At 39.9% G+C, this 60385-nt stretch overlaps 3 protein-coding genes, 3 non-coding genes and 3 pseudogenes across 7 annotated transcripts; 7 read left to right on the forward strand and 2 right to left on the reverse strand.

Annotated features, from left to right (window-relative positions):
• The first annotated feature begins 9788 nt into the window (after positions 1-9788).
• On the forward strand, positions 9789-14031 carry LOC122137890 (annotated as a pseudogene).
• A 170-nt stretch (positions 14032-14201) lies between these two features.
• On the reverse strand, positions 14202-17017 carry LOC109092933 (cell death activator CIDE-B-like). The gene is made up of 5 exons (XM_019106648.2): positions 16860-17017; positions 15892-16006; positions 15496-15645; positions 15097-15290; positions 14202-14978 (listed from the first exon to the last, which is right to left on the reverse strand). Exons 1-5 carry the CDS (start codon positions 16883-16885, stop codon positions 14840-14842), a joined length of 624 nt encoding a protein of 207 aa, XP_018962193.1. The 5' UTR covers positions 16886-17017; the 3' UTR covers positions 14202-14839.
• A 564-nt stretch (positions 17018-17581) lies between these two features.
• Positions 17582-22697, forward strand: LOC109092932. Its single transcript, XM_042726894.1, is given in 10 exon segments — positions 17582-17885; positions 18340-18542; positions 18832-18930; positions 19092-19187; positions 19459-19569; positions 20126-20246; positions 20355-21198; positions 21316-21374; positions 21452-21534; positions 22312-22697. Coding segments are annotated over 10 exon segments (1758 nt in total). The 5' UTR covers positions 17582-17854; the 3' UTR covers positions 22423-22697.
• A 225-nt stretch (positions 22698-22922) lies between these two features.
• Positions 22923-25676, reverse strand: LOC122137891 (dehydrogenase/reductase SDR family member 4-like). 2 transcript variants are annotated; one of them, XM_042726896.1, is made up of 9 exons: positions 25464-25676; positions 25001-25125; positions 24635-24812; positions 24377-24478; positions 24213-24283; positions 24049-24100; positions 23748-23882; positions 23549-23604; positions 22923-23188 (listed from the first exon to the last, which is right to left on the reverse strand). In XM_042726896.1, the coding sequence occupies exons 2-9, from the start codon at positions 25120-25122 to the stop codon at positions 23074-23076; spliced, it is 831 nt and encodes a 276-aa protein (XP_042582830.1). In that variant the 5' UTR covers positions 25123-25125; positions 25464-25676; the 3' UTR covers positions 22923-23073. The 2 variants fall into 2 exon arrangements, with proteins under 2 accessions (XP_042582830.1, XP_042582829.1); XM_042726895.1 differs by having other exon boundaries at positions 25460-25675.
• An 8976-nt stretch (positions 25677-34652) lies between these two features.
• LOC122134197 lies at positions 34653-42900 on the forward strand (annotated as a pseudogene).
• An 824-nt stretch (positions 42901-43724) lies between these two features.
• LOC122138105 lies at positions 43725-43824 on the forward strand. Its single transcript, XR_006155317.1, has one exon. It is a non-coding gene; the product is annotated as a small nucleolar RNA U6-53/MBII-28 (small nucleolar RNA).
• Positions 43825-44399: 575 nt separating this feature from the next.
• On the forward strand, positions 44400-44515 carry LOC122138104. Its single transcript, XR_006155316.1, has one exon. It is a non-coding gene; the product is annotated as a small nucleolar RNA U6-53/MBII-28 (small nucleolar RNA).
• Positions 44516-44855: 340 nt separating this feature from the next.
• On the forward strand, positions 44856-58666 carry LOC109108626 (annotated as a pseudogene).
• On the forward strand, positions 46337-46437 carry LOC122138107. Its single transcript, XR_006155319.1, has one exon. It is a non-coding gene; the product is annotated as a small nucleolar RNA U6-53/MBII-28 (small nucleolar RNA).
• Positions 58667-60385: the final 1719 nt, after the last annotated feature.

Raw genomic sequence — 60385 nt, forward strand, 5'->3', positions numbered from 1 at the left:
GGTGGTCTCAGTGGGAGTCACAGGCACAAGATCCTCTGACTTTGATAGCATTTTCCTGGGTATATATGACACTACGTTGAAAGTCAGTTCTAACATTTTTCAAAAAGCATCTTGAAACGCATAGTTTGCTGAAGCCAGTGGAAACACTGTGGTCATCGTTTCCAACTGTGACATTATTTTTTTTCATGCTGCAAACGAGTGGACTTATATTTTTTACCCTATGTATTTAAGATATTATATGTGTCCCCCCAGAGACTGTCTAAGAAACAGCCGTGCCAAGTCGAGTCAGTATCACCGATGCTGGAGAAGAAGTTTGACTACCATGCAGATCCAGCATTCAAGAGCGATCTCTGGTGGCTCTCGACTGGCTGATTTATTACAAAAGATAAGAAGAGCTGTGAGCACACGACCAGAAGACATGTGCCTGTTCTCACTATATTCAGCCAGCCAATGGTGATCCTTAGTGACATGTTGTTGTGAATTTTCAGGTCCGTATAAACTTGTTCCTGTTACTCCACTGTAATTTACTCTGTCTGTGATTAGTTTCTTTCCCTTTTTTCCCCCAGGAGGCCTCACACTCCCTGAGGTCCTATGATAAATAAGGGGTTTGAGGAGGAAAAAAAAGCCTGCATGATGAGTAAAATTTCCTTTTCCAGAGAGCCCAAGCTATACAAAAACAGCAGGACGCTCTGCAGGACTCATCGACAGGCAACTGCTGCTGGAAGCAAAAAGTTGTATGTCAACGAATGATTTCCACTTTGAGAGGCCAACGTATTTCCATCTACGGCTCAACAAACACTACTGAACACCCCTTGAGTGACCACCGAGTAACTGGCATTAACTGGAGACCTCGGGTTCAGTGCTACAACAGTTGCTTTTTTTTTCGACCTTTTTCAAATTCTTCTTTTTTCCTGTTATGCTTAAGAAAGAGTCCTCCAGGTTTGCAACAACAGTATGTTGATAATTGATTTGCAGAATTTAATTTTTTGGTCCATTTATTAGTCCATTTGCTGTGTTTTGATTACACACTCAACCTACCAATATGAATACAAAGCAACTCAGACAAACTAACAAATCTACGTAGAATTATAGATTTTATCCGTCCATAAAGTGGTAGGAAAGCATTACTGTAACATTTATCATTTGTTTTTCAGATTTATTGAACAGCACAAAGTGACCTGTTAATATTATGTACTAATTATAATATTCCCTGACTATTTTGAATGAGCTTTTAGTTTTAGATTATCCTGTTTTAAAAAGGGAATATCCTCCACCCACAAATTAATGTTTCGTCATTATGTGACTTAACCCACGACCATGTCAGTTCCAACCGTTTAAAAGCTTTGGTCGTCTTCGGCACACATTTTCAGAATATTTGTGGACTGAAAAAGGGCTGCTTGTCCCTGTCCCAATAGTGACTGGCCAAGTAACACTGTCAAAGGTCCAGAAAAGTATGAAAGACATCGTCAGAATACTCCATCTGCCATCATTGGTTCAACCTTACCGTTATGGAGCGACGAGAATACTTTTAAAAATGTAAGCGAAGAAAACAAAAATAATGAATTTATTCCACAATTCCTATTGTCAACAGTCTCCTTCTGTGTCGGCTCCATATCAACGTCTGCTGTGGTATGCCCCCTTTCGTCTGTACCGCCTCGCCACAAGGAGGCCACAAGGAGTCACATTAACAAAAGTATTTGTTTGATACATTTAGATTCCAGTTAACACTAAGCTTCACTACAACCGACAACAAGCATAGGCATCTAGCGTGCATGTGCCTAATGTTTAATGTGTGTGTGTGCTGTCTTTTAAGCGTTTGAGTGTGTGATTTCTGGTTTTGAATGGTTTTTCTATAGAGGAAAAAGGAGTGCGCTGCAGTCATTGCCGGGTTAGCAATTTAAGGGATCTAAGTTTCCTAATCGTGGTAAATTGCATAAGCATTGTTTTCTCTTCTAATTTGGCGATTGGTCTACTTCACGATTGTGGGGACTAAGGCCACGACACTTGGTGACCTCCAGTAGATTTTTAACAAGCATTGACTAAAAATACTTTGTGTGGTAACACGATCCAAAGCTTTATTGACATTGCTTGCAACTTCATATAAGAGCGAATGCACATGCTCCCCTTGTTGTTGTTTTGTTAGTAATAGGCAATAAGTGTAATTCTGGCTCGTCACTGGCGTAAGTGGCTAGAGCAGAAGAGAAACTGAACTCACGGTTTGTTTTTTGCGAAGGAATGATAGTTGGTATGAGGTTGTATTGGGCGCTTGATTTTTTTGTGCAAATTACAGATTTAAGATCAGGTAATTCCTTCTCCCCTTAACGAAAAGTTGGGAACAGTTGTTGTGGCAATTTACAACGCAGCCGAATGGACCCACGGTCCATTAATGATGGTTGCAATTAAAATCCTCAGCAGAACTGGTCTGTGTTCAGACGGATTTATGTGTTGCCTGTATTTGTGTTTGCTATTTGCTACAGTCATGTAAAAGGTAGACGATATTGAATTATGCGGAAATAAATTGGCTACTTTTACTTTCAATCTCCTATAACAGCCATAAAGGAACTGTGAGTGTCTTTATATATGCTTCATTCAAAACATGTGTTTCTTTGTCTTAGGGATGTCTACTGGTTGGGGGAACTGCAGCAGAACCTTCTCTTTACTTTCCCCTGGTGACGATGTGATCATCCCTGGTGTCAATCAAAGCCCAACACAGTGCTGTAAACATGAGAGTGGACATGGTTTAGAGACGTGACCTTCAAGAGACGATCAACAGTGTTATCTCTATGAAAATGGTTGGTGAAAACAAATCATGAGCGCACAGGACCAGATACTTCAGAGGGAGGAACAAAGCCACTGTTCCAAGAAGAACTACAGAATGGAAAACGCATCGCTCAAAACTCTCATCTGTCCAAGTCCTCTGATGAAGGAGTTTACAGTTGTGTTATTTTGTGATGTCACAAACTCCTGGTCTATGATGACATTCACTGTTAGTGTTGATGTTGGAGGTGTGAGAAGAAGACCAATAACTAACAAAAAATGTGACCAGAAAAAAAAAGGAAAATCTAGCTGTCTCAGAAATATTCTCTCTGATCTTTACAGGGCTTTTGAAATCAGAAGCTACAAGTACAATTTATGAATTATTCTTCTGCGTATAATCTCTGCAGCTGTAGGGGACTACCTCCACTGATCATGTAGTTAGCGGAGTTCGATTCATTCAGGAGGGCTTGCGTCTGCATGTGTGAATGTGAAGGTTGGAACCCTAAACACTGAGCTTCAGTGGCTGCTGGACAGTATCAGGAGAGAATTTGGCTTCTGATACTGAAGAGAAACACATAAGATGCAAACGGGCTACAAGGTTGCAAAACGACAGGATCACTGTACATGACAGTGAGACCAAGTATCAGTGTAGAGTCAAACTGAGACATCATATGGTGCCAAACTGACATTATTGTCTCAAGTAAGTATGAATTGGGTTTTTCTTTCTCAAATTTCCAAGGTAATGTCATTGCAGTCATAATGATTCAGAATTAATTACGATTTAATCACAGATTTGCACATTTATTGTACAGAAAATCGTCCTACGTTTATGTTTAAATTTGCATATATAATAAGGTATACTGCCACCCAGGACAGAGGGGCACCCTTTCAAAAGGTACTAGTATGTGCATTGTAAAGTACTAATATATCATTTTAGGTACAAAATATGTACCCAATAATTGGTTTTAAATAGGGAACAAAGATGTACCTTTTTTTTTTTTTTGTTTTGTATACCGGTAGAGTACCACCCCAGTGACAGATTTGTACTTTTTTCTGGGGAGTGTGTAATTGAATCAGGTTTTGTTACAGGTCAAATGTTTCACCTTTGAGTAAGAACATCAGTCATTTGGATGTCCAATTACAGTTGTTCTCAGCATCATTACCTGCAGTTGCAGTTGCTACTTTGGTTTACATAAGAAGAGGTGATGTCCATTTTTTCACTCATTCATTATAGATGCAAAATAGCTAGCCTTTAAAAAGTCCTTAATTTCGTAGGTTGCGATCTGAATGGAAATAAATAGTTGCACAATTATAATGTTTATTTATCGTTTATTCATATTTTTTACATTTCTTAAGTTCGCTATTTGAGGAGGATTCAAAAAGGGGTGAGCTTATGTTTTTAATAGGTCATCATATTCCCAAAAACAAATCAATTTCAATATATATCTAAAATGTTGTGTGTGGGTATATTCGTCTTGACATTTTAATGTTGCTGATGGTACATTTAATTGCACCAGATATTTGTACGGACTTATATTGATTAATTCATTATTGAATGTAAAAAAAAAATGCATTGTCATCTTAATGTGATCTTGTGAATTTTTGTGTTGGACCAAATTATTGAAACACCATTAAAAAACATTTTTTTTTAGAAATAAACATGTCTCTTTAGACGTTCAGTTAAAGAGAAGGACATATGCAAGGTTAGTAACAAAGGGAATAATAAATCATTTTTTAATCCATTGCATCTGTAATCTTGTATTAGCTCTCAATATGCACGGAATGTAAATATAATTATTTCTAATTTTCATTAGCGGATGTGAACACTGGATCCAGATACAGCTCATAAGTATCTTCATCTTGTCTGAAGACGGGAAAAAAAAACAAGTGCGACGTGGCTCGAAAAAAAAAAAACAGAATGTCCCAGATAACCATGAGGAGGTTGGATAAATGTGGGCATGTCCTGGGAAAGCAGGAATTCTCCTCTGGAAGGTTTTACTTTGAAGTGCAGGTGAAAGGGTAAAGACTGATGGGATATAGGAGTGGCCAGAAAAAATCCATTACCCGAAAGGTGGAAGAATCATACCTGAGTCCCTCAGAATGGTTACTGGGACAGTGAGCTGAGACAAATGAGAAAAACAAAAAAAAATGGGAGAACCAGTATAGTGCCTGTGCTGGACCCACTGTCTCTCTCCTCCCTGAAAGTCAAGCCTCAGAAGGTGGGTGTGTTTGTGGATTATGAGGAAGGTTGATCTCCTTTTTATGATGTGGAGTCCAGGTCTCATATCTACTCCTTCTCCGATCAGTGGTTTCACTGAGGATCTCTATCCGATCTTAAACCCATGTACAAACATTTAAACAAAACGCCAAACTACTCTGCCCCACTGATCATATCATCTGTTAATTTCAATGAGTGAATGAACCTTAACAATAAAATAGTTAAATTAAAATATTAAATTTATCCAAAAACATTGCATTCAAGGGTATACTTTTTTCAGATCTTGCGTTCACGTGGGAAATTTAACCCAAGTGAATTTACTACAGCCTTTGCAAAGGGAAAAGATAAGTATATGCATTGTTAGTATGATGTAGCATGGGTTGTAGCATTGGAAAAATTTAAATCAGTTTTCATTCAAGTTTTATTTTCAGCTCAATTGCGTACATCTTGTTTTTAACACTGCCTCTTAAACCTGATGATAAAACTTGTTTGTAAGCCTGTAGAGTGCATACAATTCACTGTGATGGGTTTTTAATCCCTAAACAAGTAATAAGTATAATCTGTGTTGTGAAAAATGCTGTAAAACCTTTATAAACAAAGCCATGATTAATAACAGGTGAATTTTTTAATCTGTCCAGGTCATCAGAAATGTCAAAAAAGAGTTCATTGGTAAATGGAATGTATTTTTTATTTGTGGAAGTTGCCCGCAATTTTTGAATGACTGAGAATTTGTTTTAGATGGGATGTGTGTGTCCTGACTGAAAGAGGTAAACTGCCCTTTACTTTTGAAGAAATATTTTATTTTATTACATGAGCATTGATTTTAAAATTTATCGCGACCACTTTAGGAAAGTGAAGTGCCATAGTGGTGTAAAGTTTGACACAAACAAAATATTAACGTAGAACATTGTTAGAATTCTCTTCCACTATGAATAGGAAGATTTTTTCAGGTGATTGTTAATACACATCTGCCTACAGTAAACTACTCTGCCTATTGCCTAATTGTTTAAGTGATATGTAAGGGATGGAAATACATTGCATAATATCCTCTGAATATATAATATGAAGAAAGAGATTCTTCAATACAGAAAGTTATGACGAGAAGTCCAGGCTAATAAAAAAAAGTAGCAAGAATTGCATAAAAAAAAAAATTTTTTTTTTTTTTGCATGGTAATAATTGACTCATCACATCCTTTATCCCTTACGCAATTGGATACATTTTTTAAGAGAAAATTAGAAACTAGGTTTTAGTATTGCATTTTGCCAAGAATGATAATTATGTTTTTGATATATGGTTTGTTCTTAATAAACTCAACTATTAATAATACATCCTACACGATAACTTCCTTTTTTTGTCCTTAAAAATCAGATTGAGCACTTTTTTAAAGCTATTTCCAGATTTAAAGGGCAAATAATGTTTTACCACACCAAGAAAAGAGGTTACTGCGAGGAAAACCCATAACAAAATATTAAAAAGTATTAAACAAAAAAAATTTCTTCAGAATGAATTAACAACTGAAAAACAACTATAAACAAAACTAATTGCAAATAATGACACCTTTGCCACTTTAACTTTCTAATTATTTATCTATTATTGTTTGAGTACATAGGAGGTCTTTCTGTATAGAAACTTCCTTGGCCTTAGACATACTGGGATCGTTTTGAGCAATCGGAAGCAGCTCTCGGCTGTTTGTTTTGTAGAGTTGTTGTTATGTTTTCAAAAGTAATAAAGGGACCAAAAGTGTTGTCCGTATATGTCTGTTTTTAAGTTTACACAGTAAAAGACCTTGTGTTTGTTTATTTCTGCTGGAAAAGGCTAGTTGTTTTGGCAGCATAGAGTCCCCAGATCAATTCCACCTGCACAAGGACCAGTGCACAAGAAAATCAATGGAGACCATTGTAGACTGTAAAGTCCTGAAGAAGTGTGTAGATAGCGCCTGGACCAGTCACATACGTATAAGTGTGAGACCAATTTGTTGGTCCTCATCTGCGGAATCTAAAGAAAAGATAGAATTGTTTCTGTTTTCCTCAGTCCATATACCACTGAATAATTTCCCGTTCGGGGCTCCGGTATCACAAATGCCAATGGTCCAGTCAAAATGCTCAGAGAGCTTGCGGAACCAGTGCATACTGGACACTGTTATTTGTTTGCAGGCAACGACGAGGCTGGGTCACCGTTTGCGGCTGCAGAAGAAGCTTGGGTCAGTTTCTGTTTCTGGCAGAGAAGCTGTAGAATACCGTTTTAAAGGTTTTTTAGCACCAGAGTTCATCTCAGGCCCTAGGGTTTCTGTGTGTCAAAAGGTTAGTTTCTGAGAATGGATTTTGAGCATCCTGAATCAACTGAGTGGAATTCAGGATCAGTCAAAAGCAAGAAACCTTCTCTGGAGTTTGTCACACTGCTCCTCAATAATTCTCTACATCCTGTCGGATCTCCTTAATAATTTAGTGCATTTCAGGTCATGGACTCCAAGCCTTGTTTTCAGATCCAATGTTGCGATCCTCCATTACTAGCTTCATGTACACTGGCAAAATTTCTGCAACAAGCCTGCAAATCATCATCTTCCTCTAGAGCCAATCTTGGTAGCTTTCGCTGGGCAGTCTGATGAGCACCCAGTCTGGCTGCTACCTGAAGGCTGTGGTTAAAACGTTTGAAGACCCGATCCTTCGGGTTGATCCAGTCTTCTCGTCAGCTGACCAACACATTTCTCCAGATCCTGCATTTGGTATTTGGCCACTTTCCCAGCTGTTTAGCTGGTTCTTCTTCTGAGACCAGGGGTTGTCTTTATTTCTTCTTTGAGTTGACTTTATCGCCAGCTTCACCTGGGCAGTCTGAAGGGGTCTCATGTTATGCATCCGATGTCATTCCTCGATAGCACAAGAAAGGCACACACATCACGCGATCATCCAGGCAGTAAGTAGTAGGATTCCACAATGCTTGCCGTGTGAACTGAGCATTTGCTGGCAATTGGACATAGAAGGATCCTGAGTTGAAATGATTAAGCAGAGTATGGTTTGCAAGCAGCACTGGAAGGGGTCAGGTGGAGTCTGCAGTTGCTGATCAACACAGGAGATTTCAATTTCACAATTCAAGCAGGTCTTCAGCGCTGGAGTTTTCAACTCACACCCATAAATCACAGCTCACAAAGTTGTTTCTTGGAAACTTCAGGCGTGTCCGACATACTTTGCTTGCTGATTTTCCTTGTTTTTCTTCAAATGTTTCTAATGATCTCGTTCCTTCCTGGTCCTCGCCTATTAATGAGTCCTGTCAGGTGAAACACCTCTAAGACGTGCTTTCTATACACAGCATCCGACCTTTGGTAATTTGTATGGTATGTTTTAATGTAATTACTAATGGATTAATGTTTGCGTAAGATCCAAGAGATGTTTATGTGGTTCATTATTGACTCTTTAATTCGTTTAACTATGGATAACACATCGACTGTAGCCACTTTATTTTTCTTTATCCACCCTTACTCATGACTATTTCTGAGCTTATCGTTATGTCAAAGGTCCTGCTTTATGTGTCAATTCTTCTACATGTACAGTACATACATAATACAGAGAATTGAAACTGTGTGACTCTCAGACCCCTGGGTGCATACAAGATAACAATAAACAGTTAGAATATTAAAATACATATAAATACAGATTTAAATATAAAATACAACTCGACAAATGTACAAATACGGACATTAAAAAATTAAAAAGTTAATATAACTACTTACTCAATCCTCTTTCGGCCGCATGTGAAAACCATGAGGCTGTGATAAAATTTTGTACTTAAATGTAACAGTGGGCTACTTATCATTAAACTCCAAAATCTTCCTTTCAAGATCTCAGCAAGTTTCTCTCATTTTTGTTCTCTGCTTTGATGAAATTCCTTATGCTATACATCCAAGGAAAGATTATTTATTCGAGCTGTCGAATGAATGTATACATCTCAATTTCCAAAATTTTAAACCCTTATGACTGGTTTTTGTGGTCCAGGGTCACATTTGTGTATGATATAGAGAGAGAGAGAATTGCCCCTTCGTAATAAATAAAAAGGAATGCCATTCAGTAACAAATCAAATGATGCCTAATCAAGTGTAATGTCAAATAACCCATGGCAACTGATAAATGCTTAGAACTAACCTCTAATCCAAAAGAAAACATTGTTAATTATTTGTTTTATAGTTTTTCCCCAATGAGGACATCCCTGAAAGTATTGGTCTTATACTATAGTGTAAGTCAGTTATAAGCAGTTTTCGTTAATTCATCTTCAGTATTTGTCTGTATGTGCGCAAATGTTTATGTATACTATAGTCAGTTTACTACCTCGTGTTTTGTTAAAGGTAAAGATTATTTTGAAATATCTTCTTGAAGCTGGCTGTCAATGAACTTTTATTTTGAAGCCGCTCTAGCTTCACATTCAGAGGATGTAGGCGACAAACGCAAACCTGTGGACAGTTTTCTGGGCTATGTATGCGAACCCGAAGGCGAGTGCGATCAGCAGGGAATAACGCTTTTAATTGCCTTATTTCTCAAGTAACTACATCAGAAAAACAATAAATAAACCGGGTTGCATCTGAGATGTCAATTTGTACTTTTTATGCATCTGTGTGAAGCCAGCACGACAAGCTTTTGTGTTAGCACGTTGGCTAGCACGCCTTTGTTCCATATTCAGACCAGTGTGGCCATAAATTAGGACTCAGCCTTCAACATTACATGTTGACTCCGTATACAACTATTTTATTCAAATGAAACTCGTTGCATACTTGCGGGTATTGCATACCGACTTTGTTGCGGGGAGAAAATTAGCTGGCTATATCCTCTGTGTTCGCTTGTATGAATTGCGTCTTGGCTCGGTCGTGCATAGGTTGCTATGGAGCAGTGCGCAGCTCCGCGGTTCGAGAGCACAAGAACGCACTCTTCACCTCCAGACCCCGCGGAAAAGTCTGGAGGAGATGCCAGGGAGATGACGGTTAAGGACGCTACGAGTGTCCGGGATTTGTGGTTATAAGCGCGCCAGACGTTAAATGCCTCAGCCAGAGCACCTGCACGCCGCTCACACCTGTCACCAGTCTTTCTGACTCGGTGAGGAGCGAGGGATGTGAAACTCCGGAGCACGAGCGTGTGGGCGATGCGGAGACACCCTGCTTCAATGGTGACCTGGAAAAGAGCGCTGCTAAGGATAAAGTAAGTAAAGTTTTGTCTTTTGTCAGTATTTATCGATGTGCATGAGTGTGTGTTAGTTGTGTGAACAAACTAGAGATGCTTTGAATGGAGTTTTTGTTTAAATGTAAATTCCTTCAATCAGGACTTCTAGGCAAAGACTCTTGTTCAGCTTCTTACCTGAAAAGTGTAAACACTGTGATGTCATTTACTCAAGCAATGGTGTGCATTTGGGGGGGAGGGGTGGGGCTATCTGTTTGACTGACCAATGACAGAGTGGGGGAGTGAGTTGGGAACCTGTTTGAAAATAATCTCAAATGCCAACCATGCTTAATTTTATATGGAATATTAGAGTGTTTAATCTAAATTATATATATATATATATATATATCTATATATATATATATATATATATATATATATATATGTATATATATATATATATATGTATATATATATAAAGCAGTTTCAAGCCATGTGTTCTCTCAGAAATGTCCCATAGGTTTTTAGAATGGCAGTTTACAGTTTGAGGAAATGCATTACTTAAAGAGACTTTCATGTGTTATTTTTCATATTTGCATAAAATTTCTATTTTAGCAGCTTTATACACAGCAGTGATTTTTGAAGTATGAGTGTTTATCATTTATGTAACTTGAACATGTTTTCAAGTAAGTAACAATAACAGACCTTATTTCTCAAATTGAAATGATAAGCACATATGAAAATTCCCATGGGAAATTCAGTTTACCCTGGTGCGGGGGCCTAACAGTGGTCTTTAGATGTGTCTATAATTACAATATAGGACACCCTCACGTACATTTATCTAATTTTAAAATTGTCAGAAAATGGAAAATTGCAATCGTTTTTTTACCCCCTATTGTTCTGCAATATGCGAGTAAATGGCTTCTCATATGAGGAAAAAAAAAAGTAGGGTGGGACTTGATATTGTCCATCAGGAAGTTGATTGAATAGTTATTTGATAATTTCTGTGATGTCAAATGGGTAACAGGTTGCTGGTCATCAGAGATGAGATGTTGTTACAACATAGAGGGAGATAAAAAAAAAATGTGTGTGATTAAATGGGTGTGTTAAAAATTAAATTATTTATCATAAACCTTTAAAAATAGAAGTCGATTTTTTGTGGTGATTTTATTAGCAGTGTGAAAAGTAACAACAGATGACCTTTTGTGCCTTTGTAAGCCAATAAGAGAGAATTTCTCATCTGATGCATTTTATATTCATATGTCTTGATCTCACCCTTTTTCAGCCAGTCACCACTGAGGAAACAGAATCTGCTCCTGAAGACTCAAATGAGACCTCATCCTCGGTGGATCCCAAAGAACAGGAAGAGAAGATGGACGACTCACCTGCTCCTGAAGAATCGCAGAGCTCCTCCCCCAAGTTACCTCAGGAGCAGTCACCCTGCTCTTCAGGGATCAAGGAGTCCTGCCTAAAGAGAGGCGAACAGTCTCCTCTCCTGGGCACAACAATCGTCCCACAACCAGACTAACTGGTTTGTCTTCCACTGGTATCCGAAGGGTTTAAAACTTATCTGGGTGCGCTCGGAGCAGGTCCACGAGCTGGATGCCGTGTCAGAACTCGTAGAAGCGTTTAATGCATTCCCATACCCCACGTCGCAGGAGGCGAGCGCTCTAGCTCGAAAGTGTGCGTTACCGCCGGACCGAGTTAAAGCGTGGTTCATGATGCAGCGGGTACGTTACGGGATCAGCTGGGCTGACGACGACATCCAAGAGACGCGACGCAAGCTGTGGCACATTCATAAAAGAGCAGTAGCCGAAGAGTGTGTGGAAATAGACGACGAGGAGGAATGTTTAGGACGTGAGGAACCTCAGCATGTTTTTATATCACCACCTGCAGCAGTTGCCCATGTAGATCAGAAAGACCAGACGCCTAAACCCAGCCGGACTGTTCCTCAGCACATCATCAGCGACCAAAACCGCTTGCATTTTAGCCAGAATAATGCTTCCCAATCCAATAACGACATACAGCAGTTGCTCAGCAATAATGTTGTGTACAAAAACGGTCTTGCACCCACATCACAAGTTCCTCAAGTTAATCCCCAATTCCAAAGTGACAGTAGAAACCGACCACCACCTCACAATACTGGAGTCAAGCTGCTGGATTCATTTGGACGTTCATCGTACAACCAACACGCTGCAATGTCATACCCCGAACTTCCTGAGCTTTCACAGTCTCTACGCTGCTTACCGGGGGGGAAAAAATCGAAAGCACAGCTGATGGCCCTGCGCCGGAGTTTTGTACAGAAGTCTTGGCCATCCGACGGCGAAGTTCAGCGGCTCCAGAGAATGACTGGACTTAATCGGCGTGAAATTCGCAAATGGTTTGCTGACAGTCGCTATCAGCTTCGCAGGAACGGCAGGGCTTGGCTAGCTAAGCTCGCGAAGCGCAATCGGTCACTGCAGCTGATGCAGCAGAACTCTCAGAACGCGCTGGAGAACGATGTTCTACCGAGTGCTGATATTTACGACAATGACGAGGTTGATGACACGGAGGCGGGGTTTGAGGTTGATGTGGATTTGGCTGACGATGAGGGACCAGTCAGCCAATCGAATGAGACCAAGGAGGTAGCAAGCGATGAAGGCGAGTTTGATGACGGCAGCACTTCCGTTCAACAACATTCTGCGGACATCTCTCCCTCTCCTTCTCCATCTCCGTCATTCATCCGCGGCCGGGTAGAACCGAATGTGCGACTTCGTAAGAAGACGAGGGAACAGTTGGAAATTTTGCGGCAAAGCTTCCTGCGCTGCCAGTGGCCCACAAGCGACGACTACCTGATACTCCAGCAGAAGACGGGTCTGACGCGGACAGAGATCATCCAGTGGTACGGAGACACGCGTTATCATGTCAAACACAATCAGATGCGCTGGATGACCTCAGAGGAGAGGGAACACATCATCAATGTAATAACGCAACAGCAGAAAAGGGGTGGGAAATATTCACGGGGGAGATTTTCATTTGAGAACATGGGCTCAGGGTTGAGTTTGGGCGATTCTACGTTAATTAACGGAGGTGGAGGCGGCGAAGCAGCAACATGGAATGAACTTTTTAGAGGAAGTACCCCAGTTGTGCCTGAGGGTGAACTCTGACCTCAGAAGCAAAGTCAGTTTGCAATAGCATTTGTAGCTGTGCAGATAGGTGGAAATTGAATTCCACGTCACTGCCAAAGATGTTACACAAAACCTTTTCTTTCCCTCTCCTTTAACCTGTCTGGATATTTCCATCCCGGTTTAATGCTATGATCCAGGGCCTGGTAGATCCTCTCTCACAACATTGTTATGCAATATGTATCTCCAAAACTAAGCATCTTACTTGAATCAAAAATCTTTAGTATTAGAATATGTACCTTAAAGTAACTGAAACAAAAGGCACTGAATGACTGCACAATGTATTTTGTTTTGTAGCTTGTTTTATCAGAGTTCTATTCGTTGTGGTTCTCGGTGTGACTCAGCAGAGCGAATGCATGTGTGTTGCCATTTTCATGTTTAAGTTGTACTTCGAGCTTAGATATGTAGATGTTTGCTTTTACAAAGGTCAGTTGTATTTAAAGTTATAAGCATAACTGCAATCTTTTAGATCCACAGTGTGCTACACAGATATGTTTCTTTGATGGAAACACTATGCTGACATAATACTACACAATTTATGTGCTTGATTGCCCTCCCCCCCTCAATCAAAATATTTGTGATTTTTATTATTATTATTATTATTATTTGAAGACTAATTTAAAAAGTTAAGTAGTGTTGATATGGAGTTTATTAGTCTATGCATTGAGTAAGCTGACTATAGAGAGACTGTCCTTTTTTGTGCTGAAGCTTTTTGTACCAATTTGGTTTTACTTAATAAATTGATCTTAAAACGTTTTTATATTTAATTTTTCTTTTTCTAAACATTCACTGTTATGACAATTTCATATTTACATAACATGTACATTTGTTCATTTAGCTGATGCTTTTATCCAAAGCGACTTACAAATGAGAAAGACAAAATTATATAGTAGTCTATCACGTAAACATACTGAATAAAGTATTGGTAAAGTTAAAATAAACATTTATAAAGAAGGTCAAACACATAGAATAAGTAACACTGGGTAGTCCTAGACTAAGAATAATAAAAATAAAAAATAAAAAATCACTCCTTAAGGGCAGCTTTCATAGAAACAACTGGAGCAATTTTGCAGGAGCAATCTTCCATTAAACCAGCATAACTTCCCAATTTACAATAAAGTCACATTAACATAATTTAATGCATCCACTAACAAATAAATGCTGTTCTTTCGAACTTTCTATTCATGATTGCCACAAAAGTTTTAACATTGATAATAACAAGAAATGTTTCTTGAGCACCAAATCAGCATATTAGAATAATTTCTAAAAACGATTTGTAATGTTCGAGACTGGAGTATGGCTGCTGAAGATTCAGCTTTGCCATCAGTGGAATAAATTACATTGAACCCAAACATTTGAAGTGTGGTGTGTCAATTAACATTTGCCTAGATTAACTGTTGTTCATTTATTATACCTAATGCATTAATGTTAAAATGAACCTTAGTGTTGTTACCATATAACAATGGTTGCAAACATTTTAGAAAAAAACATCCCTCAGTTACATTTTTAGTGATCTCGGATTGATGTCCTAATTCTCTGGTTATTCCTTATACTCCAGTTATTCTCAATACTCTATAGGTTTGCCATGCTGCTGGGCTTGAAGAAGATCTGCCCCATGGATAATACGGCGAATGACAGCAGCAGATGAGATCAGTAATTGTCCAGCAGCATGGAGTAGAGTGGACATGACTCTGAGGGCCTCCCTAAAAGACAACAAAAGTGTAGGATACAATTCAGTGGCTTGAAAAAAGCTATTTTGTACAAATAAATAGTAAAACAAACCATAACAATGCTTAGAGTTTCCATCTGTATTCTGTTTACCTCAGGACTTTCTTTGGCCCCAAGCATTGAAAATCTGCACTGACAGAGTAGAGCCCTTGGAATGTGGCTTTCACATTTAGTGAGCCGAATACGTCTTTGGGGTGCGTACGGTAAAGATCAAAGGTGATCTGAGCAATGTCTTTTCCTGTACTTGGTTTACTCTCACCCGGTTTGTTTCCACCCCTTTGACGTAACTAGGAGGGATAGGTGAAGTTAAGATAAGGGAACTGAACGATACAAATGACACAATATAAGAAAGTTCTGTTTATACAAAATATTTCACAGGGATTTTAGCTTCTTGATGAGATGATAAGTATAGATGTGACATATTACCACCTTTCTAATGTGGATGAAGGCAATCAGATAAGTGAAATACCTGAAATAAACAAAAATACATACAGGATGAGGTTTCCAGGTCTCTCCGGGTGTCAGGGCCAGGAAAACAGTGTTGTCCGGCAGAGCTAAGAGGAACTCTTCTGAGTCAACCTCTGTCCCATCCTCTTCACACACCAAAGTCAGCACAGTAGATATCAAGAGAGCCTGAGCTGCCTGAGGTAAGAATCCAGTATAAAATGCTCCACAATGTTCAAATGTACAGCAATGTTTGTGATAAAAGACTGGTCATTGTAGGATGTCTAGAAAACTGGATGAGCTTTATCACAGGGTAGGGGGCGCTACACAAAGATAAAACCACTGCAAGATCCAAGAGGCAAGATTATTAAGCAATGTATACATCTAAAAGATCCTTTTAAGTAAGTGGCAAAACTTCCAGTTGAACGATGTTTCGTTTCCTACCTTCTCTTTGAGCTCCTCTAGAGTTCCAGCAGTGAGCCCTTTTTTGACTTCTCTGTCCCAGGAACACACTCTGAATGGACGCTGAGGGGGCGACCAAACCCGCCGAGACACTGACCTGAGAGAAAGAGCGATGGGGAATGAGGAGGAGGCAAAACGCCAAAGAAAAAAGAATAAGAGTACAAAAAACGGTTTTGTCAAGAGTCAGTGTAGAAAAGGAACTACACTTAAAGGAACAGTTAGCACAATAATGCTCAAATGCTTCATTATTTACTCACCGTCATGCTGCATGCCTCATTTGTGAACAAATTTTTCTTTTTATTTTATCATTGAATTGTCCAGTTCATAAAGTTTGTCTGAATAATTTGCTGACAAGTGTGTGAGTAACTTACTGATCTGATCAGCTCACTAAAAGCAAAGATTATCACTTAAACATCACTGGATTATTACTTACATTACGATCTGGTAATAACACAGAGCTATCTAATATCTTTTATAATACTTTGGTGTTTTTGTGTCCCTTTTGAAGTTTGAAAACAACAGTAGGCCTGCTCATATTTTAGAACTGCATGAATAAGAGCGACCAATGTGATTCTTCAGTATCTTTGTTTTTTGTTCCATGGTAGAAAGAGATCCATGGAGGTTAATAATGACAAAATAATGTCAAAAAAATATTTTTTCCTAGAATAATCAATGACTGCTTTAAAAGTGCGAGAAGCACAGACAGCACATGGCTGTAATCAGACTCTCTGTCTTATCTAAAGAGCTGTTAATGGAGTGAAACAAACGTTAAAGCCAAGGACGAGCACTGATAAAACCATTTAAACTAAATATGTCAGTATGTATATATTTACTAATAACTTTGATCAAATGTATATATGTGGCAGCTTCTTACTCCGATGATTCTTCTAAAGATGAATAGGTGTATTGTAAGTAACAGTACTGAATATCAACAAATGAATGTTACTTACTTGAACAGGGAGGCTGTTGTTTCCATTATGATCTGTGGTTGAGTTCTTCTGTCTGTCACCTCAGTGCCAGTTGTTTACAGTCTTTTCTGACTCTGTTTGACCGTTCGAAGGAAACTGGTGATACTGAGTCACAGCTGGTGGAGAATATCTTTTTGACAATAATGTGTTGTGATGCTAGCCAAGTGGACTTTGACACTGCAGGATGATTTAGTCTGATAGTTTGTGTCATTGGGCAAGGTCTCCTCTCTGATTGTATACTACAGTCAGAGCCAAGGTTTGAATTATGTAAGTGCTGAAACCATTGCTTTAATGTGTCTGTGCATCTTATTTATTTTTTTTTTTTCATCAAATTAAGATTGAAATTGAAGGCAGACAGACAGACAGATCGATAGATAGATAGATAGATAGATAGATAGATAGATAGATAGATAGATAGATAGATAGGTTATTAGTTGAAATTATTATGGAATGCATTGAAAGCATCTGCTTAATTTTCATCTGGATTCTACAGTACTTGAAATTAGAAGACTTTTATTTTGAAACTCAAAACAACTTCCTCAACTAAACGTCATATCAAAAAAAAAAAAGCAAAAAAAAACAAGGTTTAGTTTAAAACAAATAAAGCATGCCATATTTTCAAGATCAGTAGCAGCATTCAAATAAAATACAACTTTTACAAACTTTTATGCCCACTGAGTTAAAAAAAAATCGTCTTTGTACACGTAACACCGGAAACAGTATTTCGTCATTTTGGCGCGAGAAGTGTTTTCCTACCGCGACCATCATTACGTTCCTATAAATCATCAGTTGTTTTTATAAACGTAGCGTATTTGTTGTAAATATAGATCAAGGGACCGAAAGCTTAAGTGTTATCACATCGTGTTGTGGATGACTCCTTGTTTGAGCTGTGTAAGAGATTTTGTTGTTAAGTTTAGGAATCAAAGAAAGCCATCTCCAGAACCCCAGAGTTGTTTATTTTCTGGACGGACAGGACAATGAAAACAGCGAATAACACTATCAATGAAGGTGGGACTGCACAGTGTAGCTTGTAATAAACTAATATTAAAACGAGAGCTGTCGGATCGGCTTCAATGTGGTGTCTATGCATACTTTCTGTGCATATTTATTCAGTTCAGGTGTTTACTGCGTAACGCACGTCTAAATATAGATCTGCATACTAGAGCTTTAAATATATAGAGTCAGTTTCTGAATGTCTGTAGGGGTAGTTAACTTGACATTTTCAGCACTGAAAAGCCGAAATATAACCATATATGTCCTTATTTTAATGTAAATTTTTGCTCTCTCTCTCTCTGTGTGTGTGTGTATGTATATATATATATATATTCTCTCTCTCTCTCTGTGTGTGTGTGTGTATATATATATATATATACACACAAGTATGATTAATAATATTAAAAAGTTTCAGTAGTTTGCTTGTTATAAATTGTGTCTGGTGTTTTTTGTTTTCTTTTTTCAACAGATGCACCTCTACCCCTGTCAGCTCTGCAGCTTATTGCTCCACCTTTACGCTTGATGTCCGCAGCCATGTGGAAGGTGATGCTGCAGAGGGATGCAGTGCATTATGGGAAGCTGGAGGAGACCATAACATCACTCTGTGACACTGTACCTGGGCTGCTCCATTACAGACATCAGGCCAGGCTGACAATGGGTTTGCGGGCACTGGTGAGATTGCTAAAAAAGTACTCTCTCTCTCTCTCTCTCTCTCTCTCTCTCTCTCTCTCTCTCTCTCTCTCTCTCTCTCTCTATATATATATATATATATATATATATATATATAAATAAAACAAAACAATTAACCAACCAACAGCAGTATTTTTTTATTCTGCCATACTTTTAAGTGTCCTTTGGTCATATATTGAAACTTTATTGTTGTTTTCTAAGATTTTTTTACTTTTTTATAATCTGTAAATAGTAAAGATATTTCTTTACATTTATATCCTGCTAACCTTAGATGATCTTGGAAGAGCTTCGTCAGTCAGATCCTCCTGATGCTCAGCTTATCGTCCAGGAGCTGCACAAGCTGCAAGATTCCTTCATTCCCATCGGAAAGGTGAGTTTGGCCCTGACACTGGTGCAGAGTCTTGTTTGTCTCATCATGTTTTGATAGATTTAATCTCATCTAGCTTCTTTAGAAGTTAAAATAGTGTTCTTGCATATCATTTCACAAGAGTTACATGCACCAACAAGGACTGTACCTTCTTTTATCCTCAGAGGAAGGATCAAAAGGTGGAAGAAGCCAAACGCAACTTCCAGACCCTGGTGAACTCTCTCTTGAAGAATGCAGCAGCCAGAAAACAGTTCTTCGAGGTTAATAAATAAATAAATTTGAAGAACTGCTCCACAAATCCTCACCTACATCTCCCACCTGATATATGTTCATGAGAGTGCTTTAAAACTTTATTTTCATTTCTAGACTTTATTTTTACTTTCTATAAACATCTTAGATATGAAGGCAATGACAGAAGGCACTTCTAAATTATCTGTCACGGTTTGGTTAAATTTGGTAAATGCCTAAAAATCTTCAATTAATGCAAACTTTTATTCATGTGCACTGACATGGTTTTATCTGTGACTCCAGGAGGAATTCCATCTTCACTATGGAGAAAACTATGTGGCCAGTCTAGAAAAGCTATTGTGGGAGTTTCTAATTCGACTGGATAAACTATTACCTGTTCCAGATCTTGCTCAGGTATAATTCATAATAAAGTTCAGAACAAAACCTTTTTAGTTTGTAAGAATATCAGGTATATATATAAGTCATTCCATTGCTGTAAAATATTTTTGCTTTTGTTTGTTTTTGTAATTTAAGCTTCTGTTCATGTCATGAAAATAACCTTTGGTGCTGTCATGGCATATAATAAAGGAGAAAAAAAATTACATGTGAATAGTAATATTATTTTATCTTATTTTTTCTGAAAATTGTACATTTTAACCCTATATAGTTGGTAAAATTGTCTTAAATATTTAGGAAGAAGGAAACACTTTCTTGCACACTGCCTAAATACTAAAACAATGTTAAATGTGAACAACTTTCAAAAATGTTGTAATCATTTAATTAATGTTCATAAAAAAAATTTCCAAGTATAGTCCTTTACACACAAGATTTGCTTAAAAATTGCCAAAGTAAACTGCCTGATTAAAATAGTCAAATGCTGACTGCAAGGGCTAATGCTGCCATTTGGGACAGGACCACTGTTTTGTTTATGCTTAATGCTTACCATTTTGTATTGTGATGTATTATTCAGACAGTCTCATGGCTCAGTGGTGCCCCTGCTGTTCTGGAGGAGTGTGCGCGCTCTGCATCGCAGCCCCAGCTCCTCAGGACTCTGCTGCAGCATGAAAGATGCCTCGGACACCTCGGCGCAGGTAAGTCTGGGAGATAACTGCAGAAAGCACAAGACTGAATTCTTTTCTTTAATGCCCCTAAGCATCTGTCTTCTCATCCTCTGTTTTCTTTACTTCACTCTTTTTCAGCATCTCTTCTGTCGTCTACTGGTGACGCGATCCTCTCTTCCCTTTCCCTCCCTCTTTCGGGTAGAGTGCTGCAGACCATCCAGTCAGAATCCACTCGCTTATCCAACATGGTCACGAATCCCGCCCCGTCAACACCCAGAACCACTCGCAGAACAGCGAAGGAAACCCAGTCACAGGTCGCACCTGTGATTGGGTCCATTTCCAATGACACTCTCCAGAAAAACCATGAGAAGGTAGCAAGTTCAGGACAAGAAGTTGAAACCGCTTTGGAGATATCCAGAAATACCAGAAGCAAACAAAGATCATGTTCTGATAAAGAGATTTTGGAGAAGGATCCAGAAAAGGAGTTTTTTGTGGGGAATGTGTTGGTCACAGTGATCAGTCAGTCATCTGGCAGTGAAGTAGATGAAGAAGAGGTGGAGGCCAGCAAGGAAGAAATAAACAGTAGGAAGGGGAGTAGTGAGAGAGCAAACAAACTAGCCAAAAACATTGAAATTAAGAACAGAACTGGAAAAAGAGGGCAAGATGATACGAGGAAATATTCCACTAGAAGAAGCTCTGAGGGACATTGAGTCACAGAAAAATAAGCAGAAATGAGTGCTCTCCTCATTTCCTGCATGAAGCGCCAGCTGAGAGTTGTCATTCCCAGATTAAATGACAATGATCTTCCTGTCTGTCCGAATCATTTATCTTCTGATGAGAGGGAAAACACGAAGTCTCCAAGCCAGCCCGCTTCAAAAGACCGTGTGGGAAACAGTGACCCTGTGATGCGCAAGAGGAAATTTATTGATTTGAGTTCAACCCCAACGCCGGAGAAACGCATGACTTTAGCCGTCAACAGACCGTAAGAACATGATTTCAATTTACTTTAATATTATAATCATTTGAAATCATTATTATAATTAATTATTAATTTAAGTTTTTGTTAAGCTTCATTCTTATCTGAATTTCTTATCCCTTAAACTTCTACTTGCTCTCCGTGTATTCCCCTTGTTCTGCATCTTCCAGTCGGTAGTCCAGGTAAGTAAAAAAAAAAAAAGTTTTTTGGGGGGTTTTATATGCCAGAGGTGTAACTTTTAGTTTCTCGTTTATTTTAGATACCCCATCTCCCTCAGTTAAGTCATCAGATGACATAATTGGCGATTCTGATGATGAGAGAACAGACAGTGTCAAGAGAAAGGTTTGTAACGGCATCTGCATGATTCAGACAACCAAACAAAAGTCTTCCGCTATGTAGAACCAGGGACTAGAGTGTAGGATTAATCTAATTCAGCCTATAGAGCTTCTCAAGAGAGTATTTGCACAGGATTTACAGCAGGTTCTTGTGGCCACATACACACTAGCTTAATATAGTTGTTACTCTACTTGTGTTCTGCACTTTAGTAGTTATGCTTAAGTCCATGTTAATGTCATTCAGGACCAAATTGAGCAAGTAGTTATTAATGCAGTGACTTCGCTCTCACTGAAAGCGAGTCTGCAATGTGTGTCTCTTTTCTCCAGGAGTAGTGTTAGCAACTCACAGAGAAGGAGGTACGTGTCTTTCTTTCTAAATCTGTCTCTACACCTTAGTTGCTTTCACCAGCCCTGCGGTAGATCACAGAGAGATGTTTGTGTATTATAAACTAATATCACAGCTACAGCAAGTACACAAACATTTTGTTTAGGGGATTCACTTACGCATGTTAATGAACTTTTCAGCCTGAAAATTTAGCTGTGTGTATGTGGCCCTATAAAGTGTTTCAAACAAATCATGTATGTTCTGTTAGAACAGCATACTCCATATTGCATAAAATTGACGTTGCACAAGGTTATTGCATTAAATGTTTGCTGAACAATATGTAAGTGATCATTTACCAAAATGGCCTTTAAGATATATATTGTCCAAATTCTTGATTCTAGGGTTAGGTTTAATATGTGCCTGAACTGTGAATCTGACTTTCTTGAAATTTCCTGTCAGGTATTCAGTCAGCAGTATTGCAAAACAAAGAATGGTACGTATGTGCCCACACTTCGGGAGTTCTGGAATCCTGTCTTTTGTTCCACTTCGTCTCCTGGAAGCAGACATTGATGCACTTTTGGAACATCATTCTTGCTTAAAGACTTTGATGCTGCACTGTTTGCTGTTATAGATAATACATGTATTAGTCATAAGTCTTAGATTTTATAAAAAAAAAATAAAAACAAGGTCTTTGCCATGTAGTACATTTGCAACCAAGGAAACCTACCTGCTTTTAGGAAGTGAGCATTAATAATTATAATCATTTATTTTGATTTATCTGTATCATGTTGTATTATGTTGTTGTTATGTGTAATATTTAAATAAAGAATTGTGTTTACCGCTCTATGTATTTGCTCTTTTTAAGGGAGATTTGTAATTCTGAATAACGTGCCCTCCATCAGAGGAAACTTGGAAATATTAGGAAAATGCATGACATCTTAAGTCATGTAAGCTTCTATTTCTGTTACGTGTCAACATTTTGTATCATTAAAATCTAAAAACAGTAATACCAGTATTCCCAAATGACTGGAAAATTATACATCAAAAGATTAAATGAATGTGATAAAATCTGCAAGAAATCATTTTATTACATTTAAACATTTGTAAATGTGTTATGAATTTCTACACCAGCTGTTACAGCTGTGTTGGGTCACTGAATCAGAAGGTTTCTATCTGATGTACCAGTAAATGATTACTGTTAGTGCCTCCATGCCGCTCCTCTTACAGTCTGCAGTTCATGCCTCCGGTTACAGTGATGGTCTCTCCGGTGATGTATGAGGCTTCATCTGAGCACAGGAAGGCAATCACACCACCTATGTCCTCTGGCTGTCCGAGTCTAAGAGATCAAGACATTACATAAGAATCAGGTTTCCTTCACCAGAAAGCAAAAAAAATGAAAGCTTATGAAAAGCAAAGGAATAGCTTGTGGACAATTACTGCAATGCTACCTTACAGGTAATGGATTTTTTTTTTTTTTTTTTTTTTTTTTTACATTTAATAATAAAAATCATACACTTTAGCTATTAAAAAAATAAGATGCATAAATTAAATGTTATATTTTTTGTGATGCATAATGCTAGTGGCACAATTTATTTTCCTACTCGTGCTAATGCAATTCTAGATATGATTATTCAAGCTCCACTTTGCTATTAGTTTAAAAACAATTTCATTCATTGTCTTGACAAATTGTACAAACCTTTTTATGCTTGTCTGTTTCAAGAACTCTTCAAGCACACCCTCATTTTCCCATAGCTACAAAAGAACAGAAGCAAAGGGTTATGCAGACAAACCTTGTAAAGACTATAATTGATGTTATAAATTAAAATTAAACTTAAGACGAATTTCCAAGAAGCTCTGAAAATGAAAGCCGTCAAAAATATGTAGGAAATCCTTACAGCAGCACTAAAACGTGTCTTGATGATGCCAGGGGCGACACAGTTGATCCGGATGTTACTGTGGGCGAGATCAGGAGCCAGCGCTCGAGTTAAACCCAGCAGGGCCGTCTTACTCACACTATAGGGGCCCAGACCCTAGGAGTCAAAGAGTGACAGCAAGGTGACCTCTCAACTCGTGCTGAATGAAAAACAGCAGATAAAGTTATACCCAGTTAAAGAAACCACTTTAGTGCTATCAGTTCTTTTTGACAAGGTGTGTTGCATGATTAAACTTTACATAAGAGCAAGTAAAACACCATACTTGCATTGGCTGGTACCCTGCGACTGAAGACACAATCACAACTGACCCACCCCTGAAAATGAAAAGGTCCTTAGTTAGGCTCCGGTATAAAGTTTATTTATAAAAAAAAAAAAAAAAAATTATAATATAATATAATATCCCCTCCACCCCCCTTGACTTCTCACCCTCTTTTCTCCATGTGAGGCACAACCAGTTTGGTTAGAAGGAAAGAAGCCTTCACATTCACTCCAAGTATCTGTGGTAGACATAAAGCGAATGTCAGTACTGAAAATACCGATTTTCTTCCCCTATAGAAAAAAAGTTCATTAAGGCTAATGACTTGTCATACTTTGTCCCAGACTTCCTCTGTGGATTCTAATATGTTCCCAAAAAACGGGTTCACCGCTGCATTTGACACCAGTATGTCCACACCGCCACACTGTTCAATTGTCTGCAACAACAAAGTACATAACAGCAAAGTTCTTCACCAAATATAGTATACATTAGCAGGTTTGCACAGACCTTTGGGTTCCATATAACATTTGCGTATATTCCCCAATACGTTTACTAAATATTGACTAAAAAGAGCGATAAAGGAACTCCTCACCATGTTAATGAGCTTGTCTCTATCTTCTGCTTTCCCCACATTGCATGTGGTGCCTATTACTTTTATATCTTTGCTGCGCAAGAGTGACACAGCCTTGTCAACGTTGGCCTGGCGTCGACTGCTCACGACCACATGTGCCCCCCTCCGACCCAAAGCCTCCGCAGCTGCGAGCCCAATCCTGAGAAGATCGGTGAGCGCAAGGGTCTGTCAGCATGTTATGCAAGTATTTAGGATGCATCTTTACATATTTACTAATGTTCTAGTAGTGTTAGAGGCGGTGTGTTTTGTGCTGTGACAGCTACACACCCTTTTCAAAGATATGGAACTGAAGTACAGTTGGACAAGAATTGAAATAAAAGATCATACCCATCTGTGGATGCAGTTACTATAGCAACTTTTCCTGACAAATTCTGTGGTACGTGATGGGACATCATTCTTCTGCCAGCAACAGGATTTGACCAAAGGCACCTGGTTACAGCCTTCAACATTGTCTTGAGAAAAGCAGAAAGAGAGTCTGCATAAATTCTACAGCACTATGTAGAAAACTGGGTTAAAGGTCATCTTGGGTACAGATACACAGAATAGTTTTCCCGTTAACATTAATTACATTTCTTGACAAATATTTTAAGTTAAAAAGTGTTTCTGTGAGGTACTTCAGAAACCATCAAGTTATCCTGCTTAAAAGTTAATGTTACTTAAACAGAGCTAAAGGTTAACTGCACAACAACACATGAGCCAAGAGCGAATCATGTTCTTTTAAATCTTGATAAACTGTTAATATTATAATTGTTAAGTATAGCTTAATAAGAAGAAATATAGTTTTACCTACGAGCTGAGAAGGTCTGCTATTCTGGTGGCACTTTGCAAGTAATAAAGATCAACGGTCTCTCGGACGTCTTTACCGTGGAAATATCATAAACTAGTTACGTTAAGGTTAGATTGTGTATTCTGGGTCTGAGAAAGGGCGGTGATAAACGGTCCGGAAGTTGTGTCGTATTGGACTGGACAGAAACTTCTGAATAAGACTTATCCTGTTTCAATGCATTCTTGATTTTATGTGCAATTCGATGGGTAGTAATGTTTCTCTGGTGTTATTAATCAGGTGTAAACTATTGCGAAAACCGCCAAGAAGGAAGTAGAGCGTAGATTCGATTCTTGCGTGGTGCCTGTAACTTTTTACAGCGCTGGTCAGAACTGACCAATCACAGATCAGTGTGATTACCGGATACCGATTGACTGGATATTTTTATATATGGTTTCATATAGATTTATGGACCATATTTTTTATTTTTATGTCCAGTATTAAGAGTTGGAATTAACTGATTAAATGTTTTACATTTTGGTGTACAAACGTACCCAAAAAAATTGAATGCGGGTCAGTGGAGGAATCAGCGCTCTGATCCATCTGAGCCCTCACGCGCCCTCTGGAGGAAGAGCTAGTCTCAAGGAATATTAATTAATTAAAATTAAAATTAATTAACCACTCATTATTAAAAATCCACCTTATATATTAGTAAAGTATTTTATTTCAATTAAACTTTGAAATATTGTAGATTGCATAGATTAAATTAGATTAAATTAAATTAAATTAAATGTTCCCTCCTGGTGGAATGACCTGCCCAACTCAATCCAAGTCCTTAGCCATCTTCAAGAATCGGCTTAAAACACATCTCTTCCATCTTTATTTGACCCCTCTAACTTTTTCACTCACTATTCTAATTCTATTTAAAAAAAATCAATCTATTTTCTTTTCATTTATTATACAATTATAAAAAAGACCTCTAACACTAGCTTGCTCTATTCTTTTTCTATTCTATCTGTTTTCTTTTTATTTATTATATTATTTAAAAGCCCTTGCTACGTATTCTGTGTTTAGGCTAACTGAGACTTGTTATAGCACTTATATATCATTGCTCTTTTGTTGTTTTTGATTGCTTCCATTGTCCTCATTTGTAAGTCGCTTTGGATAAAAGCGTCTGCTAAATGACTAAATGTAATGTAAATGTAAATTGCATAGGATTTATACAATCACAGCTTTTACTGTGTGCTGGTTTTGCACTTGTACCTGTCTTGTGATGTTCTTAATTTGATTATTGCAGTGGTGCTTTTAGTAAAAATAGGATATGGTTGGAGCTGAACAGAAAAGTCCAGTCTTTTCCGATCACTTGCACTTTGCGAGGTCAACAAATATTTAAACAGCACTATCAGATACCTTGGCAGCGACCCTGTCCTTCTGTTCTAAAACAAAGCTTTGTGTTTGTTCAGTGCAGTTCCTGTTGTTCAAGGTGTGCTACACTTGTTGTAAATCTAAAAGCATAAAGAAACTTGGTTACGGCCTGTAAGATACCACTCTGTGGAACCTGTCTCAGATAATATGACATTTATTATGCTAAACATGTTCAGTTTAGATAATATAATCACCATTAATTGACTTGATGGATTTTATGGACATTTTTTAATTTAGACACTAAAAACTGAAGTACATTATTATTTAATTTACACTGATGTCTTCATTTTGTCTAGCTATAGCTAACGTTTTTGAACAGTATAACCCAGCATATTGTTGAATTAGAGCATGTATATTAACACACAGCCACTGAAAGTAAATTCATCATTAATAGGCTACGTCTATTACACAGAACAACAGAAACGTGACTTAAAAAACAGTGCAATCTACTCTTCACAAAGGCTTTTCTTCATCACGGTTAGTATACACTTGTATGTATTTTATCATACTATTCCTTTAGCGATGTTATTTTTATTTAAAAGTGATTGAATACCACATTGTGCAAATCACACTGAAATAAAATGATACTATTTTTTTTTAAGGTAAGTGGTTGCAAACAATTTATTTTAGCTACATTTAAATAAATTTAGTTGAACTTCAAATAAATTTGTTTATTTAAATGTAGCTCGAATAAATTGATTGATTATTCTTAATTTTTTTAAGCTTTTAGTAAATTCAATTAATCATTTTTTGCATTTGCACTTTTGTTTTAGCCTTTTCTCCGGTCTGACAGAAACATCCTAAGAAATGTAAGAGGAAATTCCTAGCCTGTGTAGTTAGTAAGATATTTATACTTCTTTAATGTGAATTTGGTCAGAAGTTTACATTAGAGGCAGCTGTAACCAGAAGCAGCACTTGCCAATGTTTGTAAAAACAAATAATATACAGACAGAGACAGACATGAAGACAGACAGACAGACAGAGACAGACAGATAGATAGATAGATAGATAGATAGATAGATAGATAGATAGATAGATAGAAGAGAAAGAAACATGATAGAAAGACAGACAGACAGAGACAGACAGATAGATAGATAGATAGATAGATAGATAGATAGATGATAGATAGATAGATAGATAGATAGATAGATAGATAGATAGATAGATAGATAGATAGATAGATAGATAGATAGATAGATAGATAGATAGATAGATAGATAGATAGATAGATAGATAGATAGATAGGTAGATAGAGTCCTCCTCTAGAGGGCGTGATACACTGTAGGAGTCGTGCTGTGTTGGGCACATTGAGGGGGAGCGACCATATGCGCTCAACTGTAATTCAAAACCAAGAAGGCCAGGGTAGGGCGAAGCCTGGCGGAGCGAGACGTGTACCTCCAAAGAAAGAAAAGAAAAATAGCAGCCGTGCATTGCAGTCTTTTAAGATATGATTTGCGACGTTTGACTCCTACTTTTGTATTTCCAGATGGTTTTTCTAGACATGTGAACGGTAAGACGAGCATTGCTTATTTAGTTAACATTTTACACTGGCTGATCGGCGCTTGTTTGCGTCTTTGTGGCTGAATTAAAATGCATCCCGTTTTTTGAAAGAACGTTATTTATATGCCTAATGCCTTTGGCACAGGTTTATCCGGAGAATTCGGGCTTTTCTTGTTTTCTTTATTTTATTTCTTCGTTTGTTTAGTTCTCTGTTTGTCTTATTGGGGCTCTGCTGCATAAAAGAAACCTTGAGATGTTTTGGATGGAAAACGAAACGTGGCTTAGGACTGTGATTTTTATTTCTTTTTCTGTTGCAGCCTGGGTGCGGTTTGATTTGCAGAATTACTTGAAATATGCTAGGTAAACAGGATTATAATTTGGCCATCTTTTTAATTCAAAAACATGCTATATATATATATATATATATATATATATTATATATATATAATATATATATATATAGATGTTATCCTGGACTCCTGTCTGAAAGGGGACCAGTGTCCAGCGTCCTAGCCATTAGTCGAGGCGGCTGTCCAACAGCTGCTGAAGTGCTTTTTAGTTTCATTTCCTTTAAAACTAGAGAAAAAAAAAAATAGATACTATATATAAAGATAAACGGAACGTCCCTCCACCTATGTTAACTCATATACTAAAGTTATGATATAATTTACCCCCTTAATCCTCTGTCCCCTTATAAAGGGTGGGTACAATTTAAATACCACCACATTACAGCTGTACTTAAAAGTTACCCAAGCCCCAAATTCCCGTGAAATAAGATCTTTTTTGGTGGAGCCCCACAGCTGGTCTGACTAGTTTAGCTGCTGCAGCTGACTGAAAGTGAGCTCTGTATTACTAACACACTACTAATACTATTAAGAATTTATCTAAACTGTGTTTATTTTGATCCGCAGCAGCTCGACGGGATGTGATGAAAATCACAGATTGCGAAGGACGCAAAACATCATGGTTTTGAGAAATTAATCTTTTGTTGTGGATCATCGTATTTACCACCAAACTGCACAGTTCAGGTTAATGGAAAAACCAGATCTGCAAAAACAGCAGTTGAGTGGTCCCCACAGTGCACATTGGGAACGGGATACAGTTCTGTTGGTGAGCGCCATGGGCGAAGACCTAACACATTCCAAAAACTGACAGAACACCAGTTTCAATCAGGTCCCTACGCGGTAGTGTGGGTGCAAGTCACCATTGTAAACACTCTCTGGTGTCCTGTCCCTAAGATTTATATCCACTGCTCGTATGGAGGGGTGAATAGGGGGAACTGCGGGAGCTCAGCTTGCCTGCGAGCCAGCACATCCCCTGGGGGGAAGCTAGAGAAGTGTACAGCCATGGAACTTTAGAGGTATATAAAAGGGTTGGAAGGTGATGAAAAAAGGCCCTAACAACCTGGTGCCACAGATGCTTTAGCCCTCCCCCCACGAGCTTCTCCTAATATCAACAAACACAGCGCCTCTTTTCCCGAATCAGTTAATTCTCTCTCTCCCATAAGCACAAGACCTATGAACCTTTACTTATGCATTCTCTCCTATCAATCAATTTGATTTTACCCATGAAGGCAGAAGTGTGGTGCCTCTGAACTACAAAAGGACCTTGAGGCCAACCCATTACATTCGGAAACGTCCACTCACTCTGAACTGTACGGCTCATATGCACTGGCCCTTTTCCGAAGGCATTTAACTGAGCAGTTGTCCTTCTCTAGGGCTTTAGGTATGCCAACTAATTTTAGGATTCAGCAATTAAAATTTCTGAATGTACTGACGCCTCTTTTACACTTCTTAATCTAAGCCCTATTTGTGTGTTCTTTTAAATGTTTAAGCTATGAGAACTTAGGTTTTTTTGCATAGCACCATGGCCTTCCCAATCGCCCTTATGTGTTGTGAGAATTTGCTAGTGCTGTTTGTTTAAGTAAATGGGCAAACAAACTGATTTGGTCACACAGGTTATGGATGTCCACCCTGGGTGCAAGGGCCCAGGTTAGATCCTCTATAGTATTGCCTTTTTTGATTTCCCCAGTACTAAGACAATGCAGCTCAACAATTGGCACCAGACCAATAAATGTCAGCTGAAGGCTCAAAATAAATTCAAGTTTAACTGAGTACATTGACTTTAAACAACAGTGGCAATTAGCATGTTTGCGAGCAGTCCACCGAAAATCTATTGCTTCCGTGCCATTCCCAATTGAAGGACTTCGGTTTACAAAGATTTTCTTCTGTCTGTCTCATCTTCTTTTTTATTTTTTGGCAGGATTTATTCTGTTTTGCCTACCATACATTTAAATTAATCGCATTTTACAGCTGCTTAATCCCCAAGAGACATTACAATAGAAGAACATGAGCACTGTCAGCACACAAAGCCCAGCAGGATTCATACGAGTACAGTTGCTAGTTTTATTTAGAAAGCTTGAATAAAAAACTAAACTATTCCACGGCGTGCTTTATGTCTTTATAGCTGTTTTATTCCACCAAGCTTTGTTTGGTGTCTTCTTCACCTGATAAGTTGTTTTTTATATTGTCTTGTAGACGGTGCTTGCCAAAGAGCAATTTTTGAACAATGCCGCATGAAAGCCCAGAGGATTTACGCGTTTCGCAAATTTGGTGCATCCTGTGGGTTCTGGACCAGGAGCAGTACTGGCGAGACCGGGGGTGGTGGTTTTGCTCCCTACATGGCCGCCAAGGCAATTGCGCCCCAAAAAGCCACACCGTTTACGCCTTCCTGTCCCGAACTGCTCAGGACTCCGGCTCCAAGCGCATGGGACAGATCCCAGACGAGATACTAGTGTGGACTCTGTCCATCTATCTACGGGCCAGCAGTGCAGTGTAAATGGGACTGATCACTAGAAGAGCCAGATTGGGGTGTAATCTCTCAAGCAAACCACCCAGCATTATCTGAAGGGGTGTAACCAGTCAGCCCCTGTCGACTGCTCCTGTCCACCAGCCAGTTCCTAGGAGAGCTGCGTCACTCTGAAGGAGGAAGACCGACGATCCGCATTCTAGTTCCGCGAACCAGGCATCGTCCCAGACTGGTGCGATGTGGGTTGCTGGCAGCACAGCCCCCCGCTCACCCTCACTTAGAGGACGGGGTGACGAGTCAGGGACCCTCTACCAGACTCCAACCTCACCTGCGCCAATGGCAGCACAACACAGATCACAAGGTTGCACGTGGCATTCCGATTCCAGGTGTACCTGAACGCCAAGGTGCTGTATCCCACCAGGTCTGCAGCTGAAACAGCAGGGGAGGCTAATATTTAAGTCCCACGGGATTCAGATGAGCTGGTAATTCTACATGGATCCCGCATCTTGATGCCAATAGAGCAGCTGTCCGCTGCGTCTACACAGTGATACAATTTAGATCGAGACCCCTACAAGTGGTGACCCCAGTGCCAGGACAAGTGTGTATAGGGAATCGACTTCAAGGACTTACGGATTGGATTGCACCCAAAAGCAGCCCATCTTCTTCTAATTGTCCTCCTCCAATTAAGACTGACCAGGATGCCCTCAGCGATTCGTACCAAACCCCAACCCCACCGGGTGCCAACCAAATCCCGGACCCTATCCCCCAATCTGACCGCAAAACACCCCACGGGACAACTGTAAGTAGTGTCCTGGAGCCTCAAACACCAGGACAGAATCCTAAACGCCTACCACACCTCCCCCACGTCCCGAGGACTCCAAAAGGTTACTTCTTCAACTTTCTCCCGTTGGTCGACGGAAAACTGGCCCAGGTTTTGCCTGAGAGAACATCCCTCTACTCTCGACAGGGCTGCGGACAAGCCGGATTGGTCACCAGGGTCCCCAACTTGTGGTTCGCAAAACAGCCGTCCTCCAGGCCCTCCTATTAGAAGTAGTGACAATGAAATGATTTTACTCCAGTCTAACTCGGTTCCCCAATCAAACCCAACACTGTAACCCCTGCAGACCAAACATGCGTGAGATAAGCAAGTACAGGCCAGAGAGAACAGGAATCTAAACATGGGACACAAGCAAGTGGACGAGTTGACCAAAGATGGAGAGAGTGCACAGTTCTCAGGATGAGAGACTCCAGTGAGGAGGTGAGCTAAATGAGAACTTGATTGGGACAAGATACAATAGGTTGCAGTTCTGCAGAAGACGAGGTAGTTTTCTCTGAAGAAAATAGTGGAGATTATGCCCATGTTTAATGCGTATCCCTGTGTTCTCCTCAGGTGTATGATACACCTCCCACAAAATAGGTGGCAGCATTTCCAAATTATCCTGGCAGTGGGCCTTGAGGCGGAGGATGCTTGGATCTATAAACAACCCCTCGTGCTGTAACATCTACACACCGGGGACCAGGGGATCAGAGAGTGTAAGAAAATCCCAAACGCAAAAGGCACAGGAACCCTAACATCGAATTACATTAACAAAAAATCCAAAGACAGAACAGCATGTTGATCGTGATCGATCTCCCATACAATAAACACAGTTGAATGAGGACAGAGGTGTGCTCTTACCTAGGGAAAACTCAGAGCAAAGATAAGAAATTATCCCATTTTGCAAGGTCTTTGGGAGGCAATTACGCTAGAATTCTGTGTGAGGAATACAGGAACCAGGGAAAAACTTAAGTTTTTTGTTTCCTTGTGAAATTTCAATGCCCCCTCTTTTCATAGTCTCAAATCTCTTTTGGAAATGCCACGCACATTAAAGTAGTTACATCGAGGTTAATTGCATCTTTGGGAGCCTAAAGGGGACTACACAATGGTCAATTAAGCTGGGGATGGTTAAAAAATAAAATGCTAATGCAATGTGTCTTCACTACTGTTTAACAGTTTGAGTATCTTATGTTAAACAAGGCTGTATTGATGTATAAAAGATATATAATCAAAACATTAACATTGTGAAATATCATTACAGTTTAAATTAGTTGTTTTCTTTTAATATATTTTAAAATATAATTGATTCCTATGACACAAAGTTGAATTGTCAGCAGACAGTCTTCAATGGGACATGATCCTTCAGGAAATCATTTTAATAAGCTTTTTTGATGCTAAAGAAAAATTCTTATTTTTCACTGTTCAGAATTCTTTTTGATGAATCAAAAGTTCAAAAGAATGTGTATTTGAAATTCAATTGCTAAAAAATCATCTGCTTTTACCCCAAATATCAGAGGTTTTTTACATTTTTACACACAATCTCCACATTTTCACATAATCTCTCCTCTTTGTTTTTCTCCTCTTGTTGTTTTTCTCTCTGTTCTCTGTTTCTCACCTCCTCTCACTCCTCTCCTATTCCTTTGCTTCTTAAACCACACACCTTTTTCTCTGCTGCCATGAGCTAATCCCATGCCAACACTCCTTTCTCTTGTCTCACACACAAGTCCACAGCAGTCTGTAGGGTTAGGGCAGATCAGCCAGACCCATGTGGCTATATTTCTCCAGCCCCTCCACCTACAATCTTTTGCTTTCCCCCTTCTTCCTCTCTCTCTCTCATGTTTCTTATTAATCCTCACTGAATCCTTAGCAATGGATTTCTGTGCTTGTGCAGAGAATCAACTGTAAATAAATGTAGTTGGCTATAAAATCATGTTTATATATTATCATTATTACTATTAGTCAGTGGAACCTATCACATGGTAATTAGTCTTACTAATTCTCTAGTATCATATTGATGGTGACCACACACAGAAGACACTCCATGGTCATTGAAACTGTAGCTACGCATAGAGAACACATAGTAAAGGCTAGAATACACTACACATATTTGCCTGCTTTCTTTTTTGTTTTTGTCCTGATTTGCAGTCTGGAGAAGTCAACAGAGCCAATCTACAGATTCTAGGCAGGGCAGAGTGTATGAAAGAGCACACAGACTTTTTTAAGTTTCAGACCATATCAAGCTTTTTTTGAACTGATTATGGAAACACATGTTGTTTTTCATTTGTCATGCATCTCTAGCAACAAGAGACACATTTAGGAATGAGTCTGTTGCGTTCCTCGGTATTGCTTGAAAGTCTAGTAGTGTGTGATCCTCAGTTGTTTGGTGTATGATGCCCAATTCTTTCTTTGAAGTTTTAAATTGAAGTGGCCGAGAGACTCCCACATAACAGTCATAGAAGCATGATTCATGCTTTTATGGCACAATTTGCACAGCTGAATGGAGTTTGGGTTCGGAGGTATTGTGTAACTCTTTATGAATTAGTAAACAGTGAGTAACAGTTTCATATCTTTCAGATTTATGATGTTCTAATTCTGGCCCCTGAATTCCTCCTCTGACCATCAGCAGCAAACCTACAACGTTCCAGGATCGGCTGCTTTGGCTGGAGATGGCGAGGGATGAGGATGTGTACAGTGTTCCCAGTCTTCCCCGGGTTTACCCCTCGGAGGCAAAGCCTAAAATGCCGGGACTAACTGCAGAAAGAAACTGTGGGAAATGGGCCATCACCTATTCGATTTCCAGTCCCCTAGAAAGCAAGACTCTAACCTCCAAGAAGATGTGTCAGAACCTGATGGAGGCATCGCATGACATGCCTGCCCTCACTTGGAAATCCTTAACGCTGCCGTTTATCTGTGTCCAGCACTGGCTCCAGGGACATCTTAGTGGAAAGCATCTCTTTCGGCTCTAGTCCAGTCTGCTCTGACCGCCGCCTCTGTCGCCACCACCCCATCCTGAGACCTCGCCCGCGACTGGCTGAGATCCTTTCTGTCTGGAAGGCTGCATAAAGCAGGATATTCTCCAGTTCCCCAGCAGGCTTGGTCCCGCCTCTCTCGACCTCCTTCTCGCCTCGTGCAGTAATACTGCCCCCCCAGCAGACGGTCTGCTCACGATGGTCCACAGTTCTTGAAGACCTGCCCTCTTTAGCAGAGTCAGCACACCAAGCATCTTCCCAGGAGCTCCCTGTCCCGAGACCTCTACTCCTGCTTTGGCCGGTGGCAGAGGTCAAAACCATCACAGGACATGGGATCACGGGTGCAGCTGAGGAATCCACTGCCTCCTCTCCACTAACCACTGCCTTCCCTTGGTTCCGGGACCAGCTTTAGCCCCCAGCTGTAAAGCAATGGAGGATGGAGGAACAAGTGGAATGAGTATGCAGGACCGTCTGACTCCTACACCACCGCCTTCATATCCCTGTAGGTGATAGTGTGGGATACGTCAAACTGCAGGTTAGACACCGAATTTATAAAAAGATTGTGTAGTATGCATGGATATAATGCTGTAAACTAAAGCATACAAACATAAAAAGAGTAAATGTTCAGTACACTCTGATGTTATTGTGTTAGTTTATATTCAAGCTTGAAGTATTGTACTTATCAAACAAAAACATCAGTACACAAAATAACTTTCATGGCAACTTGATATTTATATACTCTTATGATTTATCAGACATTTACTTCTCTTTTCACTGTCTGTTCATGTTTTGGTGCCTGTATTGGTCTTTGTTAAAACTTTTCTGTGGTCTGCAGTTCTCTTTTTGTTGACATTTAGATTTTTTGGTGCTCTGTTTTAGGGGAAGCCAGAGCCTCCACCAGACACCCATTCAGAGCACAGTTCTTCACAGCTTATCACCACAACTGATAATAAAGTAAGTCTTTTAAACACTAGAAAAGCCATTGTAGAAAGATAGTAACACTTAAATAGTACCTTAATCAGACACCTTTGCTGACTGATTTGGATCAAACTTTGCAATCTCCGTCTCGCTTTTACAAGAGTCAAGCCCGACATGTTACCTTCACCGGGTCTCGGTCAGAGACTTCTACGCTTTGCGGTGGCAGAGGTCAAAAACCGACACAGGGGAAAATGGGATCCACGGAAAAGAAGGGCAGCTGATCAGGGAACACGACCGCTGCTCTCCACAACACTGCCTTCCTTTGGTTTCCGGGACCAGTTTTCTTTTAGCCCCAGGCTGTGGGATCGCATGGAGGATGAGGACAAGGGAATGAGTAGGCAGGGGATATCCGGCCCTGCGACTCCTACACCACCGCCTCATATCTGTCGGTGATAGTGTGGGTACGTCAAACTGCAGTTAGGACACCGAATTTATAAAAGATGTGACGTATGCATGGATATATGCTGAAACTAAAGCATACAAACATTAAAATGAGAGAATGTCAGTACACTCTGATGTTATTGTGGTAGTTATATTCAAGCTTGAAGTATTGTACTTATCACAACAAAAAACAACTTCCGTAAACAAAATAACTTAATGCAATTGATAATTAATACTTTATGATTTATCAGACATTTACTGATCTTCACTGTCTGTTCATGTTTTGGTGCTGTTATTTGGTATTTGTTAAACTGTTCTGTGGTTCTGGCAGTTCTCTTTGTTTTTTGTTGACAATTTAGATTTTTGGGCTCTGTTTTAGGGGAAGCCAGAGCCTCCCACCAGACACCCATTCAGCGCACAGTTTTCACCAGCTTATCACCACAACTGATAATAAAGTAAAGTCTTTTAAAACCTAGAAAAGCCACATTGTAGAAAGATAGTAACACTTAATAGTACCTTAACAGACACCTTTGATGACTGATTTTGATCAAACTTTGCAATATCCTAAATACACTAACATTTACAAGGTTGTGTTTCAAGAAGATTAAAAAAAAAAAAAAAAAAAAAACTTTTATTCAGCGAGGATACACTATATTAATAAAAAGTGACAGTAAATATTTACGTTGTTGCAAAAAAATTATATTTCAAGTAAATTCTGTTCTTTTGAACTTTCTATTCATCAAAGGATCCAGAAATAAATTTATCTCAGTTTCCACCAAAAATAAAAAAAGCACAACTGTTTTAACATTGATAATAATAAGAAATCATTCTATTCATAATTCGAATGATTTCTGAAGAGTCACCTGTACGACTTGAGTAATGGTGTTAAAATGCGCGGTTTTACAGTCAAGGAATAAAGTACTCTAATATTCGACTCATTTTAATCAAAATAAATCAAGACCCCTCATGAGCAGAAACTACTTTAAAAGATCATTTTTACAAAATGTCCGAACTTCGGGACATAAAGTATGTATTTGTCGGTACTCCAATGTTTTCGTAAATGTTCAGTGATATAAAAAAGGACCAATATTTGAAGATGAAAAACATATATATATTAAACCTGTGCAAGCCAATTCAATATTTTTCAGAATTCAACTCACAACAGAGCTATCATTAAGTCATAGTTGAACTACTCAAACTGACAAACTTAGCCGTAATGAACTTTATTTTGTTAAATCTAACACCTTGAAATGCCAGATCTGCAGCTATGCTGTAGACAAATATGCAATTTGAGTATTTTCAAGGAGGGGTTAGGTCTGTGTCATCTGTGCTTATGATGAATAATTTCGTTCTCTGTTCTTTCCAGTTGAGTCCACCACCCAAAGTCTCTCTGTCTCTAGAGGATCAGAGTACTCTCTTTCTACTCCTCCCAAAGTCTCTCCTCCTCTTTCTTGGCCTGGGCGAGCAATCAGATTCGTGTGGGGGCCGGGGGGGGGGGGGGGCGGGGCCCCCTCTCAGCGGGGGGGGGGTCACAGTGTGCAAGGGAAAACAACCCCGGTCTTCGTTTCCAGGGGACAATGTCTTCATTGTACCCGCACACCAACCTTGTCTCTTGGGCTACCCTTGCACGGTTACTAGCCTTCGCTCCTCGAGACAGGTTAGGCCTACCGATACTCCGGTCAGAGATGTTTGTACTCATAGTCTTGATTACCAGTGCCAATGTACGAAGTGTTCCAACGCCCCCACACAATCTCCCCTTGTGAGTACGGTTGATAACCAAGGGCAGTGAACCGCGCTTTGGGACAGTGACCACGAATTGGTAAAGTTGAGGGTCCTTTTCCAGCGATGATGTTATCCAGAAGTGAACCAATATTAAACGCTTTCACACACAAACACTGTTTGTTCCTCAGTCACCCCTCCCGTGGACGCCCTTGCCAGCTCTGAAGGCGTTGCTGTGGCCAATAAGGGTGCAGCCCAGATAATTCTTCTAGCCTGTCTCACGCCAAGCACTGGTGGACCAGCGCTAGTGATCTATTCTACAGAATGCAGTGGTTGCCTCTGAGTTGCTTTTGCAGTCGATTAAGTGAGATATTCTGAAGTTACTTGTGGGCGTTTCACAGTTGTTTTCAGTGGAATGCTATTATTATTCTTTTTTGAAGATGCATAAAAGCGTGCACTGTTGTCTCAGTTCAACCCCCACTCCCCCCCCCCCCCTTTTCCGCCCCCCCGAGTGAAAAATGAACACAACACGTTTGGTTAGGTATCGGTTGGCGTGTATCGAGTGGACCTTATTGGTTTTTTACCATGTTAGGATTTGGTATCTCTTTTCTTTTGTTCCGTTTTTGTGTGTGGCACGTCACTACTTAAACGTGTTTAATAATCTGATTTATGGGAGTGGTTTGTTTGAAGATGTTTGTATACCTCAGGCACATTTAAAAGCTGTATTTTTTGTACCCCAATTATAACCATATGACATCCATGAGGTAACAGTGATCTTCTGTATGTTAATGGGTTCTCCTCGTAAACTGGTCTAATTATTTCAGTTTGTTTGTAAATTGTGACAGTGGCCTTGGTGTATAGAGATTGAGTGACGAATTGGACAGTCCCAGGAGGTTTCAGATTGTGCTGCACATGGTAACCAAAACAGATACGCGCTAACCCTAGTTTCCAAAGTGTAAACCAAGAAGGAATGCTTGATTTATTTAAACAGACATGAAGAACAACAGTTACAGTGTCTGAAATGAGTGAGTCTTGAATTTGGGGAAGAGCCCTTTCCCCACCATTGCTGATTCAGATGTAACCGTCTGTGTCAGGTGCATATCAGCCGTCTTTCCTCACACTCTTTGTTTCTACTCATTTTATTTTTTTCTTCACCCAGTATATTTCTGCACACGCTCGCACAGGTCGGTGGTTTGTGTGTGCACATTAGGTCTCATGCTCACAAAGCAGCTGGTATGGTGAAGCAGTTTGGCCGCAACAACTCCTTGCACAAAAACATATCATTTTACAGGGGTTTTGTCTTTTTAAACAGGCCTCTGCAGCATTCCTGAAAACGGCTAAGATATCCTCTAGTCAGCTTCCATAGTGGCAGTCGAAATGCTGAGCTATTACAGTATCTTGTACTGCAGACAGGCCTTGGTTCTTAACCAACTGAGCTTTTGTGTATCTGTACCCACTGAACAGTGCTCCACACATGTTAAAAAAAACATGCACCTTGTTTCCCCACCTGTCTTGAAAAATCCGTCCGGTGTCATAAATGTGTTGTCGCGATGTTAGCGCAAGACAATCCCTCATATTCCCGTATCTCCTCAGCCCATTCCTCGTCTGTTAATTCTTCCATCTGCTGGCTTTTTCCTGGCTCCTTCCCCCGTCATTGTTCTCCTGTAAATCCACTCTCTCCATTCTTTTTATCTACACGGTTTCTACATGGTTGCGCGACCAGTCACACGCTATAATAGTTTATTTTTGCCTGTTCGACTTTGTTCGTGTACTGGTATCATTGCAACCCTCGTTTACACTTACTGGCTTCTTGCAGAATTAATAATGGCTAGCCATAATAATGTCATAGTTTAAATCTCAATTAGCCGTCCTTTTCTACGCCCTTTTGGGAAAAGGGCCTTTTTTAGCTTTACCCTATCTGTCACGCCTTCCAAAATGGTACAAAGTGGATTATAAAGTTGGTTAAAAAAGTGGCTGAGCAGTCCAATCAAGTGAATTTGCCTTTCTGAGCTGATAAGACGGTTCCCTCTGGTGTTGGTGTGTTGGGTTCAACTCAAAGTGCCATCTGGTGGTACTTTTTCATATTACTACACAAACACTCTTTGATTGAGTACAACCACGAAATGCAACACATCAACAGGTCACTTCAGGTGATACTTCTGATAGAGAGCAGCACCTCTGGTTCTGCTTTTGAATGAGCTCCTCAATGTCCCTCCCTGTAAAAAGAGAATTCACTGTTTATGTAAACTTTCCAAGTCCTCAAGCATAGCGTTCCTCGCAAGCTCATTTATCTTAAGTTCTTAAATTAGTGCTTATAGTAAGGTGCTTAGATTTGATGCCCTATATGAGTTATATTTGTTGATTTTGTAATCAAATGTCGCATGGCCTTTCCGTTGCTTATTCAAGCAAATGGATGTACCCTAACCAAGGATGTTTCATGCGACTTTGCATAATAATTCTCAAAGTTTGCTTTACGACAGTGAGTTTTATTCCTTTGGTCCCGAAGTCTCTTTTGACATGCATATTTTGTGCTTTTACCTTATGTTGATGTCCTTTGGAGCCTTTTTTTGTAAGGCACATCAAGGTACTTTGTTTAGGGAGTCTTTGGTACTGGTCAGATGTTGACGATCCCTTCCAAATACATTTTTGTTTAATGACACAATGTTAGTAGGTTGTTTCTCCGTTAATTTTGTCCGTGTCGTATTTGTAACTGTTTAAAATGATACTCTGGCTCACAAAACCTTAATCGTTTTAAATTATGATTTTGACTCGTTTCTACATTCATAAAAAAGCGTTTCCTTGCGGTCTTTTTTGTTAGGCTAGCCCAATATTTGGTCCTAGATACCTCCTTTTGAATATCGGGACTCTGATGTTGGCACAAACAAACAAAACAATCTAATCTCTTGAGGTAATGCGCCTTGGTAAAGTTGTCCCAAATGAACGTTCTTAGCCATGCATATCACTAACCACAAAAAGAAGTTTTGATCTATTTATGGTAGAAAACTTACTAATCTCTCATGCACACATGATCTGTATCTTAACGCCTAATCATGATTTGTGCATACGAGAGAAAATCTCCGATCAATTTGACCATACAGTGTTTCCTTGGCTGTTGCTACAAATCTACACGTGGTTCTATGGACTGTTTTTGTGGTCACAATGGTTTAGGTTTAGTAGTTATCAGTGATAATACGAATTTGCTGGTCTAGCTAGTACAACCAATTCGAGGTTTAGTTGTGATAGATCGGTGTTAAAGCCTGAACCAGGTGAACACTCATGAACAACCTTTAACTCAGGCAATAGGGCTCCTGGTATATATGACAATTTTAGGACCATTAGAAAACTGACTAGCAGTCGCCGCTGTCTTCTTGTGTTAGTTATGAATGACACATGGGTCATACTTTGAAATTTTAGTGCATTTTAAAACTGTTGCTGTCACTGAAACTCGCAAGGAGCAGAGCTGAACGCTTACGTTCGTGCCGTTTGGTCGCAAGGCAGCATGTTTTGCTATTTTATCTATCGGAGCCTCTCTCGGGATCCAGTGCGTCCCCCCGGTGACGCGCGCTGTCACGTGCCCAGAAGTTGTGAAGCATAATGGCGCGAACTCTGAGTATGTTACGTTAGACGTCAAACCGTCTTCAGATTCGCTTCGGGTGGCGGATTTAAAAGTTCGCCCTGGGGCAAAGATGGGAATCGCTCTAAAGAGGAAAGAAAAAGGCATCACCCTCTCCCACGGCTGACAGGGGTGAGTTTTGGTCAACGGGTTGGCTTAAAAACGTTGCGCTTGCTGTCAAGTTTGAGCAGGAGAAGAGAGCGACAGCACAGGCCAATGTATCCGCTGGCTTCGAGAGCCGGGAACGACTCGTCGCGTGCATGTGCTACACCACCGTTTTGAATCGTTTCGCGCCGCACGGCAAAATTGGTTTTCATTATATGTGCAGGTATATCACCGCAATTCAGATAATACAGCGCGTAGCCGGATAGTGTCGTTCTAAACGTCCCTGTTGGTATGACACAGCGCCGAGTCCGGCGGTGTGACGTCGTGCCAGCGGCAGTCTGATGGGTCTTTCAGGTGGGGGCGGGCGGGCTGCCTGCGCGTGTTGTCTGTTGTGTGATGGTGATGCGCGCTTGGACACATTTGAATAAACATAGTAGAAATAACCAGTAGTTTCTAGTTTCTTACAGATGTAAATTGGAAATACAAATTAATCAAGTTACCTCGGTAAGCAAGTTTGGGGCATTTCTCTGTGGGCCGTTAACATTATAGTGTACAAAAGTAAACGCAACTTAATTTGGTTTTAAATGCCGCGTTTTAGGGGGTCGGAGTTAGTTCTCACACTTTTAAGTTGTTCAAAAACCGCAGTTCACGTGAGAGACTTTTCTTGTTCAGTGCCTGATTCACCATCGACGGTTAGCATAACGACGGTAAACACTGTCAGAATAGAACGGATGTCATCTGCTAAGTATGTGCTAATCTAGTGAATAATGTGAGAAGGTTACATGCCACTCCCACCTCTAGAATAAACCACTTCATTCAGCGACGCTTCTCCACTCTCTCCTCTCTCTCGTAACAAACCGCGAGTGGTCATGTTGTGCTGGTCGGGGTAAGACGCGATTATTTGTCGAAGTCTCGGGACCTTAATTTCTTCATACGAAGAGTGTATTGCATATGTTTGTCTCGTAAACGTGACATTCGCATTGACCGTGTTAGGCACGTAACGCGAGAGAGTTTATGCACCCAAAAGACGTTTCATTTGTTAACTGAGGGTGTAATGTGCCATGAACTGCTATCTTGTGTTTTAAGTGTGCATCATCTGGTTGTGTTTTTAAAGGCTCTTATTTGGAGAATCTCCAAACGAACATCTGAGACCCATCAAATTGGTCGTCAACCCAATTCTCAGGTAAGGACGACATTTTAATCCTTGTTCTCATTTGCGTCAGTTATAGGATTATAGCAATTATATTTTTCCTGTGTTTAAAAAATGTGTTCCGCATTCTATCCAAAGCTTGCTGTATTGATACACTAAGTTTCTAATTCTTTTAAAGTATCAACATTGGTTTAAAACCTCTGTTGCATTACAACATGGCCCTAGTTGTACTTTTTGTAAATAAAAGGCATTTTAGTATGGTGATTTTTTAAGAAACGGAACACCAAATGTACCTGTAGTGGAACAGGTTTACTTGATTAATCCATACAGTTGTCTAAATGTTAAAATTGCAAAGTTGTCATGATTGGAATTACTGACTGGACTTTCATCAGGGCATCAGAAAACATACATTATTACTTTATCATCATAAATTAAGCACACAAATATGTCGGTTTATAGCATCTGAATATCTATTACCGTGACTCCTGCAAGTTTGTCATGCTTGTTGGCTCCAAGAATTGTAAATGAGGTGACCTTGACTGGAGTGTGCTTCCCTGTGTATGTATCAGATTGGAGAGGAGATGAGCTTTCAGAACAGCTTATAAAAAGCAGTACCTGGCCAAACAGCAAGGAGCTCCTCCGACAGAGGACTGGAGAGAGAAGCCCGGGAGGCCACTGAGGCAGATGGTAAGCAGACGTCACAATGTACATATACACGCAGGTTATAAACACTGACTCGACTACACCATCTGTGCTGGGAATCTTAACATACAGTGATGCCTAAATGTTTAGGGGGAAGCCCTCATACACTAATTTTATGTGTTTCCAGTGATGAGCCAGCCATGCTAATACCGATGCACCAGTATGTCTGGGTGTAAGTGAGTTAACTTATCTTCTCACACTTGCAGTGTGCTCTGAGGAAATTCTAGTGGTGGTTTGTCAATGGCTATCCAACAGTTGTATCCTTTGTTTGCTTATTAGATTATATTTTTAACCTGTGCATTAATGGTTTCATACAGACATTGACTTTCTTCTGATCTTATGTTTTCAATTTTCAGACACTGTATACTTTTTTTTTTTTTTTCACTTTCAAAAAACTCAATGCATGACCTTATGCGATATGCTGCTTTCAGAGACACAGAGTCCTGCTGGTCCTGAGGAGGATGAACACCACACCAACCAAAGAGCACTTCCTTTCTACAGAGAGAAAGAAGCACACACAGTCTTTGGATCAAATTGACTGTAAATATTTGCCCAAAGTAAAGTTTTATTTGATGTTGTACAGTTGTGCTCTCAATTTATTTTATCAGATTTATTTGATCAGCAAATACACATGCTGATTTAGAGTTTTGGAGTTGTGGATTGTAATATGCGAAAGATGTATTGATTAGGGAGCTGTCCAGAACAAACATTACCTGCTATGACAGCATTGGTTTTCTATGCAAGCAATTAGAATTCACACCCACATACATGCGATCATTTAGATGCGTTAGAGAGTTTCCAATGATGAGTTTGCCATGCTAATACTGATGCACCAGAGTTTGATTATGTCACTCTGGGTGTAAGTGAGTTCAACAACTAAACTTCTCACACTTGCAGTGTGCTCTGAGGAAATACTAGACAGTTTTCATGGACTGTCCAGTCAGTCATACTCTGATTGCTTATTAGATTACACATTACATTATCACTACTAAATAGTTAATTAAAAAGTGGGTGTCTAGGCTAGTCATCTGCTCAGTTTTCATTGATGTGTTGAGCTTTCATTTACATTGTTTTCCAGCATCACATCGTACACTCTCATCTGTTCTGCAACCCAGGCAGGCGGAGGAGGGTTGCCACAGGACCCTGGTTATTGGGATCACACAAGTTGGATACAGGCCCTGTTCCAGTGTCTCAAGAGTCATCTGACACTAAAGCTGGCAGGATCTGGCATCCTTCTTTCCCCTCCCCGGCCATGAGGAGGTTGCAACACACCTCTCCTCCACGTGCAGTTGCCTCCTTGTCTGTGCGCGTGGTTGGACACCTGAGCGTCAGGGCTTGCCTCTCATGATGCCCCGTGCCCAAGAGAGAGAGGGAAGCCCGGCCCCAGTCGAAAGCGAGGTCCTGCCCATTCGGTGTTGCAGCTGAGACCGTTCCGCGAGGGCTGCAGCTTGTGTCACAAGTTGATAGCGTGACAATGATGAGGATGATGATGATGACAGTGATGATGACGATGAATGGGGTCCCTACGTCACATGGGAAAAAGAAACGTCCGTGGCTCCTCCTGTACACACTCCACCACCAGCTGCAGCCCCCCAACGATCCCGCAGAAAGCTCAGCCACCACAGCACATCCCTCCCCACCTCAACCAGTCCACCAGCCACCTCTGCAGCTCCGTCAACCTACTCCTCTCCCCATCTCCACCCCCAGAGCTGTCTTTTTTCCCGCTACCTGACACTCCCAAACCAAGCCCCCCACATGACCAAGATGTAGGCAGCAGGCCTAGCAGAAGGTGCTGCTCCAGGGGCAGCAAACGTGGTCTCTCCTCCTTCCCTTAAAAGACAGGAGTCCAGCTCCAGTTCTAGATCCAGCAGCCCCAGAACCCCCATCCCACACGCAGACCTGGTCCACTTAGCCTGCTGGTCCGCAAAATGGAATCGGAGGGCGTGTTTGATGGTACACAGAAGGCAGGGATGGAGGGAGAAGGAGAGATGGAAGTTGAAGAGCAGGAGGATGGTGAAGCAGAAGTGCAAGACTCAGCTCAGCAGCTTCTCGGGTCAGAGGCGTCTGTGTGGTCAGTACCTACTGCTAAACCACGATGCTGAAGACTCTGAGTTGAAGGAGGAGAGAGATGAGCAAAAAAAAAGTGAGGAAAAAGAATATGAGAACGTGGATGAGATTTCTGCACCATTCCATTTGACATCACCCACCACTTTCCCAACTAGAAGGCCGCACATTTTCTCAGCGGTCCCACCACCTGATTCACTTACATCATCCTCCAAACCTGAGCAGGTGTCAGTGCTCACATCAGAGCCGAAGTGCTCTGAAGATGTTGCTATGGATGCAGAGGCCTCTACACGACACCTGAATCAAAACACGAGGAAGGGAAAGAAGTGAAAGTTCTAGAGAAAGAGCCACCTGAACAGTCACCTAAACCAGCAGAAGAGAGTGAAAAGTCTTTAAAATCAGCACACTCTACATCTGAAGAAGGAGAAATGGAGAAAACAAGAGACCATTCACGGAGAGAGAAAGGTCATAAACGACGCTCGTTTCAACGCCAAGTCAGTCCATTCATCATCTGACACCGATTCAGAATCATCATCTTCTCATTCTTCAAGCTCTCCTTCACAGGATAAATCCAGCGCACCAGCAGCAAAAGAAGGTGTGTAATTGTCTTATATCCACATATCAGACCTACGCATTTTAATTCTGCTGGTAACGTCTGCCTTTGCTGTGTTCTGATGATGATTCTGCCATGCTAATACTGATGCACCAGTCTGACTGGGTGTACATGAGTTCAGCTCAGCTTCTCACACTGGTAGTGTGATCTGAGGACAAACACAGAGAGTTCTATGAAACAATAAAAAGTACATAATGGTTAATATGAATATTGATAAAATTGTCTTCCTTTACTTCAACCAGGATGAGGAAGAAAACAGAAGAGATGATGTTAAAGAAGAAAAAAAGGCTCAGTCTTCAAGGTCAGTAAAGTCTTTCATACACACAGTTACATTGCATTGTACAGGTACAAAAACACAATGCTTTCAGTGTTTTAATGCAGAATTCAGCTTGCTTATTAGCCTGTTAACCTGTATCCGCCCCACTTTTGGGACTCACAGCCTACCTAACTTAAACCTCCTGACAACAGTGAGCTACACACACAATTTAGGTATATTTGAAAAGACACTTTAGGCTTTACTATCCATCATCCAGAGTTGATAATGTTCAAAAAGACATGAAATCAGTCCTGGAGCAATTCAGAAAAGTAATGGGTCGAAAGTCAAATGTTTCATGAGTTTATATTTCAAATTTGAAGAAGATATCATGAAAAATTAGATTCCTGCAGCCATTTTTCTGAGACTATGTCTAGTCCCCCACCCCCTGTTTGAGGAAAAATAGCCACGGAATGTAACCGTTACAAATGTAAGGGTTCTACAAACTATTTGAGTCATTATACATATCACTGCATACTTTTTCATTTAAAAAATAATAGACTGAATCTTAGACATCGTATAAGTGATTTATTTGAGCACTAGAAAAATACAGTAAGAATAATTTGAGTAATAAAAAGAAAAGGAAGAGAGAGGGAGAAAAAAGAATGTGCTTTGTATGTCTAATGCATACTCATTAGACATAGGGTCATACAGATGGTAATAATACAGATGGCCGGCTATATAGTCAATAGTCACGCTCTTATGGCCGTTCATAGACAGCATTCACACTGATAGGTCATTCAGTCAGTAATCACACTCTGATGTGCGCTCATACAGATGGTAATCATACAGATACAGCCACAGTCCCAATAAAACACACACACACACACCACACACACACAACACACATACATATATATATATATATATATATTTCAAATGTTGAATAGGGGAAAAAATAATTATTTGTGCAAAAAGCTGATCGCTAAGTTATGCCCCGATCAGATGACAGGTGTGTCACAGCATGAGTTGTCACGAGAGTGCAAGAATTCAAAGAAACAATAGTCCGCATATCTTTGACATAGACAATATTTTGCATTTTTTTACTTTTTAGACAATAATGCTACAAATGCAGTTTTTTTGAGCGTGAGTTATTCCATAACGGATACAAACAATGATTCTCCCTGAATAAATGAGACGTAAACAAAGGAATTACCATCCATTTTACAACGTTATTGTTTCATTGGACTAAAAGTGCTCTGTGATGTTCAGTGGACCCTTACCTTTCTTACTAAACTGGGATTTACAGCTGTGGGTGTGTTTATGACTCGTTATTACAACAAATCTGGTATGTACTGCGTTTTGATTATGCATGTTTTTGATGTGTACTGCTTACACAAATTTAGCAAAGAACATTCCTTATGAGGCTTTCCATTGAAAACACAGCGATCTATAGTTGTTGCTGTGAAGCTTAGACTTTTAAAATGATGTATAGTTTGTCAAGATTAATTATTTTCCTTTTCATTTAATCTATTCGTAAACATTGACACGTGCAAACAAAGAGCGTTCAGTGTGCTGGCGTCCAGGTGTGGGTTAACAGGTTAATGAGCTGTAAATAAAATAAAATGCAGTTTAAACTAATTCTCAGGCAGAAAATATTTTCTCTTTTTATTTATTTTTTTTACTTTGTTCTGTTTATCTGTCATTTAGGGTAATTAATGTCGTTCTGTTCCTATTATATCTCTATTTTGAAGTACATAGGTAATGTAATGCAAAAAAAAAAAAAAATCCATGCTTTCAATGATCATGCCATACCAGGAAAATGTTTTTATGAGGAATATTTTTTCTATATGCTCTCTACATATTTAATGTAATGTTTTTAAATGAATTGCCATTGAGCTCAAATGACTGGAAAAAGCACAAAAATTCATTGGTCAAAAGGTGTTGGATGCTTGCCAATCAAGTCACACATTTCAGTGAAACTGTCTTTCACACCTCATTGATTTTCATAACCATTGTCTCCCCTTTGCTATCCCTGGAATCACTGCAATTTGTCTAGATGCAGGACCATCCAACAAGTGTGAGCTCAGAAATGCATGAGCTAAAACTCTGCCGTCTGTTGTCATGCATAGTTTAGTGAGATTGCCCATTTGGCCTCATTAGCCGCATTTCCACTGTCAGGCCAAAAGCGGGCGTGCTAGTGGCGTGCCAGGGCCAGTCGCGTTTGCACTGTCACTTCCAGGGCTTGATCGTGCTACGTCTGTGCTTCCGACGAAAACCTTGGGCCAAAGCAGGCCATTTGAGGCTAGAGGAGTGGCTATGAACAAAGGCGGAGTTTCTTTGCAGCTGGAGAGTGTCAGAGCCGCAGATCATTTCATTTTAGAGGCTATGTGTCCTCTTTCTTTTGTGAAATAACGGTTCATACCCGCTTTATTTCTGTGCGACTAATTTTCTATCCCGATTCATTTATTATGATCAGTGTATCACTTGTTATTGTAAACACTGGGTTTTAGTGAAGCGCTGCGGAGCTTCTGGCTCGATGCTAAAGGTTACAGGCCCGTTTAAAGCACTTGCTCACACTGGACCGACAGTGGAAAAGCGGCAAATTGGTTTCCCTTTCACGAAGACATCCAGCAGATGTCCCTCTTGGTCTATTTCTCTTTATTCTTATTTAGTGACGGAAATAATGCTATATCAGATAATGATTTCAGTAATGTTAAAAGTGCAGTGAGGAGAGCCATGAGATGACGCACTCTCTGACTAATCATCATCGTTGTGCACAGGTCGGTGACAGAATTGCTACGTATTTTTTTTCTTTTTCTTTGTACCTGCGGCCCCAACTAGAGCATTGGCCACCACTAACAAGTTTTCTCCAGCAGTTTCGATCCTACGTAATTGTAACACAATTTTGATAATGAAATTAAACCAGCATCATCCCAATAAATTTCTCCTTATTTTATATACTAGAAATGTTTTTTGATCTCAGAGTTTTGTACAAGATTTCTGGAGTTTCTGATTTCTGAAGTGACACTAGAAAGTTAAACAAAAGAATTTTCTGTACTTCTGCGTAAATTTAACCTACATTGTGATCAGTTCATAAAGTAATGTGACCAAATAAAGAGGCCAGGATAAAACAAGAAAGTGGAAATATAAAATGTATTAAATAAAGTGATCTGAGAGTGAAAAAGTATTTGAACCTTTGCTCTCCGTATCTGGAGTAACCCACTTTTAGCAGCAGAAATCAACACAATGTTTCCAGTAAGTGTGGATCAGTCATCACCAGTTGACCGTTGTGGAAGTGTGGATCAGGACATTTCCTCAATTCCTCCACACAATACTGCTTTAACTACGTGATGTGTTTCCTTGCATGGATTACTAAAATGGTGTACATTTTTAACCAGCATGCTGGACGGCAAACCTATTAGAAATACTTTCTTTTCCAGCCAGACAGTCAACAGTTTGTGGTCAATAAAAAAAGTTGAATATGCAAACATTTTTGTGTATTATTTGTTTAAACTGGATTAGCATTATGTACTTGGATGAAGAGCTGATCACAATTATTGTTAATGTATGCAGAAATAAGACAATTCTTAAAATGATACATTAACCCATCATTTACTCACTCTCATGTCATTCCGAACCTGTATGTTTTTTTCCTTCTGTGGAGGAATTTTTTTTTATTTATTTTTTTTTTGGGTCCTTATAATAAACCATTGGAACCACTTGAGGGTGAGAAAATTATCAATTGTGTAGTATTCGAAAATAAATAATGACAGAATTTTCGTTTTTGGTTAAAAACTAAACCTTTAAGGGTGCACAAACTTGATTTTTATTTTATTTGTAAGAAACCTTCAGCAGTCATAAAATTATCATCTCATCTTATCTAAATAAAAACCTTTAAAACCCCGTCCACGACCACGTTATAGTTCATTTGACTTTGGAATATGAAATATGAGGGCGGTTGTATTTTTAATCAGGCGTTCTATACGACAGCCTATCAACCGGCGTGGCTTGGAGGAGGGGTCCTGCTTGTACTACTTCCCCCAGCGCTGCTCAATATGGCTGCTCTGTGAGCGCCCGCCGTGTCTATACCGACGCATTGCACAAGAGAAAAAAAAAAGACAGCACAGCCTTGCAGCGCGTCCGCTTCTCACATTTCTTCCTACGCATCCGCGACCGGCAGAACCGGTATAGAATCGGCCGTCGCGGTCCTGGTTACAGCCTGATATTATGCTGTCGGACGGCAACAAAAACGGGTAAGGGTTGAGAGAGGGAGCGGTGGTTTCTAGAAATACCCTCCAGCGCTGGGTAAGCACATCGTTTAGGTGATAGACGTTTACGCCATGAGTTCAATCGATCGAACGATTGTGTTTGTACTGTGGACCCTGTATTGTCTTCAGTTAAACGTGGAACTAAACCGTTTTATTTTATTTCAGATGCTATCTCGAAATCGCAGAGGGATTTTAGCTGTGTCTTAAACCCCAGTGAACTGCCTAACGTTACCTAGACAGCATTTTTGGCGTCGTAACGATCGAGTGGACTCAAACGGCGCGTATGATGCCCAAAAAAAGATTTTTCTATGGGTATCTCAGTAGATTTTGAAGCGCAGGAGTGTTGGTCATGATATTGGGGGAAGGGGATCTTGTTTAGGCCCTTGGGTTCATTAAGGATGTCGGCAGTTCCCTGGCATTTTTAATCATGATGGATGTGTGTAGTGTTAAATTAGTAATGGAGATATCAGTGTCCACAATGAAAATGAATTCAGCATCTTAGCTTAGGAATGAAACAATGTTAACTCTGCTTGCATTTCACCTAAACCCATTTAAACAGTGTAACAATTTATGTAAGCAGTTAGGCGTAGTAAACCTGTTAAAACCTGCTAAAAATTAATAATGTGGTCAGGAAACACTAAGAATGATCATGTGCTAAAAGTTTTGTTATTCAAATGATATGTTGCGTGGTCCGTGTAGATCCGTGTATTAGGTTTCAGCTGTTTTCTAAAAATTGTTCATATATGCTAGGAATTAAAAGTCCTCAAGAGGAAAGGGGATGTTCCCTCGTGAGCAGTGACATCAGTGATGGAAAAATCACAGAAACGTGTTTTAATCTAAAGAAATCACACTTTGAAAAATGCCATTCTGTGTATGATTATTATTTGACAAAATCAGTCAGAATGAATCATTCTTCGTGAACTGTTACAAAGTGTCTTAATGCACGGAAAATGAACTGTGAGGCGACTGTAGTTCAGTTTAAGGCGGTCTTTCAGGTTTTCCTCTTTGCATTCATGTGTAAATGTTAAGTATTCTAAGCGCTTGGCTTTTTTGTCCACGGGGGATCTGGCTACCCGTCCCCCCTTCCCCCTCAGCATGTGTTGACTGCTTTCATATAAAGGGAAAGCCTTGTGCTCTGAGAAGCCAGAGGCAGTTTTTCCCTCCTCGGAGCAATGGCAAGTGGCATCAGGGCTGTTGTGTCTCTAGGGACCACGGTGCCTAGGTGTGTTGCACAGGTGTGTTTATGTGTGAGAGAGAGGGATTGGATTTCTATTGAACAGTGAATTCGATTGAATCATCTGTAGGTTACGGGGATGTCAGGAGCCAGTGAATCTGTTCCCCCGTCAGCGCTTTGTTTGCCGTGGATTAAATTTGTTACATCAAAAGTGTTTCATACAAATCCAGACAATTCTGTTATGTTTAAATGGTTTTGTTATTGTGAGAGCTGATGGTTTGTTACAAAGGTAATCGGATGTACACTACATTTTCATAGGTTTGGACTTGTCCCATGATCCTTCAGAGATCATTCGGATATGCTGATTTAGTGCTCAGTAAACCTTTATTATCAGTGTTGAAAACTGTGCTGGATTATTTGGGGAAAAGCTCAAGGTTTATAAGCAATAGTTCCAAGAGGCCATTTGCTTGGTTTTTATAGTGTAACTTTTGAATTATTGTAGACTGTGATGCATTGAAACAGCATGCTTGGCGTGCAATGATACATTTTTATTAACATACTGAGATGTGTATGTATTGTTCTACATATCTGTGGTATTGTGATTCATAAATGCACTGCATTTATATTCCCGTCTTTTTATCTTCACAGTTTTGTTACATCTTTAGCTGTACAACAATTCAGTCTCAATTCCTACCCACTAAATTTTTTGTGTGTCTTTTTGAGTGTTGATTACGGTTAGCCAAGGCCTGTGTACACATTTAAAAAGATACACATGTATTTGTTTTCCCTCTCAATATTTTCAAGTTTTACTACCATGGCATATATCGTCTTATGTATGTATGTGTGATGCTGGCAGTGAGAGTCATTTAGTCAAGTCACCTTTATTTATTTAGCGCTCTTAACAATACAGATCGTGTCAAAGCAACTTTACAGTATTATATATGAAAATAGTGTCAATAATGAAAAAAAAAAATGTAGCCAGGCAGTTATTTATAGTTAGTGACCCAGATCAACCAGCCTCAGCCACCTTACCCCTCACTCTCTTTCTGTCTCCCTTTCTCTTGTTCGCTGACTCTTTCTCTAGGGATGTAAAGCAGGAAGCTCTCTCTGAGCCTGCAGGCCAAGTTGCCATGGAACTGGAGGGCCGGTCTCATTCAGAGAGTGCTATGCAACAGCCTGACCACCAGGGGGCAGATTCCAGCGACACCCGCCCAGAGGAGGTAAGAAGGCCCACAGAACGAAGAACCAGTGGAAACCATAACCCTGAAATATAGGGAGGCATGACTGAAGTTTGTAAGGCAGTTCTAGCTGAATCTTTTGGAGTCAAAGTGATTTCACATTTGTTGTGTATCTTTAGATTCAATGTAGGATTGGATGTTAGACTATTATTGCCATTATCCTCTTCTGTTTTTCCTTTTTACTATGTAGCAGCAGTGTGTGGGGGATGTGGATGGCTAATAATGTGTGAAATTAGACACTGTTGAGGTCATTGTGTGTGAACGAGGATGAATCAGTGCTAATTTTAAAAGTGCAGTTTAACACATTTAGATTTTATACCTTTTTGTGTTAAACGAAAATCCTGTTGTAGCTTAAAAGATGTCAGGACGAGTTAAAATGGTCTAAAACTAGTCAGGTGATTAATGAGATTAACGATTTTTATTTTACGAAATATTTTTAGCAGTGGTGCTTTAGAAAAGTTTAGAGAGGCAACTGCTTTTCGGAAGTTTTCAGACTAATACCCCTTCTTTGAGAAGTTGCATCTCTAAAATCACCCCTTTATAAAACAGTCCTTATCATATTGTGCCATAAGTGTTTAGTTAAACCAGTGCAGTGTGTATTTGAGTTGTAGTGAGCAGAATGATAGACTGGAAGCATGTAGTTTGAGATGTAGGCTCTAGTCTCTCTCTGTCCTCTCTTTTCAAGCTATTTCTCTCTCTCTGACACTCTGTCTCTCACTCTTGTTCCCTTTCTCTTTATCTCTGGATCTGGTAGTTTGACTGTTTTGTGGTTTAAAATCCCATTGATTGCTTTGTTGTGAAGGTGCCCTCCCCTCTTCCATTGCTCATACTGGTACCTGCATACTGCCACCACCTCTTCTCCTCTACCACCTCCATCACCTGCCCCGCTATTCCCAAGCAGTCTCGGCTGTACCTGAGCTAGGCCCCCAGAGTCGCCACTGCACACTTAGCCTGACGGAACCTGCCGGATCATTGGCCACTGCCTCGTCATATAAAACTGATGTGGCCTCCTGATGGGACTGCTTAAGAGAAGCCAAAATAGCTGGTGAGACGGGGGAGGCGTCAGTCATAGTATGCCAAAAAAAGAGTGATGCTCACCAACAGAGACATTTTTCAAAGCGTTTACACTGGCCAAACACAAGCATCAGATGGACTCTTCCTGTCAGCATGATGGGAACACAGCTGTCTTGACGCCCCCTGCTATTTTTGCCCACACTTCAGTACTTGAATGAACTGATATCTGCAGAGGCTCATTACGCAGACATCTGCTGTTTCTCACATGCCTGTGGACTGATCTCAGTGAGTCAAACAATCTGAGATAATGAAGCAAGGCTTATGGACTAATTTACTACAAGCAGTTTTTTCCTGCCGTTTTTTGGGTCTCATCACCAGCCATGCTTTTTTTTTTAAAGGACTTGTCTTGAAACTTGCACTACAAATGGACTTTATGGAATATTTCAAAGAACTTTGTTCCAGGCTGATTGGGAAAAAAAAGACCCTCCTCTTTCTGCCATTACTCACCCAAATTCCCAGACGAACTTGTGGACAGCACCAGAGTGGGGCATTAAGAAAGGGAAAACCCTCTATACCTGCACGTCATATGTGTTTTTGTGGCAGGCTGTGTGTACAAAGGACTTGATTGCAATGATAAAATGCCTTGACAGATTATAACCAGAATTTTGGCTTGTCAAACGTCACATGTTTCTTGTTTGCTCATAGTGTGGATGCTATCTTCCCAGCTAGTGTGGACACCGGGAGTTTTTGCTACAGACTTCCGTTGCTTCCTGAACATTCAACAAAAACTTCAGAGACTTTTTCAAAGACCATTTGAATCACAATTCCCACCACAAGAGCCAAAAACAGCTATTGAAACAAAAAGTGCAGTTCCTGTCAGCTGGCCAATCAGCACACTCAATTGTGATCGTATCTCGCCCTCACTCCGCAGCCTCCTCTGATTGGACCTTTGTTGCCTAGATACAGTGCACACTGCTGTGCGGTTGGGCCATAGCCAAGCCAGAGAGGAATCAGGTGTCAATGGTACCAGGAAAACCCTTTTTCCCAAGATGTATTTGTTTTTAAATTACTTAAAGTGGAAAGAAGGTTTTTTGCTTTGTAAATGATGAGGTTAGAGGGTGTTAGTAATCCTGTATTTTACAGCACAGATGGGAAAGTAGGGAATTTGGTCAAGCATGTGTTAGCCGAAGTCATGTTAAAGTAAAAACTAAAGCAATAATAAAAATAAGGGACTTTTAAAATTCAGAAAGCTTATAATAATGATGGGATTCTCAAAGCCTCTGTTTGTCAATGCAACTGTACATTATTGGTGTAACTGATAGCTGTGCATCTGTTCTTCCCCCTCTCCTTTCTCTCATTCCCCTCCTTTTCCCAATGTTTCTTTTGTCTGTTGTGTCTGTCTCTTCTTCCACACATCCACTGGGATCTTGTTTCTCCTCCTTTCCATTTCATTTCAGAGCTCCACTGTAAAATCGTTTGCTGCCCGCAAGATCTCCCTGAGCAGTAAGTGTCTTCAAAATGCTACTTTTTTGCACCGTTGTCCACTGACAGGTTGCTGTAGCCCATTCTGCGTGTTTCCTCCAAAACAAGGAACAAGTATTTAAACCTGTTGATCTGGATAGTTAACCAGTAAATGGAGCAGTATGTTGTCCTCACAAAGTATTTTTTCAAGTGAAAACAGCAATTCTGGCTAGAGTGCAAAATAAATTAAATTCCACCAACATCAATCAATCCCATTATTTAGCTTCTTCAAAGAAAGCAGTGCATTGCAACATCATGTGATGTGAATATTGTTTAAATAAACCCTGTTCCAATTGCATTAAGGCATGCTCTTCTGTGCTTGAAGAAGCTGAATTAATTTGCAGTACTGTTCCAGTAAAAAAAAAAAAAAAGTGGTTACAAGGGTAATTAGGAATTATATGCTTTGCTATGTTCTTTTAACAGTTACAGCTGGATCTGTTTCTTGGTTGTGCAATTTGGTGATTAATTTTCCTTGGCACTAGGTAAAACGGAGATTACGTCATCTGAGGCAGAGCCTGTGGGTGGAGCTAGCAGAAAAAGAAGGTGGGGTTCTAGTACAGCAGTCACTGCCAAGAAGCCGTCAATCAGCATCACCACTGAATCGCTGAAGGTAAATTATCTAAGACCGCTCCCACATTACCTTAACAGATACATGATGAATCACTACCTGTTTTTGACAGCCTGCCTGCTTGAATTAATTCAGTGTTACAGGTTCAGTGATGCAGTATTCTCAAGTTTAATGTCGTAAATGTTAAATATATGGACATTGTATAGTATAGACGTACTAAAGGTCAGCTTTATGTTTATTAGTACTGCATAAGAATAATTTTCCCTAACTTGGCATGTTAATTAACTACAAAATTATTTTACAGACATTAATTCCAGACATCAAGCCCCTACAGGAGGCGGTGGTCGAGCTGCACCCAGATGAGGGGCGTCTCTCTGGGGATGAGGACTCATCTGAGCCTCGTGAGCGAGAGGAACCGGAGGAGGATCAGGGTCTTAAGATCAGACGCACAGTGACACAGGTGAGCATGACAAAGGCTTGTCACTGGTAGCTGCCACAACAAATAATAAAGGGATAGTTCACCCAAAAATTTAACTTTCAGACACTTACTCACTCTCAAGTTGTTTCAGACCTGTATGAATTTATTTCTTCTACTTAAAACAAAAGAAGATACTTTAAAGAATGTTGGTAACCAAAGAGTTCTTGGTCCTTATTGACTTACGTAATATTATTTTTTTCCCCATACTATGGAAGTCAGTGGAGACTAGCAACTGTTTGATTATCCAGATTCTTCAAAATATCATATTTTATGTGTAACAAAAGAAAGAACTTTTACTGGTATGGAATAACTTATGGCTGAGTAAACTGACAGATTTTCATTTTTGGGTGAACTGTGCCTTAAAGGTTTGTCTTTGGTACTATGAACACCAGTGCATAAGACTGCTGCACAATACTGCAGTAATAACTTAAAAATGATTTAAATCATTTACTTTTTTTTTTTTTTTAAATGCCTTGGTTTAGAAATGGAACATAGAAAAGCATTTTGTCATTGTCTTTTGAAGTTCATGGTTTGCCTCTGCTATTCAGTGAACTTTTTTGTATCTTTGGTCCAGATTGTTCCATCTGATGGACACGAGAATGGGCAGAAAGAAATAAAGGAAGAGGAGGAGGATGATGAAGAGCAGAAGTGGACTAAAGGAGAGACAGAAAAACAAAGGAAACAGGAGAACTCCCCTGATGTTACAATGGAAATACAGGAGGCCGAGCCCAAAAAAGGTGAGCATTCATGATTTACTGGTTGCATTTAAAGTAATCTTAACATACATTAAAATGTTTTTTTTTTTTTTTTTTTGAAAGTAGGATTATAAATGTTGTTTTTTTTCTCTCAGTCACTCCCAATGATTCTTTGGTGCGACGCTCCATCAGTCAGCAGAAATCAGGTGTGTCCGTAACTATTGATGACCCTATACGGACAGGTCGCCAGCTCTCTCCTCCTCGTGGAAAAACCTCCAACATCATACACGTCTGCAACCTGGTAAGCACTAGATCTCGTCGTTCATTTCACTACACTCTAATTGGATTTCATTTGAATCTAAAATAATTTGACCATATGAATATTGCCACTTAACCTGTTTTGTGTTTTTGGATCGAGTCTGGAGGTTTTGTTGCTCTTTTGACCCCTGATCTGACCTGTTTCTCTGTAGGTGCGACCTTTCACCTTAGGGCAGCTGAAGGAGTTGTTAAATCGGACGGGTACATTGGTGGAGGAGGGTTTCTGGATCGACAAGATCAAATCTCACTGCTATGTCACAGTAAGTTATTACTGTTATTATATATTGTATTATTTCTATTTGCGTTGCACTGAAGTTTTAAAAGTTTGGAATCAGTAAGATTTTGTTTTTGAAAGATATTAACACTTTTTTTTTTGGAAAGGACACAATAAAATGAACAAATTATTGAAATCAATAATTTTTTTGAAAATAGTGACTGCTGAAAATTCAGGAATCAGTTAAATTGCTTTTTTAAATTAAAATTAAGTGGAAATTTTTCTAAATTACGTTTTTTTTTTTTTTCTGAATGTGATTAAATGCAGTTTTTGGTGAGCATAAGAGGCTTTCAGCAGTATTGTATGTTATTTATTCTGTATTGTTTATTCTTGTGTGATATCTCATAATTCATTAGTGATATTATATTGTGCCACCTGATGCCTTTAGTTTTTGTTTAACCTCCAATCTGTCATGTTCTCTCAGTACTCCACTATAGAGGAAGCTGTGGCCACTCGAGAAGCACTGCATGGTGTGAAATGGCCCACAAGTAATCCCAAAGTACTACGTGTGGATTTTTGCGAGCAGGATGAGGTCTGAACAGTTTGCTGTGTTTCTACTGCTTTGCTGTTCCTGTCATCATTGTAGTCATTCTCATCCTCTCTTATTATATTGTTCTGTCTCCAGTTTTGGACTTCCATAAAGGTCTCGTGTCCAGTGAGCGTGCAGGTGAAGGTCAAGACCCTCACGCCTCAGCAACCTCAGCCCGCCCTGCCGCCCATCACCCAACTGCCACCTGCAAACCACGAAAAAGAGAAGGAACGAGAAAGAGAGCGAGATGGAGGAGCTGCAGCCGTGAGAGACCAGTGGGCAGAGAGGGAAAGAGCGATGGAGAGAAGAGAAGAGGACTCGTTCTGAGCGGGAGTGGGACCGGGATAAAGTCAAGGACTTCGGGAAGGAGGACCGAGACAGAGACGAGGAGGTCACGATCACGGGACCAAAGACGCAGAGAGAGAGGCAAGAGCAAAGAGAAGAGAACGGAAAGAAGAAAGGTGAGGAAAACTAAATCTTTTTTAGGTTTAATGACATCACATATTCTTCTATTTTGGCTTAATTTGACATCGTCTCCCTCTTGATTTCCAGATAAATAAACCAGAAGAGCCTCCTGTAAAACTTCTTGATGACCTGTTTCACAAAACTCTAAAGCAGCTCCCTGTATATACTGGGTTTACCCCTCACAGAAGAAACAGGTCAGCAGGACTTCCTCTTGCCTAAACCATGGCAGACCCCTCTTTTTTTTCCCTGCTTAATTTTCAGTCTTCACTTTTTTTCCCAGGCGACACAAAGAGCTCTGGAGCGTGCTGAGCGCATAAAGGAGCGAGAAGAAGAGGAGGAAGGAAACTCCAGGAGGAAGAGGACAAAAAACAAGAAGAACGGAGAGAGCGAGCAAAAGGCCGTGACAGAGAGGGAGGGAACGCAGGAGGAGCAGGTGTTGTGAGACGTTCAACTGAGGGAGAGCGAGACAGGGGGAAGGAAAGAGAGAGAGAGAGGGGGGCAGAGAGAGGCAGGAGACTGCAGAAAAGAGGAGAGATGTCCACAGAGGCCGCGGGTAGCGACTCCAAAAACTGCAGGGTCCGGCAGCAGAAGCTCACAGAGCCGTAGCATCTCCTCCAGAGACAGACGACACTGAGTGCAGAGTGAGTGGATGGGTGTAGGGAGAGAGAGAGGGGGGGTTTTTGTAGATCAGAGTCGTCAGCATGATGACAGCTCCAAGGATGATGATAGATAACCTCAAAAAAAATTTGTCAGCTTGTCACCCCCTCTGTCAATTCCTAACTTGTTTTTTTACTGAAAACAAAAGGTGTCAGCTTTTTCATCCATACATGGAAGTTGAAACAAACACGGGATCTCATTGACTTTATTTCGTATTGGTGAAAAAAAATGTTTATCTGAAAAAAGCAATATAGATATTTACCTGTTGCTTGTCCCATTACATAGAAGAAATAGGATTGGGAATGACATGAGGGTGAATAATGATGATGCGTCTTTTGGTTTGTGAACTGACCCTTTAAACTTCTTCTTCAACTAGTAATAATGTCATCAGTGTTTCGCTGCTGTGCACATCTGCAAGGGTCTGTAACTCAGCACTCAGTTTTAGATCAAACTGGTCAATTTCTTTTTTTTTTTTTTTGTTTTTTTTTTTATTTTTTTTGGTCTTCCCTTAAATCTCAAATGAAAAGGGACTAAACATAATGAAGGGCTGTTGAATGTTTTTCAAGTTTCAAAATAATCTTCTTGGATATGTGTGTGTATTGGTGTGCTTTCTAAAGCTCACAAACACCAAAGTCAAAAGAAAAACTATA

This window comes from Cyprinus carpio, chromosome B7 (assembly GCF_018340385.1).
Source record: "Cyprinus carpio isolate SPL01 chromosome B7, ASM1834038v1, whole genome shotgun sequence".
NCBI lineage: Eukaryota > Metazoa > Chordata > Actinopteri > Cypriniformes > Cyprinidae > Cyprinus > Cyprinus carpio.

Bases quoted from the DNA above. Each gene is read 5' to 3' on its own strand.
- LOC109092933 (XM_019106648.2), bottom strand. From the start codon at position 16,885: ATGGAAACAACAGCCTCCCTGTTCAA. The intron at 15,646-15,891 runs GTAGGAAACGAA...TTCTTACCTCAG, and splicing joins TAGAGGAGCTCAAAGAGAAG to GCAGCTCAGGCTCTCTTGAT. The intron at 15,291-15,495 runs GTATGTATTTTT...TATCCCTCCTAG, and splicing joins AGACCTGGAAACCTCATCCT to TTACGTCAAAGGGGTGGAAA.
- LOC122137891 (XM_042726896.1), bottom strand. From the start codon at position 25,122: ATGTTGAAGGCTGTAACCAGGTGCCTTTGGTCAAATCCTGTTGCTGGC. The intron at 24,479-24,634 runs GTGAGGAGTTCC...TTGTTGTTGCAG, and splicing joins GAGACAAGCTCATTAACATG to ACAATTGAACAGTGTGGCGG. The intron at 24,101-24,212 runs GTGAGAAGTCAA...TTTCATTTTCAG, and splicing joins CCTCACATGGAGAAAAGAGG to GGGTGGGTCAGTTGTGATTG.